A 61,533-nucleotide genomic window follows, 5' to 3' on the forward strand; every position below is an offset into this window, starting at 1 on the left:
GAGGCATGGAGGGTGCGGGAAAAGGATGCCACGGGCCTGCCTGCCTGGTTGAGGGTGGCGGCCAGAGCGACGTCTGATGCATTGCTCTCGACTTGGAAAGGCAGCATTTCGTCGACCGCGTGCATCGCGGCCTTGGTGATGTCGGCCTTGATACGGTTGAAGGCCTGGTGAGCCTCAGCCGTTAGTGGGAAAACGGTGGATTGGATGAGTGGGCGGGCCTTGTCTGCATAGTTAGGGACCCACTGGGCGTAGTACAAGAAGAACCCCAGGCATCGTTTGAGGGCCTTGGGGCAATGGGGGAGGGGGAGTTCCATGAGGGGGCGCATGCGATTGGGGTCGGGCCCTAGAACTCCGTTCTGGACCACATAGCCGAGGATGGCTAATCAGTCCGTGAACACACACTTCTCCTTGTTGTAGGTTAGGGTGAGGAGTTTGACGGTGTGAAGGAATTTGGAAAGGCTGCGTCGTAGTCCTGCTGGTCGTGGCCACAGATGGTGACATTGTCCATGTACAGGAAAGTGGCCCGCAGTCCGTACCAGTCAACCATTCGGTCCATCTCCCATTGGAAGACCGAGACCCCGTTAGTGACGCCGAAGGGAACCCTAAGGAAATGGTAACGGCGGCCGTCCGCCTCAAATGCGGTGTACTGGCGGTCCGCATTGCGAATGGGGAGCTGGTGGTAGGCAGATTTCAGGTCCACTGTCGAGAAGACCCGGTACTGTGCAATCTGATTGACCAGATCAGATATGCGAGGGAGGGGGTACGCGTCGAGCTGCGTGTACCGATTGATGGTCTGACTGTAGTCAACGACCATCCTGTTTTTCTCCCCGGTTTTCACCACTATCACTTGGGCTCTCCAGGGGCTGTTGCTGGCCTCGATGATACCTTCCTCCAGCAGCCGCTGGACCTCAGACCTGATGAATGTCTGTCCTGGGGACTGTACCGTCTGCGCCTGGTGGTGACAGGTTTGCAATCCGAGGTGAGGTTCGCAAACAGGGAAGGTGGGTTGTTCTTAAGGGTCGTGAGGCCGCATACAGTAAGGGGTGGCAGGGGCCCGTCAAATTTCAGGGTTAGGCTCTGGAGGTTGCACTGGAGGTCCAGGCCGAGTAGCAAGGCAGCACAGAGGTTGTGGAGGATGTAGAGCCGGAAGCCGCTGAGCTCTACGCCCTGGATGGTGAGGGTGCCGGCGCAGTACCCCCGGATCGCCACGGAGTGGGATCCGGAGGCCAGGGAGATTCTCTGATTGGTGGGGTGGACCGTGAGGGAGCAGAGCCTTACCGTATCGGGGTGGATCAAGCTCTGAGTGCTCCCGGAGTCCAAAAGCAGGAAATCTTGTGCCCGTCGACCTTCACTGTCATCGACGCAGTCGCAAGGCTGTGCGGTCGTGACTGGCCGATCGTGACGGAGGCCAGACGTGGCTGGTCGGCGGCGGTTGCAGGCGATGAGCGGCCCGATGAGATGTCTGATGAGCAGGGGTCCTGAGGCGGGGAAGATGGCGGCGTCCACGGGCTTCACATATCCTGAGGCAGGCAGGATGGCGGCACCCACGGGCTTCACATGTCCTGAGGCAGGCAGGATGGCGGCGCTCACGGGCCGCACGTTGTCTGAGGCGAGGAAGATGGTGGCACCTGTAGGTCGCACATGGTGGGCGCTGGGGCAACCGCTGCGACCGAGCGGGCCTGGCACACAGCAGCAAAATGTCCTTTCTTACCACAGGCCTTGCAGAGGGCGCTCTGTGCTGGCCAGCGCTGCCGGGGGTGTTTTGACTGTTCGCAGAAGTAGCACTTGGGTCCCCCAGGGTTGTTTGGCTGCCACGCGGCGCAGGCCTGGGGTTGGCTGTGGGAGGTCATTGGTGGGGTGCACGGTGGGTGTTCGCTGGGGGGGTACACAACGGAGCCAGTAGATGGGATCTACCCCTGTACCTGTAGTACAGGGTCCTTATCGTAATACCCTCGTATGCAGTATACACAATACAACAGTGGTGACTACCACAGTACACATGGCAGTAGAATGAAAATTCTTTCCCCCTCAGCGACCCAAATCTCCACAGATTGACCCCCCACGTGCTCCATGAACCCCCGGAGATCCTCAGCCGTAGCTAATACCTTCCCCGACCTAGGGCTCAACCGATCCAGTCTTGGATCCATGTTGAAGTCATCCCCCTATAATCAGCCGATGAGAATCCAGGTCCAGAATCCTCCCCAGCATCTGCCTCACAAATTCCACATCGTCCCAGTTCGAGGCATAAATATTCACCAGTACTACCGGCATTCCTCCAGTTTCCTACTAACCATGATATATCTATCCCCCACCGATTTGCCCCCCCCCCCACCCCCGCCCCCCCCCGGATCCGCCTCTATATTCCCCACCTTGAATGCCACCCGCTTATTGACCAAAATTGCCACCCCTCTTCGTTTTAAAGTCCAATCCCGGGTGGAATACTTGGCAACCCATCCCTTCCTCAACCTGATCTGGTCCCCCATCTTCAGGTGTGTCTCTGACAGCATGGCCACATCCACCTCCAGTTGCCACAAGTGTGCAAACACACGGGCCCTCTCGACTGACCCATTCAAACCTCAAACGTTCCATGTGATCAGCCTGGTCGGGGGGCAACACCCCCCCCCCCAGCCTGGTCAGTGGGGGCACTCCCCCTGCCGATCAGCCATAGCCACTTGTGGGTCAGCCTTCAGCCCGTGTCCCGCACCTCTTTTGGCCCACCTTCGAGCACCCACCGTCATCAACCCTCCTCCTTCTCCATTTTAAATGCCCCGCCCCTGTCAGCAACAATACCCCCCTGTTGAGACCATCAATTCACACGACACGTAGATGAACTGGCAGGCTCTCAGCATCAACCTTTATACTTCCGGTTAGGGGGAGGAGCCGTGGGTGGAGCCCAGTACAAACTCCCGTACATTCCCAGTGCATCACCCCTAGTGGCAGAGCAGCGCAACTGCTCGTGTGCCGAGCTTACAGAGACATTGTAATACAGTGTGAATTACGCTACTGTGATTCACCACCCCCCCCCCCCCCCCCCCCCCCACAGAACCCCCTCCCCTTGCTAACCTTCAGCTCACTCCCCACTGTGGTTCCATGAACTAGCCCGCCCAGCTGGCCTGGCAGCTCCCGCCCCTGGCGCCTAGCATCCTCCGCCCTCCTCCCCCTCACCGCTCAACATTAGTGCAAACAATTAATAGGAACAGAAAAAAAGAAACCGATCCCCCCCCCCCCCCCCCCAACAAAGAAAAAAATAAAAAACAGACCTGAAGCCAAAAACAAGGGGGAAAAAAATGGCCCTGAACAAAAGTCTTTCCAGCAGCATCACAACTCCTCCACCAGAGTTGAAGGTCCACCTTTTCCTGCCAGTCCACTGTCTCTCATAAACTTCGCTGCCTCCTCCGAAGATCTAAAATACAGCTCCCGGACCCCATAGGTCACCCATAGACGTGCCAGGTACAATAGTCCAAACTTCACCCCCTTCTTGTAGAGGGCTGCCTTCAGCTTCTTGAAACTTGCCCTGTTCTTGGCCAGCTCTGCATTCAGGTCCTGGTACACGTGAATCTCACTGCCCTCCCAGGCCCACCTGGATTCGCTTCTTATCAAGGAACCTGTGCAGCCGCACCACCATCTCCCTCGGCGGCTCGTTCCCCTGGGACCTCCTCATCAACGCCTTGTGCTCTCGGTCCACCTCCAACAGCCGGTCAAACATACCTTCACCAAGCAGCTTCTCGAGCATCTTCCCCATATATGCGCCAGCATCGGTTCCTGCGCACCCTCCGGCAGACCCACGATCCAAATATTCTGCCTGCATGACCGGTTCTCCAAGTCCTCCATCTTCTCTTCCAACCGCTTCTGGTGGTTCCGCATTAGCCCTATCTCTGCTGCCATGGAGGCAAGCTGTTCGTCGTGCTCCCCCAACTTCTGGATTGCCTGACCCTGGCCTGCCAGCCTCGTCTCCACGCGGTCAACCACCGCCTTGATTGGGTCCACCACCTTGGCTAGGTCCTCCAGACTCCCCTTTCATTGCTGGGTGAACTTCTCATTCAAGAAGCTCACCAGCTGCTCCATTGACCTTTGAGGCCGCAGGGCCGCTCCCTGCACCTCCGCCATCTCCACGTGCGTTGCCAGCTCCACACCCGCTTCGGCTGACTCATTCCTTCTTTTTCAGGCACTTCTAGTCCTCATCTCAATAAACTTGAGGGTCAATCCCCTCTACTCACACTCCTACACCTTTTTCCGTCTCACTTCCACTTGAAAACCGAGGGAAAAATCCAAAAAAGACCACCATGAGCGGGAGCTACCAAATGTGCGACCACTTACTCCAAGACCGCAAACAGAAGTCAAGTGCTTTAAACATTAATAAAGAGTGATTTGTAAAAAATATCCTGTAGCTTTGTCTGCCACATCAGTTGATACCCTAGTTTGAGGGCAACACATCAAATTTTGCTGAAGATTCATTGATTCCTTGTCTAGCTATTATAGCATTGGTTGTTGGGCCTGCTGAATAAAACATTGTGTTAACCTGTTCAGCATCTGTCTTTGTGTCTGGACCTGATTGAAGCAATTGTGTATCAAAGGAATCTCTTTCTCCAGAGCTCCTCATTTTATGACTGGTCTGGTCATTGGGTGAGTCCAAACTGGCCTGGAAAGGTAGATCTTTGATCCATGGTCACTTAAAATGAAAAGTGTGTATAGCTTTAAATGCTGTTCGGAAATCGAAGATGTCATCATCTTCTTCTCAAAGAGACTTCCCTATTTGTCAGTTTCAGCAGGCTCTTGCAGTAATGGCAGTGGCAATTTCTGTATTTTAAATGTTTAGCAGTGATTCCGTGGATTGACTCTTTTTGAGTCTTCCCTGCAGTACCTCAGAATTTTGGGGCTGTGAAACTATTAGTTCTCGGCATTTGCTGTTTCTATTTAAACTGCTGACTATGTATTTTTTAATGTTAAAATCAGAGTGAGCTTGGCTGCCACATGTTCAGGCCACGATTTGGGCTATTTGTCCTGCGTTTAAAAATGGCCTTTCTGACTGCTGCTGACTTAAAAGTTTTTAAAAACTCTTTCAGGCCTAGAAACTAAGCTTTTTTAGCTCACCCCTGCTAGCTCTTCTGACTCTGCATTCTTTGGTATTGAAGTTGGACTTCCATGGCTGCCAGGTTGGCATCGGCAGGGGTCGCAGCCTTGGGGGGGGGGGGGGGGGGGGGGGAGGAGGGGGGGCATGGGGGGGGGGGGCATGCCCATGAAAGGGGGAGCATGGAAAAGGTTAGGATGCTGAAGGGGGGATTTCTGAAAGGGGAAGGTGCAGTGATCGGGGCAGCCTTTTAAAATGGCGTCCCAATCTGTGAGGAGCCGGTCTGTGCTGGCAAGATCAACTCCCCAGTGCAGGAAATCTCTAAGTGCAGCCTTGGCGGGGAGAAACTCTCCGAGGCCCAAAAAGACGGTGCTGTCAAAAAATAGTGGGGTCAATCTTGGCACTGCAGCCACCAAGAAATACCCTGCCAAATGCACCTGAACTGAACTTGGAAATCTTTCAGGTGAATCGTGCCCATTGAGTTTAGTTTGGCAAGATGATGTTGTTAATGGGAGGAGCCAGGGGCTGAACCAATCAGGTGTTGAAGATTAAGTCAGTTAAAGATTTGACTGTGGACCAGTAGCTGCTCTCAAAACAATGAATTTTGATTAGGATAGGAGCAGTTTCTCAAAGGTTGGCAGGTTAAACAGTAATTTGAGACGGGCAAGAATCTGCAAGCTGGATCCTGAAGGATATCTCTTTCTCAAAGCAGGGTATCCAATAAATCTTTATTAAGCAAGTATTCCTGGGTCTGCTAACTGTATTTAAAAGTGGATTTTGACCTGCGATGGATATTGTTAGAGTGGAGATTAAGATAGCAATTAAGAGTTATTGTTTCATTGTTCTTTTGAGCATTAACTGGTAATTGTAAGCTAATGTTTTTATTATATTAAAGTTAGTAATTCAAAATAAAGTTTGTTTTCATATACCACTCCTGGAGTGAAGTATCCTTTCTTTGCAGTCTTTCAAATTGAACAAAATATTGGAGTTTCTGTCTGATACCCTAGCAACTGTTGTGGTCTAGTCCAGGATTGTAATACAGACCTTCATACCATACAACTAATGTTCATGCATCCATGGTGTTTTCCAGCTTCATCTCTTTCCTTTAAATAAAAACAGAAACTTCTGGAAATACTCTGCTTGACCTGAGTATTTTCTGTTCCTATTTCAGATCTTGCTATTTTGCTTTTGGTTCCTCATGCTTTTTAATCTTTTTGCCTTCCTTCCTTCCCTGATCTCCCAGTCTTTCCATGATCTTTGTGATCTCGAACATGTTTTGCTGATTGCAGAGGGAGCACATTTTATTCATCTTTGTTTCTCCAACTCATTCTCAGCGAAACAGGTCTCTGATGACAAAGGATTGGATAATAAGTGTTTTTGTAAATATATATTTTATTGTATCACACCGTTCCAGAAATAGTGTCTAAATCAGTGATGGGCAACCTAGGATAGTGAGTGGGCTGCATGAGTGGCCTTCCTTCATCTCAGTGGACTGCGAGATTGAAATCAGACTTTAATGACTAACCATGACTCCATTAATAAGATTAAATACATTTAATACACTTGGAATATTTCATAATGAGTTATAGAAAATTCTTAATCCTATATTAATAGAACTATCTTCAAGTTTAAGTGGTAAGAACAGAATAAATATTCACACTTTGGATGCACAGTTCACAGTCAATGTTGTGTACAATTAGTATGGTTGAGGCTGACCGACAATGGTAGGACAGCTTCCCATTGCCCTTGGCAGGCTGGGTTCAAGCCATCAAAATGAACCAAGATTCTTGTTCTTATTTCAGTGTCTTCTGGTATTTTCACCCAAGCCATTTTTTCGGGGGATTGAATGGCTTATATCGGGTTTCATATGGGTGGGAAAAAACCCTGAGGATCTTGCTGAAACTTGTGCTGCCAAATTTTGATGTTTCATTACTGAGCCACCAATGCAGAGAAGGTATTGGGGTGGTGTAGAGACCCGTGGTCGACCTGGGTGCAGATGGAGCTTGAGTCATGTTGAAGGTCCATTTGGGGGCACTGCTGAAGGCGTCTCTGTCATTTGCTCCGGCAAAGTATTCATCAAACCTGGTGGTTGTCTTCACTTCAAAAATATGGAGGCAACTCCGTCAGCACTTCAGGTTGGGGTCAGTGTCAAGGCTGGCCCCCAGTGGTAGGAATCCACCTGGTCAAGCCGGTTAAGTCGGATGCCACATTTGGGGGCTGAAAGGGGAAGAGGCTGGAGAGAATGTGTGATTTATTCCTGGAGGGACAGTTTTCCAAGCTGGAGTTGAAAGAGAAAGTCGGGCTCTCGGACACCGATGCATTTAGGTACAAAATTTTGTTTGGACGTTCGCGACATTCCTGGTGGCCCTACCATCAACCTTACTGAAGAGGACTTTATTCTGTGTGGGGTCTGAAGGGGTTAGTAAGTCTGGCGTACATGGACTGATTTTGGGGGAGGATCTGGCCTCGGTGGAAGGGGTGAAGGCCAAATGGGAAGAGGAGCTGGGGCCTATATTTGAGGAGGAGGTGTGGAGTGAGGCCCTTCTCAGGGTGAATGTCATGGCATTGTGTGGGGCTGAGCCTGATCCAGTTCACTAAAGCCAGAATGAGTTGTTCCTTTGTGCGGTTGAGGATAGGTGCGAGCGCTGCTCGATAGGGCTTACAAAGCAGATGCACATGTTCTGGTCCTGTCACAAACATTTTAAATTTTTAGGTTTCGTTTTTCAGCATCATATTGCCGATTCTGAACATTGACCTGAAGCCCTGACCTTTAGTGGCTATATATGGGGTATCGGTGCTGCGGACCAGGTGAGGACAGATGCTCTGGCCTTCACCTCGCTGGTTGCTTGGAAGCAAATCTTGATGAGTTGGAGGCTGGTGACACCACCCAGTGTTTTGGCGTGGTTAGGAGACTTAATGGCAATTTTGCAGATGGAGAAGGTCAAATCCACCACAAGGGAGTGAATTGAAGGGTTCTATTGGAGCTGGCAACCGTTTATATTGTATTTTAAGGAACTGGTCACTGTCTGCTTTAATTTATTGTGGTTATTTGGATTTTTTTTGTGTAAAATGACAAAAGTTTATTAATTAAAAAAATATTGTGTGCAATCCTTACTTTACTTGCGGATGGAAATCAGTGGAATGTGGTGACTCTGCATGCAGGCAACGCTCAACAAAACACCTTGTGGGCTGCACTCAGAACCCTGATGGGCCACAGGTTGCCCACCACTGGTGCCACTCCTAATGTTTTTCCGTGCCTTGCAAACTCGAGCTGGCGGCCGAGGCCCTCTCCTCCCTGATCATTTTGGGTCGTTGTCGCATTTATGTTTGTGGAAACGTGCTGTGTGCAAGTGTTGCGAGTTTCTTTTACTTGTCTTTTCTGTGGCTCTGTTCCAATTAGGGCAATCAGTGAATTTGTCCTTCTTTCTATATGGATTTGTTTATTGTCATGTGTACCTAGGTACAGTGAAAAGTATTTTTCTGCAAGCAGAAAATGTCTATGTCCTAATGCTTAGAGTTGCCAGTTATCAATTGATACCACCACTAGTTTCAACCGGCTATCAATCAAAGAGCCAAACACCAGTTAGTTAGTTCAAGGTCAAGGGTACTTTATTTACACACAATTAGTCATGCAACATAAACGCTACTAGTTAACTACACCGATCGTACTTAACTTCGGGCACCCAGCTTAGGTCAGAAAACAGTGGCCGCTGTTCGATTCTGGATTTATTGGGTTCAAAGGAGTAACCGCTGCTCAGCTGGGCTCATCTGTCTGGTACCGAGTATTGAACTTGTACTCGCTTCTGGTGTTGCTGCACTTGCCGATCACCGTAACGGGGTACCAGGACCAAGAGAGAGCAAACATATGGCAAACTTTTCTTATACTTGGGGGGGGGGGGGGGGGTTTCACGCTCTTTTGGGCAGTCCTTCGGTTTGGGCCTTACTAATTGGGTGATCCCCGATCACTCTGTTTGATTCCTTAGCCAATAAGTGGGCGGGGATCTGGATGGCTGGGCGTGTCCCAAGCAGTCACTGACCCCGTTGTTTGCATTTCCCTTGAACAGGGAGTGGCGCTGAAATGTCTGGTACTGTACTGGTCACTCGAGTACCAGTCTTTTGTTTTGGTGAAGATGGGCAATCAAATGCTAATCGGCCCCATTAAAATGCTAATTGGACGGAATTTCAATACCGTCTGGACCTCTTGCTTGCAAATATACATCTCGGGTTCTGAGCCGGCCTGAGTCTTGGCTTGTCCATTCTACCCACTAGGTTTTGCGAGTATCTCTGTACCTAGTTGGAAGTGGCCATCCCAGATGGCTACACAAAGGTGGATGGAGGGGGGGGGGGGGCGGCAGGAGAGATCTTACATTTATATAGCACTTTTCACCACCACAAGGTGGTGTTCCTTGTGGGAAGCGTGGCAATGAATTTGGGCATCAGCAAACTCCTGGGAACAACACTGTGGAGGGCTGGAGGAGATATTTTCCTGATGTTGATTGGGTGGCGCACTTCCTACATTACATTTCTAAAAGTACTTCAGTGGCTGTAATTACAGGCATTGCGCGACCTTCGGTTATAAGAGGCACTTAAAAAAAAATGCTCATCTTTGCTTCCTGCCTCATCGCCTGGCTTGCCGATTGGCCGCAGTGTCAGTGTTGAGAGTGATGTGTGAGCCTCTGCATCTTGGTTCCTCCATCCAGACACGGGGGAGCTCCACACCGGGGCTGTTGGATGACCCTCAGTCAGGATGACAGACTGCCCCTCCTCCGGGTAAGTCTATTCCATTTTAGAACCTCGCTCCTTCCTTGTTCTGTCCGAACCGAGATATCTGACTCCAGCTGTGAGCGAGCGACTCCGGCCCCAGTCCCCGGCACTCGGCTGAGTGCAAGCCCGGCCGGGAGTCGAGCAGAGGGGGGGGGGGGGGTGATGTGCAGGTAAGCGAGCCTCTAGCACACTCCTCACCGCGATCAGTGACACAAAGCACGAGAAAAACCTAGCCCATCCACAGAGTGCGGGATTCAGTGACATTAAACAATAGCAGAATTAATTCAACATAACAAATATCACAACCAGTATAAACTATACTTGTCCAATAGCACAATGCTGCCTTGTACAGTCTCGAAAGCATGCTCCCACCAATAAAGGGTACTTAATTAGATTTTTTTTCCTTTGTAATCAGTGCTGTAGTGTATGATAAAGTGCATCTCAGTTACTGTACCGTCCAACTGTATGACAAAGGATAATACAGTGAAACATTTCTAAGGCACAAATACAGCCAGATCACACATTGTAATACTGAATTTACAAATGTTACCTCAAGCTGTCGATCAATTACAAATTTGAAAAACGCTCCAATCTATGCTTTTAAGTATCAGTGGAATTATTTTTTTCCTGGAGATTATTCCCTTTTAGCGGCCTGTTTTCTCTTTGCTCACCACATTTAATGTGATATTCCAGACAGTGGTGGAAAGTATATTTCTGTGATCAAATTATTGAAGAACTACCCTACTTCCAATGAATGGATGAACTGAGATGAGCCAAATGGCTTTCCCAATCTGTAATATTCCTGTGTTGTCATAAGAATTAAGTGAACTCTCTTTACCATTGTGATGGCATGACTTTTGCATGATCATTCTTCTGTCATTGGAAAGTACATTAATGTTTTTGTCACCGACCTTACAATAACTTTACTCTAATTATTTCTCAGTCTAAAGAAAAACACTGATGGAGATTAAAATGTCATTCTGTTGGGATTTCTTTGCACATATGTGAAGGCTTCTGTGACAATGACCATTTGGGATATGGAAATCCCAGGAAAAAAACTATTTGAAGATACTGACTTTCCTGCTTCTCGCACATCTCTTTTTTCAAGTTATTCTACGCCCATTGCCAAATTTAGAGGTAAAATTACATGGCTACGACCACAGGTGAGAATTTAGCAGCCTGATTAGAAAGCATCTCGAGCAGTTAGGCAGGCTCTAAGTATATGGTTAATCATGTGGTTGATGGTTAGTAACGCTGCTTACATATGCCTGTTTATTTCATGTATATTTTTAAAGTTACTCTGTTTTACATAGTTCATCATCAATAACTATATCAAATCAGGTATCATCTTTGATACTGTTCACAGCAAACATTTTTCCCAAGGTTGGGGTGGAAATCCAAGTTCATGAGATTGTAGGTGATTTTATTGGGCTTTAGAGTACGTTATGTCCTCAGTAGAGGCCTCATCAAAATCCTCTTTTTGAGGTGGGAGGTACTGTGGGGAGACCGTGACAAAATGTAATGGATAAAACATTATGTTTCTTACTTGTGGTGCCATTGCTCTGTAAATCTGATGTCAAGTGAAAAATCATTTAAATTAGACAATTTTTATGACTAATTCTAACGAGACCTCTGAACTTTTAATTATTGTCAAAGGGATACTGGCACATACTGATTTGTACAAATCTGATATGATGTGGTGATACCCAATTTGCTGAAATTATGTTTCATGTTGTGAGTAGTTTCTAAGGGAAGTAAAGGAGTCTCTGGCCACAATCTTCAAATCCTCCTCAGATATGGGAATGGTGTCATCTGAAGATTGCAAATGCTATACCCCACTCAAAAAATTGAGGGATAAACTCGAGAAACTACATATCTCGTCAGTCTTAAGGTCAGGTGATGAGGAAACCTCATGTTGGACCACGTTATTTTCACATGAAATATAGGGGAGAAATATAGGTTAATAAACAAACATGGGGGGCAGCATGGTGGCACAGTGGTTAGCATTGCTGTCTACGGCGCTGAGGACCCGGGTTCGAATCCCGGCTCTGGGTCACTGTCCGTGAGGAGTTTGCACATTCTCCCCGTGTCTGCGTGGGTTTCACCCACAACCCAAAAAAGATGTGCAGGACAGGTGGATTGGCCACGTTAAATTGCCCCTTAATTGGGAAAATATAACTGGGTACTCTAAATTTATTTTTAAAAAACAACAAAAAAAATAAACAAACATGGGATTTGGTTGTGTCTCATTTACCTAAATGAGTTCTTCGACAACATTTGACAAAGGTAATACAATTGAGAATTCGTAAATAGACTTTTAAAAGGTGCTTGATAAAGTGCCGCATAATAGATTTGTCAGCAAAATTGAATTAAAAAGGGATTGGGGTTATGAGGGGAAGGCAGGAGAATGGGGAGGAGAAACATGATTGAATGGCAGAGCAGACTCGATGGGCCGAATGGCCTAATTCTGCTCCTATGTCTTACAGTCTTATGGTCTTAAAAGAGCAGTGGCAGCATGGATACAAAATTGGCTGTGAGACAAATTTTTCGAGAGTAGTGGAGTTCAGTGGAGTTTTCAGACTGGAGGGCATTATACAGTAGTGACCTACCCTTTAAGTGGTCGGTATTTGGACCCCTGGTCTTTTTGAAATATATTACTGATCTGGACTTTGGCATAGGGGGCATAATTTCAAAATTTACAGATGAGACTAAAACAAAAAGGGAATAGTACAGATTGGTGAAATGGGCAGAAACGTGGCAGGTGAAATTTAATGCAGAGAAGTGTAATGCCATGCATATTGCGAGGACGAATGAGGAGAATAATATAAGCTAAATGATGCAATTTTAAAGGGGGAAACAGGAAGAGAGGATCTGGTGGGCTTACCGGAACAAGTCTTTGGAGCTGGCAGGAAAAATTGCTAGCTTTTTTTAAAATAAAGAAAGCATTTGGAATTATTATAAATACAGTCCCAGGGTGCAAAAGCAAGGATGTTCTAAATATTTTTATTCTCCATTTTCACATTTTCTTCAGAATTTACACCCCACCAACAAACAGTGAACGGTAACGAATACAATGTCAATCCCCTCATTAACAACAACGCTCCCATCATCCCACCATACCCCAAACAACAACCCACCTGACAATATAAGCATCAAATAAAACAAACCCTCCCAAGGTGTAAAAAAAATGGACTGGCATATACAGTCCACCCCCCAACCTACTCCCCCCCCCCTCCCCCGCCCCCCAATATTCAGAGCCATCCAATCTCCGAAAGAGTACAGTGAATGACACCCATGAATTGTAGACACCCCCTCTCCCAGACTCCTCCCCTCCTCTTCCTCTTGTAAACTCCTCCCCCCAATCTCGGTTCCTTCCCCCAACTTTTCACCCTGGCAAGACTCACTGAAACCTGATCTACCAGACTCCGATGGCCGCAGGCCCCCCCACCCCCCACCTCACTCCCGTTCACGTGCCGGCTTAAACCTGCCAGCATGGAGGCCCCCACCAGGGTCTCCTTCCCCCTTGCCCGGTCCCAGGAAAACCAAGAAATCTCCTTTAGCACACGAACCCCGCATACACACCCAAGCCCCAAAGAATCATCATTGCAAATTAAAGTCCCATCCCTTCCCTTGTCCAAATATACAACGTTGACTCATTTAGTACATACACCAGCACCAGTGAAAAAATAAAGGTGGCTACATCGGTACACGACTATTTCTCAATTCTGCCACAGTCCTTCTGCCGTTGCAAACTCCTCCGCTGCTTCCGCCGTCCCAAAATAAAAGTCCTTGGATTTGTAGGTCACCCTCAACTTAGCTGGATATACTATACCGCACTGCACCTTGCTAATGTACAGTGCCTTCTTCAACCGGCTGAAGGCAGCCCGCCTCCTCGCCAGCTCCACCGTAAAGTCCTGGTACATGCGTATACCAACTCCAGCCCACTGCACCACCTGCTTCTGCTTTGCCCAACACAGGACTTTCTCCTTTTTGCTACACCTACGGAAACACAGAGTTACTACTCTTGGCGGCTCACTCGCCTTTAGTATAGGCCTCCATCATCGATGAGCCCGATCTAGTTCATATCTGGAGGGATTTTCCGCCTCCCGCAATAGCTTTGCCAACATTGTGGCAAAATACTTTGTCGGCCTCGGGCCTTCCACCCCTTTGGGCAGACCCACAATCCTCAGATTCTATCGCCTGGATCTGTTTTCCAGGTCTTCCATTTTGGTTTGCAGACCCTTGTTGGTCTCTATCACCCTCCGCAACACCTTCCCCATCGAGGTGAGTTGATCACTGTGCTGCGATAACGCCTCTTCCACTTCCTTCAGTGTCTCACCTTGCTCCCGCACCTCCGCCGCTGTGTTTGATACCACCGCCGTCACCGGGGCAATCGCCTCCTCCACCAGCACTTTCAATACCGCCCCCATCTCCTCCTTCATCGCTTCCATGTGCTTTGTGAACTGTTTTTCAAGTTCCACAGCCACCACCTTGGTCATCTCTTCTGCTGTGAGCGATGCGGCCTCCCCTGGTGCTCCAGCCTCCGCTTTCCTTACAGTTCCTGCGCTTTTTCACTCCCCGGCGGACTTCCGTTAACCCCCTTTTTCACGGCCATTTTTTCCCCAAACTTGGACATTTCTTTTCCCTGTGCCTTTTTGCAGCCTTTTCAGCCTCCGTTCCCCCCTGGACCGAGCATTAAAACTCCGAAATTCCAATTCCCGAGCTGGAACCCTCCAGCGTGCGGCTGCCTCCCGCCCCCATCATCGGAAATCATCCAAGCAAGGATGTTATGCCAAACCTTTCTAAATCTTGGTTAAGCATTAGCTATGTTATTATGTCCAATTCTGGGACCATACTTTGGAAAGAATGTCAAGCAAGATGTTGGAGCGGATGCAGAGGAAATCTACCATAATGATACCAGGAATGAGGAACCTCAATTATGTGGAGAGATGCTCAGATTATTCATGGGGCAGGAAAGGTTATGGAAATTTTAAGAGTGGTATTGAAAATAGAGTAAGTTTGAGTAAATAATACAAAACTGTTTTCACTGGCTGGAGGGACAAGAAGATATAGATTTAAAAGCTAGTGGGGGAGGTTAGCATGATTTGGAATGCATTGCCTGAATGGATGGTGGAAGATGATTCAGCCGTCACCGTCAAAAGGCAATTGGATTTACTTTAAATGGAAACATTTGCCAGATATTTGGAAAATGCAGGGTGGTTGAAATAATTGTATAACTTTTCCATAGAGATAGGTGGTTGAGTTGTCCTCTATGTAAACTTTCTTTTATTTTTATATAAAATTATCTGCAAGAATAATTTAATTCAAAAAACTTTCTTTTATTTTTATATAAAATTATCTGCAAGAATAATTTAATTCAAAAAACTTTCTTTTATTTTTATATAAAATTATCTGCAAGAATAATTTCAGTTAAAAGGAAAACTGAATAGAGTAAGCCCTTGTTATAAATGTGAACTAGCTTCAATTTCTAATCTGGAACTTGGATTATTATTCTCTTCTATACTTTTAAGAGGAGGCTGAAGGGGCTATTTTTCTTCATGTTCTTGTGTAAGATTTGGGGCCTCTCACTGCTTTTTTTGCTTGGAATTTTCAGGAAATTTCCTGTTCCCCTCGGTTGTTCCCAGAAAACCCACAGGATGGATACATCAAACAAGGATTATTGGGAGATTGCTGGTTTTTGTGTGCTTGTGAAGCTTTGCGTAAAAACAGATTGCTGTTAGACAAGGTAATTCAGTGGCAAGAAGACCAATCTAATTGCGATATTCATCAGTGAATGCAAAATATTTATTTGCTGCAAAGCAGCTGGAGTTAGGAATAGAGTACCGATTTGAAAGGCTCATCCTTGGGAATCCAAGAACAATTGGTGCTGATAGGCAGAATGTTAATTCAGTTTGGATTTTCTCCTTTTCAAAATGTTTGAATGGGGTGGAGGAGTGAAGATTCCACTATGGCAAGCAAAGGGGCATTTGTGTGGTTTAGTGCAATTTGGAGCCAACCGTACCCATCACCCCACTGCTGTTAGTTCCTCATCCAGTTACCCATGTGGTGCAGTGGTAGGATTTCTGCCTCCAGAATGCAGTGGATTCAAACCCCAGTATGGAGACTTCCAACAATAGCATATCAGCATCGAAGGAATGTTATACTGTAGGACGTGCAGTCTCGAATGAAATATCTGCCCTCTTGGGCAGATGTAAAAAATCCAACCACATATTCAGAGGTGCTCCGAGACATTCTCCCAGTGTCCTGACTAATAATGATCCTTCAAGAAACAGGACCAGACTGGATCATCAGGAATTGATCTCATTTCTATGTGGGACTTAGCTATGCACAAGTATCTATTAGGCTTTCTTGTGTTGTCTACTGGAGTCAGGGTTGGAAAAGAGGTTGCTTTTGGGAGGGGGGGTAATCATGTACTTGTTATCCACATAGAGGAAGCAACAACCACATGGAACAAGCAATTAATTCTGCTGAGGTAATTTGAGGAGTTACTGTACAAATAGAACAGCAGAACCTCAAAGGCACTAATCTCTGGATTATTATCTGAGCCATGAGAAAATTGGTATAGGATCATACCCATCAGAGAGTCGAATGCATGATTCACAGTGATGCTGCAGCAGAGATTTTGATTCAGAAGGCACAGGCCCCGGTAGTGAGGAAAGATGGAGACAGACAGACAGGTTCCACTTAAACTGGTCTGTGGCCACTGTCCCAGCGAATTATAACTAGGGTGTGGACAGGGCATGAAACTGAAATTGGGGTTGGAAGGATTAAAGTGAAGGAAAAAGTCAGACTGTGAGCTGTTTTGGTTAAAGAAATGCAAAGCGACAAAATGTTTAATAGTAGTAGTGCATTGGTGAATAAGGTCAAATCAATGAATAATGACATTAATATTAAAGGTGCTTTATCTAACTGCAAGATGCATATGTAACAAGGTAGACAAATTAATGGTACAAATATAAATAAATGAGTTTGATCTCACAGTCATTACAGAGATGTGGTTATCTGGTGACCAATATTGGGAACTAAGTATGTTTTGTGAATAGAGACAAATTGGAAAAAAAGGGCTCAAGGCCTGGTTTCATAAGAACAATAGAGATGAAGAATTTTGTTTTGGAATAGCACGAATTACAAACAATATGTTTGGAAATTGAAATAACAAGGGTCAGAAAATGCCGGTGTGAGTAGTTCATAGGTCTCCTAACTATTTATGCTAATGCACAGAATATTAATCAAAAAATAAAAAGGGCATGTGATAAAGGCAAAGCAATAGCCATATTTAGATAATAAGTTAATTCAGCTCTCTGATGATGAGTAATATACTTTAAAAATAATCCTGGAACTTCAGGAGTCTATATTTACTGTAGTTACAGGGAGTAATTGCTACACCATGGAAAGAGCATGTGAATCATACACTGCTGGCACAGTTTTAATATCAGTTGGAGATGCCATTATATCGGAATACCACAAAATAATGCTGTGTCCCAGTCGCCTCTTGTGACACTATTGTAAGCATGCAGACAGTTGGTTGGGTGTAGTTTGGAAGTAGACATTTTTGATTTGACATGGAATTCCTTTTCAATGTTATGAATGAGCCGAGAGAAATGTGGGCAACATTCCTCATTTTTAAATCATTGGGGAGAATCTTTATGATGCCATGCAATGGGTTAGTTTCACACAATATGCTTGCTGCCAGGCTCCTTCTAGCCAGCAGTTTTAAGGCAACAACTACTACAATTGAGAACTTCAAAGACTTTATCAGACGAGAGGTAGACATTTAGTAGGAAAGTCAGGAATTTGGGGGGTTTGAGGAGACTGAACAACATCAGGAAATTTACAGGTGGACTAATGTAATGTTATTATAGTTGTAATCAAAATACGTACTCTTCTGTTTTTCATGGTATACTTTTAACACTATTGATATTTAATCCAGGTGATACCTTCAGGCCAGGATTCGTGGACACAGTCTGGATGTTTAAGATGCAGGTTTTGGAGGTTTGGACATTGGGTTGATGTCATAATAGATGATCGGTTACCATGTATTGGTCGCAGGCTCTGCTTTTCTCGTTGTCGCTCTGAAGAAGTGTTTTGGTTGCCATTATTGGAAAAGGCATATGCCAAGTAAGGATTTTTTTGTGATCCAACTGCAAAGTTCCAGTGTGACATTTGAATTGACACTTTTTACATGGAATTCGTGGCTCTTACGGTTTCATCACAATTTGCTCTCCTGTATGGATTGTCTCCAGGCATACGGTTACAATGTACTGTTTCCCTTCATTGCATTAATGCAAAGGAGAGAAAAAAGAACCCTTTTTTCAACTTGTCTCTGGATTGTCGGGTTAAATAAAATTACATTGTACATTATTATTTTAGTGTGCTTTTCTAATCTTCACACATGAAATTACGGAAGTCAATATTCGCCTGTAATATTTCAAATTGTTTATCCCTCCTGATCTTTTAAATTAATGCGAATGACAATTACTAACGCAAGGAATAGCATCCTGAATTGATGGCATTGACATTTGAATCCAATTTTCTACAAAAGAGGCAGTTGTCTTTGCTGCAAAGATTATGGGTGGGATCTTCCGTCCCACCAGCCCCGTTTTCTGGCGTGGTGCGCCCCCTGTCGGCAGCAAGATTCTCCATTCCCACAGCCGGTCAATGGGATTTCCTGTTGTAGCCACCCCCACACTGTCGGCAAACCCGCGGGCGTGGGTGCGCTGCTGGCGAAGCGGGGAATCCTGCAGATGGAGAATCCCGCAGTATATTTTCAAAAATAATATCTTGAGTGACCTTCTTACACATGGAGCCAAAGGGAGCATGGATGGGGTAGGGGTGGGGGTGGTTCTGACTGGGCAATTCCTTTCTTCAAATGGTTGCAAGCATTAGATTTCTTCACTGCAAAAGGCAGGCAAATGCCAAGATGCACTAATCGTAGTGCTTACGCCTGCCAGCCCTATGCAAGTTAGGTGAATTCCAGCCTACCTTGTCAATTCCATCAGCAGGAGAGGACACCAAGGGTTGTGTTTTGGGATTTCAGGTGACTTTGTTTGTGCCGTTGTATATGATCAGGTAGGCATCGTGGATCAGTATACTGTTTCACTCTTAGTCACCATTCAAAAATGCAGAAACTAATTTGAACATTTCTTTAAACTTATATGATAACAATCCAGGGACAAAACAGTTTAGATAGACACTGCCACATTGTTTCAGAACAAGTTCAGAAATGTTATCGCATTTTGATTATATGACTTTTTAAAATTTTAAATATTTGACAACTGTTCCTTTTACTTCTATTTTGAAAACATTTTAATGCTTATAATTTTATAGTATTTAGATGTAAGTAACCCAAGATGCTAGATGAATTTGAATTGTGCAGTATTTAGTGATAATTGCATTTAAATGTATTTGTGTGTTTTTCATAGACTCCATGGTTGCTATGAACAGCTGTGGGCTGGACAAGTTTGTGAAGCTCTGGTGGATGTCACAGGAGGCCTGGCTGACAGATGGACTCTGAAGGGACAAAACCGTGAAAAGAATTCTAACCTCTGCTTTTCAGAAAAATCACAGTTCGAATTAATGAAGGATTTAAATGATAAGAGCTTTATCAGTTGCTCTGTTCATGGATCGGCTAAAGGTGAAGTCAAGAATTCCAAAATATGGAAAATACAATAAAATAGATTATGATCAACTAAGTGGACAATTTGATTTTATACCATTTGTTTCAGGTTTCAGTGGCCGTGCAGAATTTCATGCCTTCTGTGTTACTGATGTGAAGCAAATTAGTGGACCCGAAGACAATTATGTCAATTTGCTGAAGATAAGAAACATGTGGGATAGACAATGTTGGAATGGCTCCTGGCAGGAAGGGTAATACATTTATTTAATATCAACGTAATCAAATGAGTTCAAATGATATGAAGTCAGTGGAGTTTCTTTCCACATCACTTTATTGTTCTCCACACAGGACTAATTCAGGATGCCAAGGCCATTGATGGTATCTTTTTTTTTTTGTTTGGAACGTTAGCAGAGTTTCTTTTCAATACCTAGACAATTAGACATCGGACCAGTGTCTCCAAAATGGAAAAAGGTGACTGTCAAATAAGTACTTGTTGTTTGGGCTCAGTGATTGAGAGATTCTGGTCTTTGTAAATAAGACCATGAGACATAGGAACTGAAGTAGGCCATTTGGCCCATCGAGCCTGCTCCACCATTCAATGAGATCATGACTGCTCTGATGTGGCACTCCTCAACTTCATTTTCTTGCCTTATCCACAATAAGGCCAAGGAGGTGTAGAGTCCAAAATCACGGAGGTTATTTATGAAACACTGGTTCAACCTCAAATGGGTAATTGCCCAATTCTTCACCACATTTGAGGAAGAATGTGAAGACTTCAAAGCGAGTGCGAAGGAGATTTACAAGAATGGTTCTGAGGATAGGGGAGTTCAGTAACAAAGATAGCTTGGAAAAGCTGAATTGTTCTCCTTTAGAGGAGAAGGTCAAGAGGCGATTTGAGAGCAGTATTCAAATTGAGGAGTCTAGACAAAGTACATCAAAATAAACTATTTATTTTGTTGGAATCAAGAACTAGTGGTTCAGTCCCTATCCTTCTATGAAAAAGTGTAATTGGGTCCAAGTTCATCTGTATCGTATGAAAAATCTTTGATCTGTGAGCATTTCCTGTCTTCCTTGGCTTCCTGTTGTACTGTTTCCATCACATTTTTTCCCCCACAGGAATCAAAAATGCCCATGTCCACACTCTTGATGTGTTTTGCCTGTATGAAATTGTCACACTATAATTACACAATTTAGCTGCTTGACAGGGTTGTACCCAGTCTCAGCAGCAGAACCTATCTAAAAATATTCAGAATCTCCAGCTGACATTTTGTTTTATCTCCAGAAAAGTTTTGGTTTTGTCCTCTATGAAAGCTTGTTCTCTCATGTTTGAACTGAAAATAGGAATGAAGATTTTTTAATAAGAGATTTCTGTCTGAGATTCTCGGTGTGATGACTTGACCGATGTCCCACTTCCCCTCAAGCTGTTTTTCCCAGTTGACAAAAGCTTTGTTGGGGTAACCAGTGAAATTTCTTGAAGTTAACAGTCTGATATGAAGAGTAATTAACATTAGCAATTAATTATATTCAGTCACCTTAATGGAAAGTGCATGATTTCCCTTCCCATCCATCTTTCTCATTAAGTAACATCTGCCCAAAGTGCCTTTCCCTACTCCACAGTACTATTTTGATTATCTGAACTACACCCCCCCCCACATACTCAACAGACGGACAACCAGGAAGGGATCATTCTTTCCACCACCCTTCGCTCAGCAACATGTTATCTCACCTACCCAGCAAGCACAGTGTACATCATCCAGACTTCCTACCCACCCTTGCCTATGGAACCTCTCCGCCATCTCCCTAACTAAGCAGCAGGTTCAACAGGCAACCACTAAGTAACAGCTTCCTCCCCATCTCAACCCTCAATCTCCTTGCATCTTTTCTCATCCTCCGCTTTCCCCTCCTCTTGTCCCTGACCACATTCCAAATTATTCCACATCCTCACCTCCACTTCGTGACCTTGCTCAACCTGAAGTCTCCCATTTTACAGGGGTGACGGTTGGAAGAAATTGGATCCTGCCACCGCTACGCTACTGCAGTCCACGGCAGAGGAGGGAGAGTTCTGGGTGGAGGAGCATGAGTTTTTTCAGGATTTTGATGAGGTAACGGTGGGCTATCCAATAAATATGGAGAGACACATCGTCAGTCTCTTAACAGGTAGGTTTAGATATTTGAAAATCTGACCGCTTTACAGCAAATGCATTACAATACTTTCCAACGCGATTTATGTTAGCCTCAGATCATGGCTTATTATGTCAGGGGAACTTGCTGCTAGTCTGGATTCATACAGTGCAGGGGTAATGAGAATACTTGTATTGCTCTTATGCTTGAAGGATTGCAGCAACCATTCAAAGGGATGCACCTGCTGAAAAGTGAATAGCTTCATGTGGAACCAAAAGGAATTTCAAGAAGACAATTGTCGATTAAAAACAAGTGAGGGTTGCATGATAGAAAATCAAAATACTGTGGATGCTGGAACTCTGAAGTAAGAACAGAAAATCCTGGAAATACTTAGCAGGTCTGGTAGCATCTGTGGAGAGAGAGAAAGAGTTATTGTTTTAGATCTGTGACCATTCATTATAAGGGGCAGCATGGTAGCATTGTGGATAGCACAAATGCTTCACAGCTCCAGGGTCCCAGGTTCGATTCCGGCTTGGGTCACTGTCTGTGCGGAGTCTGCACATCCTCCCCGTGTGTGCGTGGGTTTCCTCCGGGTCCTCCGGTTTCCTCCCACAGTCCAAAGATGTGCAGGTTAGGTGGATTGGCCATGATAAATTGCCCTTAGTGTTGGGTGTGGTTACTGGGTTATGGGAATAGGGTGGAGGTGTTGACCTTGGGTAGGGTGCTCTTTCCAAGAGCCGGTGCAGACTCGATGGGCCGAATGGCCTCCTTCTGCACTGTAAATTCTATGAAATAAGTGGAAAATGTTAGAAATGTGATAGGCTTTGAGTAAGCGAATGCAGGGGAATGGTGGTGGGAAGGCCGAATAATGCCTGCAATGGCATTAAACGGTGGATAAATACGGAGGTAGGGAATTCTGTAGATAAAAATGGAGTGGTACAGGATCGTAAACATCTAATTGATGGATTCTGAGGTGCAGGCAGCACAAGTTGAGGTGTGTGCATGAGGATAGGCCTGTTTTGAACTCCAGGACACCGTCCAGCTGATCATAGATTTTTATTTTATAAATTTAGTGTGTGCAATTATTTTTTTCCAATTAAGCAGCAATTTAGCATGGCCAATCCACCTAGCCTGCAAATCTTTGGGTTGTGGGGGTGAGACCCACGCAGGCACGGGGAGAATGTGCAAACTCTACATGGACAGTGACCCAGGGCCGGGATTCAAACCCGGGTCCTCAGCGCCACAATCCCAGTGCTAACCACTGCGCCACATGCCGCCCTCCAGCTGATCATAGATGATGGTATTGTCGGATGTCATAAGAGGTCTCAACCACACAAAAGGCCCTTTTGGTACATCGCATCTGCGCCGGTCAAAAACAACCACCTAACTGTGTGGGCGGCACGGTAGCACAGTGGTTAGAAGCTGTTACTTCACAGCGCCAGGGTCCCAGGTTAGATTCCTGGCTTGGGTCACTGTCTGTGCAGACTCTGCACCTTCTCTCCGTGTCTGCTTGGGTTTCTTCCGTGTACTCCGGTTTCCTCCCACAAGTCCCGAAAGACGTGATATTAGGTGAATTAGACATGCTGAATTCTTCCTCAGTGTACCCTACACTTAGGCGGTGGAATGTGTGACTAGGGGCTTTAAACAGTAACTTCATCGTTGTGTTAATGTAAGCCTACTTGTGACAATAAAGGTTATTATTATTAATCCAATTTTCCAGCACTTGGCCCATAGCCTTGTATGCCTTGGCATCACAAGTGCGCATCTAAATACTTCTTAAATGATATGAGGGTCTCTGCCTCCATCACTCTTTCAGGCAGTGAGTTCCAGACTCCCATCACCTTCTGATTACTGTGGGTGAAAACGTTTTTCCTCACATCCCCTCTGAACCTTCTGCCCCTTACCTTAAATCTATCGCCCTTGATCTTTGGTCCATCCACCAAGGGAAAAAATTCTTCAAGTCCGTGCTCCCCAAATCTACCTATGCCCCTCATAATTTTATACATCTCAATCATGATCCCTATCATTCTCCTCTGCTCCAGGGAAAAAAAAAGTCGATCCACTCTCTCTTCATAGCTAAAACTCTCCAGCCCAGACATCGAGGTAAATCTCCTCTGCACCCTTTCCAGTGCTATCACATCTCTCTTATTTTTTTATTTATTTTTTTTAATTTAGAGTATCCAATTAATTTTTTCCAATTAAGGGGCAATTTACCGTGGCCAATCCACCTACCCTGCACATCTTTGGGTTGTGGGGGCGAAACCCACGCAGACACGGGGAGAATGTGCAAACTCCACATGCACAGTGACCCAGGGCCGGGATCGAACCTGGGACCTCGGCGCCGTGAGGCAGCAGGGCTAACCCACTGCGCCACCGTGCTGCCCGACATCTCTCTTATAATGTGGATTCCAGAACTGCGCACAGTACTCTAGCTGTGACCTAACTAATGTTTTGTACAGTTCAAGCATAATCTCCCTGCCCTTAAATTCTATGCCTCGGCTAACAAAGGCTAAGAAGTATACCATATTCCTTCTTAACTGCTTTGTCCGCCTGTCCTGCGGTTGCTTGCATAAGTGATTGCATTTCATTGGTTGTGAAGTGATTTGTGAGATGCTAAGGGAGTGATTTTTTTTGTGTTAAATTACAGTGTAAACTGAAATAGTAATATAAAATGCAAGTTCTTTTGAGTTCTACTGTTTTTCTGTATAAGCTTGTGTGTGTTCTGAAATTTTAAATGCTCACTTGCTAATCAGTCAGGTATTATCTGGGAGAAGCTACTACCGTACAGTTGGTAAATGGTAGTGCTCAATGCGTGAAGACTGCTCAGTAGTGGCTGATGTTGAGCAAAGTATACGTTGGATCAGGATGAATTTGACTGGTAAAACCATTAGAGGACTCTCTTTATTTGTTGCAGTGACGGTGCTTGTTGTTAGAATTTTGCTTTCTTTGTTTAGGTAAAGGTTTATACCATACACTGCAACTTTCAGGAGAATGGGTCAAAGGTGAATCCGCAGGTGGTTGCCGTAACAACAGCAGTTTCTGTAGCAACCCCAAATTCTGGCTGAGAATTCTGGATCCAGGTGAAGTAGTTATCGCAATTTTACAAGAAAGACATGATTCCAGCAGCAGAAATGGCAAAGCTTATTGGTCAGAAAATGCTGCTGCGCTTTGTCAAAATAATGAAGAATGGCTCACCACTGATAGCCTCCATCAGAAACGTTACCGAGCAATAGGACTACATGTATGGAAGGTACTTGTAGCTCAAACCAAACGGCACAAGTAGGAATTAAGTGTAATGTATCAGAGCATCGAAAACATTGGTTTTGTGTCATTCATTCATTTTTACTTGTTACATTGTGACGGCGGTGATGAACAACCCCAAACATAAGAGAATATCTAAGACGAGACACAAAACTTATAATGGTGTAAATTGGGAGGTTTACGTGTAGAATGTACTATCATGAATAGAGACATGAAGCAGAAGCATCTTTCATTACTTTCTGAAGCCAGACAAAAGCTTTTTCCCAGGGTGGAAGAGTCAGTTTCTCGGGGACATGGGTTTAAGGTGCGAGGGACATAGTTTAGAGGAGATGTACGAGGAACATTTTTTACACAAAGGGTGCCTGGATCTCACTGCTGGGTGAGATGGTGAATGCAGGTACGATAGCGACATTTAAGGGGGATCTTGACAAATACATGAATAGACTGTGAGTAGAGAGTTACGGACCCCGGAAGTGTAGAAGGTTCTAAGTTAAACAGGCAACATGGTCGTCGTAGGCTTGGAGGGCCGAGGGTTCCTGTGCTGTACTTTTCTGTGTTCTAAAACTAAAATCCACTCCAGTTAGGAGAATGGATAATTCGGTTTGTGTTTTGCCTTTCAACCAACCATTTGTCATCTTCTGTTTCTGAAATTTTAGGTAGAGAAGAAACGATTTAATTTGCAGAAAACTGTTGCCAAAGCACCAACCATTTCAACAGAGAGCCATATGTATGACAGGGAAGTGAAACTACATTGTGATCTAACACCTGGCTACTATCTTGTCATCCCCAGTACATTCATGAAAGATGAAGATGGACATTTTCTGCTCCGTGCTTTTTCAACATCTAAAATTTCATTGAGGTAAGAACAAAGACCCAGACTTGAACATATGAAATAGGTGAAGGGGAGTAATTATTTTTTGCACTGTGGCCAAATTTTATTTACATGAATACTCAAAAATAAGGAATCCAAATGACCTTTCGAAAAAAGTTTTCGGGATTGATTTTGTTATTGGAGATAAGAAATACAAAATGAATAACAGCTTCATTTAATATAATTAATGAGAAACAGATGCTATCTGATCCAGTCCTCACTATTTATGACAAATTATGCTGGAGAAGGGAATGCTTAAATGGTCCAATGGTGGATTATGTAAGAAATGTTATTTTTATTTTTTTTAAACAAAAATTCTCGGATTAATATAGGATATGTATTTACTCCAATTTACCCCCCCCCCCCCATTAATAATATCTTGTACCAAGTATTATGAAACAATCTTCATGATGGTGTCAAAAACTGTAATTCATTAAATATTTTTCTGCCCTCAGTGTAGTGAAAGCAGCTCATTCACTTACACAGTTTGAGGAGAATTCCGAAGGGGAGTGGGAGATAGTGCAATTCACAGATTCATGGATCAATGGAAAGAGTGCCGGTGGAAGCAGGAACTTCCCAACATACGACACAAATCCACATTTGCCATTCTCAATCCTCTCTGACACTGGTGTCGGGAACGTTAGAATCACACTCTGCCAGGAAAGTTTTGATGGACAGTTTCTGCCAATAGGATTCCACGTTTATCAGGTAATCCCATGTGTTGAATGATACTGGAAATCCAACTGGTCTGAAGTATGGCCTTGGATCTAAATTGAAAGCACTTTTGATTGACCTGGATTGAAAGTGGCTGTGTTGAAATTGAAGTGAACAAAGTGTTCAAACATGTGTGCGAACTGATGGCCTTTCTAACAACAGGAATATAAGCTGGATAATAGAAATGTGGAAAACATTTCTGTAATGATGTCTGTGGGATTGTCACTAAAGAGACAATAATGGCGATCATTGGGGTTGAATAACCTCTCAAACCATGTTTGACCATTTGAATTTACAATTGTTAATGATTAGTTTGAATTTACATTGCCATCTTTTGAGCTTAATTGTGGTACAATATCACCAAATTTTTATTGTAGTTAAATATCGGCTAGAATTGTCCAGCTGTTGGGATTCTCCTTTCCTGCCACCAGTACACCCCGCCCGCAGGTTTCCCGGCAGCGTGGAGTGGCGTCAATGGAAAATCCTATTGACAAGCAGCGGGACGAGAGAACCCCACTGCCAGTGAATGGTGCACCGCCGAGAGACACATTGGCTGGGGATCAAAGAATCCCGCCCATAACCTTTACAATGGATTCTGCTTAATGCTAATTAATTTGTAATGAATAACCAATGCCTATTTATAAATCTCAATGCTCTGTTTTCATAATATATCGGAATGTAAATGCTTCATGTGTGTGTGTGTTTATATATAGTGAAAATTGTACTTATTCTGATCCATCTTGTCCCATTTAACATGAACTTCTGACACCTTCTAAAATCTGCTTTGAACAAAATTAGAGGTTTTTTAATGTTTTATCATTAACAACTAATTTTCTAGCTCCATAAACGACAACATTCATACAGCATATCATAGAAAAATCGCCCACAAAGATTAATAAAAGAATAATCAGACAAAATATAATGGTCAGCTAAAGGAGGTTGTGTTAGGAAGGATGACTAAAAGCTTGGCCAAAGAAATGGGCTTTAGCCATTGTCTCAAAAGATGAGAGAGGTTAAAATGTTTAGAGAGAGATAATTCCAGACCTTTGGAAAGCTGAAAATATGGTTAGTAATGGTGGGGCTAGGGGAGAGGAAGATGCAAAATATGTTTGAATTTGGAGGACCGCAGAGGTATCTGCGAGTTGGAAGACTTGAGTTAATTTACAGAAGTAAGGAGGAAGAAGCCACAAAAAGATTTGAACCTGAGAATTAAAATTCTAAATTGAATTGCAGTCCTTCAGCTGATATTTGCCCAATCACGAGTAGCACGGTGGCGCAGTGGTTAGCACTGCTGCCTACGGCGCTGAGGACCCGGGTTCGGATCCCGGTTCTGGGTCACTGTCTCTGTGGAGTTTGCACATTCTCCCCGTGTCTGCGTGGGTTTCGTCCCCACAACCCAAAAATGTGCAGACTAGGTGGATTGGCTACACTAAATTGCCCCTTAATTGGAAAAAAAATAATTGGGTACTCGAAATTTATATTTAAAAAAAATATTTGCCCAATCACTCACTCACTTCTAACTTTGATGCACTAGTTTCCACTAGAGCATATTTTTCCATCCTGGTTGTTCCCACTGGAAGAACCCCCTTCTCAACTCCCCTGAGAGGTCCAAACGTGAAACCACCTGGCACGCAACTACTTCAGCCTTTCATCGCCAGATCTCTGTGGACCACATCAAGCATTATTTGGCTCTGATCTCCTTTGCCAACACTGTTCACGTTATCATCGTGGAATATAGTGATGGTGCTTGTGTTAGCCTCTGAGTTTATTCCTTATGAATCGAGCTCTTGCAGAAGAGTCTGCAATTGCTGGACAAACTAAGCAACGTTTCTCACTCAGTGGCGCTTGCCTCTGAAGCAATTTAATGAGTGGTCAAGTTTATTATTACTTCAACAAAATTCTCAGCCTCAGGAATATTCTCAAGTCCTAGGGTGGAGTTTGAGCTCATGACTTTCTAACACCAAGGCAAAGGTACAAGCAAATGAGTCAATCCAACATTGTTGTGCCGTATACAAATAATAATGTCCTTCCCTGTTAGTGTCTTTGTGCTATTTTCTTATTGTGTAGTATTGCCCAATCCTTGGTGTAACACCTAATGTTCCGACTATTTTTGTTTCATTTGCACTCGAATACAGCAGGTTCAGAGCAGTAACCCATAATAATAACTAGTAGCAGAACTACTACGTTGCATAATTTAACTCAAATTTAATTTATTTCCAAACGGAATTGTGTACCATATTGATGGCTCCTTCACTGCCAGGGAGGAATTCATCACTTTATTGTTCCTGTACTGAGAGGCCATTGCTTTCTTAGTTTCTGAACTTAATCACTCATCGATCTTTCAGATGTTGTTACTTGTTTCACACAGGTACGCGGTGATGAAAATTTGAATCCAGCATCCCCTCAACTTCTCGAGCCTGTGGTGACCTGTGTGCCTCATCGCTACACACAGGAAATGACTCAGCTTTGTACTCTGCCGACAGGGAATTATGAGGTCATCCCTTCTACATATTTGCCCAATAGTGAGGCGCAATTTACAGTCACCATAGAAATCAAAATTGATAGGTGGGAAAATAGTTACATTGACTATATTGGATCCAAATTCTTTGACCTTGACTTGTGATATCAGTAACTTATTTTTTATCAAGCATTTATTTATATAATAGAAATCGTTGGTAACTTTTGTGTGAAATTATGTACAAGTTGTGGCCAAGCACCTTGTACCAATATAAAGTACCAATATAAATTGTATGTTAAATCAAAAATACACATTACAGGTTGAAAATCCATTATCCAAAATCCAAAATGGTTGGGGCTGAGTGTGTATCAGATTTTGGGGACTTTGGAATATACTGCGCAGGTGTAGTGCGCATTGGGAACTGCGCGTGTGCGGTGCGCGTTGGGAACTGCGCATATGCGCACGCTCGATAAAAGTGCTGAGTTTGGAATTTTTCAGATAAGAGATGCTCAACCTGTAAAAACATAAATTGTGTTATAAAAGTACCTTTAAAATTTAGCAACACCAGATCCATTTCAGATAGTGACAACTGCATTTTTTGGTGTATTCTCATATTTTCTTTGGCTTTGACACATTTAGCAATTATGATTTGTGAGTAGGTTAAGAACATCTTTTTAAAAAATAAATTTAGAGTACCCAATTATTTTTGTTTTTTCCAATTTAAGGGGCAGTTTAGTGTGGCCAATCCACGTAACCTGCCCTCTTTGGATTGTGGGGGCGAAACTCACGCAGACACTAACGGAGATTGTGCAAAGTCCACACGGACAGTGACCCGGGGCCGGGATCGAACCCGGGTATTAAGCGCCGCAGGCAGCAGCACAAACCACTGCGCCACCGTGCCACCCCTAGGATAAGAAGATCAAAACATTTTTTGGGTGATCCTACTAGGCGTCTGGTGCAATGCTATCTTTGCCTATCTGCCTTCTAATTTGAAGGATAGGAAGAAAGGAAAAGTAGATCGAGTAGCTTTGTAAATAAATGGTGAAATCAGGACAGTATTGAGAAATAGTTTGGTCTCGCAAGATGCAGAGTCAGTTTGTGTGGGGATGAGAAATAGCAAGGAAAAGAAGTTACTGGTGGGAATAGTTTATCGGCTTCCTAACAGTACTGCAGGATAAATCAGAAATCAAGAAATAACAGAGGTTTAAAAGAAAGGTACTGCATTAATAGTGGGTAGTGACAATCTTTTTATAGATTGGACAAATCAAATTGGCAAAGGTAACCTTGAGGATGAATTTATACAGTATAGTCTGGAAAGGTTTTAAGAATAATAAGTTATGGCAGCACGGTGGCGCAGTGGGTTAGCCCTGCTGCCTCACGGCGCTGAGGTCCCAGGTTCGATCCTGCCTCTGGGTCACTGCCCGTGTGGGGTTTGCACATTCTCCCCGTGTTTGCGTGGGTTTTGCCCCCACAACCCAAAGATGTGCACCGTAGGTGGATTGGCCACGCTAAATTGCCCCTTAATTGGAAAAAATTAATTGGGTACTCTAAATTTATTTTTAAAAAGAATAATAAGTTATGAAACGAACCAGTGAACAGGCTATTTTCGACCTGATAATGTACATTGAGGCAGGCATCCAAATTAATTAAAGGATACTTGAAGAGTGTTCATAATTTGATAGAATTTCATATTCAGTTTGAGGATGAGAAACTTGGATCTGAAACTAGAGTCTCACCATTATAATTGCCTTTAATTAAGATTATGACATCAGAGGCTACAGTAGACTGGGTAAGTGGGTTGAAGGTGAGTAGTGGCAGGCATGTATGGAGGTATGTTATAACTCAACAAAGATATGCCATTGTGAAAGAAAGACTCTATGAAAAGGAGGCATCTTGTGGCTAAAAGAAGGAAAGGCATATAATGCTGTGACGATGAGTGGCTGGGAGATTGAAACAATTTTGAAATCAGCAAAGAATGACCAAAAGAAATGTACAAATTAGAATGAGAGTAAGCTAGCAAGAAATATAAAAACTGATGGTCCGAGCCTCTATAAGTATATAAAAAGGAAGCAAGTAGGAAAAATAAACATTGGTCCATTAGAGTATGAGACTGGGGAATTAATAATGGAAATAAGGAAATAACAGAGATTTTGAACAAGTATTTTCACAGAATCATAGAATTTACATTCCAATAGAATCCAAATAGAATTTTGTATCTGTATTCTTGGTAAAGTTATAAAAAGCATCAAATGAGTAGTAGAAAATCGAGAGGCAAAAGACAGGGAGAATCTTAAAATAATCATGATGATTAGAAAAAAAAAGAGTAAAAGAAAAACTAAAGGGACTGAAGATTGAAATGTCCCCTGGACCTGATGCCCTGTGTCCTCGAATCTTAAAAGAAATGGCTGCAGAGATAGTTCATGATTCTGGAAAGGTCCCAGTGGATTGGAAATGACAAATCTAATACCTCTATTCAAGAAATGAAGGAGGTAGAAAGCAGAAAACTGTCGGCCAGTTAGCATAACATCTATCATTGGGGAAAATGCATCAATCATTGGGGAAAATGCTGGAATGCATTATTAAGGAAACAGCAAGCAGGACATTCAGAAAATCGTAATACACCAAGTTGAATCAACAAGGAAAATTGTGTCTCATAAAATTAATTAGAGCTTCTTTGTGTATGTGACAAACAGGATGGGGTGGGGTAATATATGAACATGGAAAGAAGATTGGATACCTATCAGAAAACTGGGTAAAAAGATCATTTTCAAGTTGGTAACCTGCCATTTCAGGAGTGCCACAAGGATCAGTGCTGGGGCCTGAACTATTTACATTCTACAGTAATGACTTGTATCAAGGGTCAGAGGCATTGTAGCAAATCTGCTGATGATACAGTGATACACGAGGAAGCTAGTTGTGAGGGGGAGCCAAAGTGTCTGAAAAGGGGTAAAGATAACTTAAGTGAGTGGGCAAAAATTTGGCAGATGGAATTTCATGGGGAAAAATGTGAGGTTATCCATTTGGTTGGGAAAACTCCCCCCAATATTATTTAAATAAAAAGATTATTGCAGTAGAGGGATCTGGATGGCCTTGTACATGAATCACGTATCATACCCCATACATGTGAAGCCTCTGTTATGTTAATCCACACCAGGCCTGCCCGCACCCCCACCCCCTGTCTCCTGCAATTATACAGGGCCTTGGTGAGGCCACACATGGAATATTGTGTGCAATTTTGGTCTCCTCATCTGAGGAAGGATGTTCTTGCTCTAGACGCAATGAAGGTTTGCCAGACTGATTCCTGGGATGGCGAGATTGACGTATGAGGAGAGATTGAATCGGTTAGGATTATGTTCACTGAACTTCAAAAGAATGAGGGAGATCTGATAGAAATCTATAAAATTCTAACAGGACTTAGACAGGGTAGATGCAGGAAGGATGTTCCCAATGGTGGGTGTGTCCAGAAACCAGGGGCCACAGTCTGAGGATAGACCGTTTAAGACAGAGAAGAGGAGAAATCTCTTCACCCAGAGAGTGGTGAAACTGTGGAATTTGTTACCACAGGAAGTAGTTGAGGCCAAAACACTCTGTTTTCAAGAAGCAATTAGATACGGGACAGAATGGTGAAGGGAATCAAAGGATATGGGGGAAAGAGGGATTAGGCTATTGAGTTGGATGATCAGCCATGATCATAGGAATGGTGGAGCAGGCTCGAAGGGCCGAATGGCCTCCTCTCGCTCCTATTTGCTATGTTTCTATGAAAAGCCTTGTGAGGTCGGCATCCTTAATGTGAGGAACAGGCCTGCGCACTGCCATGCTTGTGTGTTGACTGGTAACGAGGGAGCGCTTAAAAGCAGCTCCCCCTTGTTAGCAGCGAGCTGCTGAGGTGCAAGTCAGGGGAATCAGACTGCAAGGGAGCCAGTAATGTCCAGAATATCGTGTGGGCTTGTTTTTGGCACCAAGTTCCGTTGAATATGGGCCATGATCTCATTAATGCAGCCGTCGCACCCCGCCAAACACGCCCAAAGCCAGACTTTAATTGAGTCCGCTGAATCGTGCTCATTAACTCTGTTTCTACCTCCACAGATGCTGCCAGAATTGCTGAATATTTCCAACATTTTCTGCTTTTCTTTCATATTTCTGGCAGCCACAGTATTTTGCTTCAGTAACAAAATAGAGGGAAAAGAAGCAACGATCCACAAATTCAGTTTCTTTCTACTGATGATAGTTATTTTCGTAATGCTATTTTGAAAAGTGTCGTCAAATCTCAAAATGTCACGATTGTATTACACCTAATCAGTGGAGAGTAAAATCAGGCGGGTTCATTTAAAATCAGTGCTGTTGTAAAGTCTTTATTCAAATCATTGGTGTGTATAACAGATATATTAAAGAATAGATGATTCCATATTAAATAATGTTTATTGCTCTATTTAGGAAGCCATTCCAGTGTCGGGAGAACTTGGGACAAACAATTAATGAGGTAATTTTTTTAATTATGCTGAAATATGCAGATATGTATATCACACAGGGAAATGGTTCTAAATTGATTTATACTAAACTATCCTACAAACCATTAGCTGCCAGTGGATATTAGTTTATTTCTACCTGTCTGCAGCTGTTTTAATTGTGCAATATTAAACATTTTTAGAGTCAAAAGGTCCTTCGCCTCTGTACAAGAATCTTGCTCTAACACTGACCGATACCCACAACACTGCCAGACTATTTGGGGGTAAAGGTAGAATGATTTATTTCAGATCTCTTTGGCAGGCATAACCTGTGTACCTGCTAGAGGGAATGGGAAGAAGATGTGGCCAGACCATTTGTCAGGATGAGTTGGTTTTGCTGGTTTAAAATATTGTTTTCTTTTGCTTGCTGGCAGTTATTTGAATGTCCAGACCAAAGTCTGTCGAGGTTGGCCCCAATTCTGCTCCTTCTGGGAAATAAGTTGCTTGGTTCTTTCCAGCATCCTGATTGTTGAATATCCGGGAGCCTAAAGCTATTGGACTTCCGGTGGAGGATGCTTATCCATTGGTCCCACACCCTTTTACCATCATGGGTCTTTGGGATGAACAGAAATTCCATCTGCCTCAGGCACCAGCAGAAATTTCCTTTGGAGCTCTCTGGGATGAAGACCTTGTATTTCTGAGTGCTCCCTAGTTTTACAGCCCCATAAGACTTCCTGTTTCCTTTGTTCCCAGATTATATACTAGACTCTAGGGAATTCATGGTCCTTGTTTCTATTTGCCTGCTTTCCTTTTTCTCTTGCATTCTATTTTATTCTACATTATCTTTATTAGGTTCCTATTATTTTAATGTAACTCCTTCGTCATTCAATATTAACTAATCTATCTCTTGCATACTTATTTTTTAAAGAAAAAGCCTTTCTTACTCAGTCCTGATATTACTTTTGGAACTGGATCAAAATTCCTGAAATCAATTTCAGAAGTAATGCTTTGAGCGAACTAATGACGGCAAGTGTAACGGTTGCCCCGGTTACATTATGGACATGACCAGGCTAATCTTTGGTGTGATTTTCTTCCAATAGTCTTGCCACGGGTTGATGCTTTTCCTCATTGATAGTCCGGACAGTAAAATTGAGGTCCAACAAAGTAGGTCATCAGTGGCATAGCAATGGTTAAGGAAAGTTGCTAGAACAGTGATCTGTGGTTAGTTACTTCTACCCAGTAACAGAAACATGTGCTTCATGTTGGTCCACACTAGCAGTCTGTCCTTGTGTGGTGAAATCATTCGACAAACCAAAACATTCAGTTGCATGAACTCCTGTTACTATTAAAGGCTGCAGAACAGCAACTGCAGACAGACCCCAGAGTTACTGCAAATAACACACTTCATTTATAGTTCCACTGTCAGGTCCCACTTCTTTGATAAATTATTGACCAAGTTATCTGCCTTTGATGTTTTTTTCTCTCTCCACAATGTGGTTTACCTCAAAGTAAACACACAAAGATTGAAGAAAAGGGGTTATAAAATGAAAATTCACACACCTGTCATTTTGAAGTGGGTGGCTGGTGTGACAATTGAAAGCTAGGAAAGATTTTGATTCTGCTTTATGCAAGTCCGTGTGTTTGCCTGTGCTGGTAGTAATCTGCTTCCACCAGAAGGGCTCACTGTAGCTCAAGACTTGGAGCATCACTGAGCTTTGAATTTCACCAAAAAACAGCGCACAACTGTTTCCATTTTGCTCATAGGGAATGCAATGCTCTCGCAGTCTGTAATCAAGGCTACGTGTTTTAGTTGCAATAATCTCTTGAAATTGTGCTGAGGTTACTTACAGTCTCAGTTGCATTGAAACTTTAGCATTGGTATGAACCAATTTCTGTTTCACAACCAACAACAACAACTTGTATTTATACTGCACCTATTAAATAGTAAAACATCCCAGGATGGGATGCTTCACAGGAGCGAATATCAAACAAAACTTGACACCAAACTGCACAAGGAGATATTAGTACCCAGGTGACCAAGAATTTGAGGAGCGTCATAGAGGGGAACAACAGGGGCTGGTTTAGCACAGGGCTAAATAGCTGGCTTTTAAAGCAGACCATGGCTGGCCAGCAGCGTGGTTCAATTCCCATACCAGCCTCCCAAACAGGCGCCAGAATATGGCGACTAGGGGCTTTTCACAGTAACTTCATTTGAAGCCTATTTGTGACAAGCGATTTTCATTTAATTTCATTTCAGAGAGGTTTAGACAGGGAATTCTCGAGCTTAGGGCCTAGGCAGCCTGAAAGGTTGTCAGTATTGGAGCTGGAAAAATGGATGGGCAAGACGTCAGGATTGGAGGAGCAGAGAGTTTATGGATCTGGCAGGTCTGAAGAGGTTACAGAGATAGACCGAGGAGAAGCCATGGAGGGATTTTAAAACCAGGATGAGAATTATTATATCTAGGCTTTGCTTACCAGAAGCCAGCACAAGGACAATGTGTGAATGCGATGTGGAAATGGACAGCAGTGTTTTGGGTGACCTGAAATTTACTGAGGGTAAAAGTTGGGAGGTATTTGAATAATTGAATAGTTTCAATGCAACTGAAACTATGAATAATTGAATCTAGAAGCATGAGTGAGGGATTCAGTGAAAGTTAGCACTACAGTGGTTGGCACTGATGCATCATGGCACCAAAGACCTGTGTTCAATTCCAGTCTTGGGTGACTGCTGTGTGGAGTTTGCACGTTCTCCCCGTGTCTGCGTGAATTTCCTCCGGGTTCAAAGTAATTTGACGTGGCGGGCACGGAGTTTATGCTTCCCTGTCAGAGCAGGTGTCTAAGAATTATGACGAGGTTTTTAAAAAAAAAAGGCTATTCTGGGTGCAAAGCTTTCGGAATTTATGGAGACAGGCTGGACAGACATATGCAGAATTCGAAAGGGATAAGCCGAAAAATTTTGACAGATGAGTACAAGAATTGGGAGTTGCAGCTGTCTGTGAGGCTCTGAGAGAGGTCATTCACTTGAAGGAATTTAAGAATTCACTCCCTTCTATGAGAAGAACCCATGCTGAAGACCAGGGTGATGACCGATAGACAAGCAGTCATTATGGCTGATGATTGAGCTAATTCATAAATTTAAATCTTTGTTCAATCACCCCCATAATTTTGAAAAGGATAGGAAGTAGGAAAGTGAAAGGAAGGCAGGTAGCCAAGGTAAAGAATGGATAGTTAGGAATGCTCCACAATCTCCTCCTCAGACCAGGAAGGAAGGTACTAAAGGTGAAGGTGGGACTCAAAAGCCTAGGTGTTACCATTATAATAAGAAGGGACACGTTCATTCAGCGTGTTGTAAGTTGGGAGGAAGGCCCTTTTGACTTGTGGGAATTCATAAGGAGGATTCTGAAAAGAGAACAAAAGTGGAGAATACTACAGGGCAGACTGTAGGTCTACCTGGACTTAGGAGACCTGAGGTAAACACTGCTCTGGGAGCAAGTGTGATAGAACATACAGTGCAGAAGGAGGCCATTCGGCCCATCAGGTCTGCACTGACCCACTTAAGCCCTCACTTCCACCCTATCCCTGTAACCCAGTAACCCTTCCTAACCCTTTTGGACACTAAGGGCAATTTAGCATGGCCAATCCACCTAACCTGCACATCTTTGGACTGTGGGAGGAAACCGGAGCACCCGGAGGAAACCCACACAGACATGGGGAGAAAGTGCAGACTCCGCACAGACAGTGACCCAGCGGGAATTAAACCTGGGATCCTGGAGCTGTGAAGCAACAGTGCTAGCCACTTGTGCTACCGTGCTGCCCAAATGATGAATGAGGTTGAGGAGAGAGATGCAAGGTTTTTGTTCAAGGGGAAGATCACCCATTTCCCTCAACTGAGGTCATCAAACCCATAACTATTTTAAGGGACACAGATGCTACTCAAACTCTCTTACTGGAGAAGGATTTGGTTGTCCCTCCAGAGAGTTCAATGAAAGCTAAGATATTAGTGATTGGGATCATATCCCAGTTCCATTGTATAAAGTACAATTGGAGTGTGATTTAGGTCCAGTAGCTGTTTAAGAAGTTCCCAGTGGACAGAGTAGACTTCCATTTGGGAATGATTTGGCAGGATTGAAGACTGTAACTTCACCCATAATTATAGAGAGTCCGAGGGAAGTACTGCGGATAGCACATGAGATGCCAATGGTAGGGAATGAGGGAATTAGGAAAACTCATTGGGTATTAAATGACTCCAAGAAAGAAATGTTGAAGGATATTAATCACATAGCAAATGACAATGGTAGTGAATCTGATTTTGCCAAAAACGATGAGATTATCTCTATAAGAATGATTCCTCACAGAAGTTTGTCAAAGATGAAATCTCGTAGAAAACCAGATTCTGAGAACTCCAAGACTGGAAGTGATCCTATGAAGGGAGAGCTCTAATCTATTACAAATAACAGTGATGAAGATTCAGACAAGAGTTCTAAATCCGATTTGGGTTCTGATTATGAATAAACAACTGCTACCGACTTGACATGTCATCTTGAACAGATCTGGCAAGTAATTCTTCCAAAACTAGGAAAGAAGACAGAAAATCGGAAGAAGGAAGTGAATTGGACTTTTCTAAAAGTAATTTGTTCCTGCCTCTTATAGTAAACCCGTAAACTTAAGGTGCAAATATTTCCCAGAGCATGCCTGTTTTGAAGGGAAATATACACAATAACATGCATCGTTGAGTCAGGATGAGAACAGCAATGAATGTGAAAAGGTTCCATGCTAATGGCGACTAGCCCACATCCTTTTAAAGGCCCACAGTGCCTCTTCAAGGTAAAGGAAGCAAATAGCAGAGGAAAATAAATAATCAGTGATCAATTCCTTTTGAAAATGAAGAGGAAGGTGGATGAAGAATTATGCAGTGATTTTGCAACCACATTTGTTAACAAAAAAACAGGAAGTTCGTGGAACCAACAATGTGCCATCCTCTGATTCTGAAAGAAGAACAGTTGAAATCTGGAAAGCACAAATTGCATCAGTCTGTATTACAAAATTGAGATAAAACCTGTGATTACGATGAAGCCAATGAGGAGGTAAAAGCTGTAAAACAAAGAATGGTGCATATAAAGGCAACCAAGTTTGCGAAATCCTGTGGTTGAAGAGTATTTATTGATTAAAAATGAACCAAATATTCCCCTCAACATTGACTATACTGCTGGTAGTTTGGCTGCAGAAGATCCTCAAAATTTGGATAAACATTCATTGGACAATCAGGAAAGACTGGCTGCATTACACGAGAGACAGAAACCCAAAAGAAACTCATTCACGGGACCCTTTCCACTTTGGGCAGACAGAGGGAAGAATGTTGCCTTCGACTTTGAAGAGGCAGAGTGAAAAAAAGGCACTGTTTGAAGATATCAGAGGGAGATCTGAAACCAAAGCTGCAAACCTATCAGCAGAGAAGAACTCTGAGATCGAATAAAGATGCTGAAAAAAAAATTATAAATTTGTAGGGACACACTCGTTAAATAATCATGATGTCGATATAAGAAACTCTGAACCAATAAAGCCACGTCCGTCTCGACTGAAACCATGGAGATGAGCTAAGTTAGGGACTGAAATATAGTGCATGTTGGATATGTTGCGGAAACAAGCGAAAGCGCTGTGGTCCACCAAACACCAAGTGGGGTTTGGGAGATTGAAGGCCATTTTAGTGGGAGAACTGCTGCTGGCTGCTCCGGGTGTATCCAGACCATTAAAGTGGCCTCAAATACCAGAGACCTCTGGGTAGGGGCAGTGCTATTAGGTCTTCAGTACTTTGCAGTATATGTCTGACATGATGAGAAATAAAGATTTGTTTATACAGACCATAATCCGGTTGTGTTTATAGAAAGGTTTAAAACCCAGAGTGCAAGATTATTTTTAAAATTTTTTTTTAAAGAGTACCCAATTATTGTTTCCAATTAAGGGTGCAATATTAGCATGGCCAATCTACCTATCCTGCACATCTTTGGGTTGTGGAGGTGAAACCCACGCAGACACGGGGAGAATGTGAAAACTCCACACGGACAGTGACCCAGGACCGGGATTCGAACCCAGGTCCTCAGCGCCGCAGGCAGCAATGCTAACCACTGTGCTGCCGTGCGCGCAAAATTATTCTGTTGGTGTTTATTATTACAACAACTCAATGTTAAAATTGTACACATTCCTGGAAAGGATAAGGTTAATTGTGGATGCTTTGTCATGGGTTTAAGGGCTGACTGGTTACCAATGCAGAGACTAGGAAGGGAACCTATATAATGGGGATGGATGGATATGTGTTTGTGATTATGTTTTGCATACCTCATATTGAAACATCCGTGCCCTGACCTTCATTTCTTACAGGGAGCGAGTTATGTAAGGGCCCTTCCTGTTTATTCCATTATTTCCCCTCTCTATTTTTTCTGTTATTTTTTTATCCGTGGATGCTTAATGGACATGTATCTTTAAGTAAAGCAACAGAGAGAATGAGGATTTCAAGAAGTTGCAACATAGTATTTGGTGCTAGAATTTGAACAGGAGAGCTCGGACTTTGTGGCACCCAAGAGTTGAGGTAGGACGGTTTGATTAGTTGGCTAGTGGCCAATGAATTGGCCAAAAGGCCATATACTGCCTGGTAACAGGTGGTGATTGGGTCCTAGTTGAGTGGAATGATTTTCAGAGCTCAGTGTTAGCCTGGATGCTGAAGAAGAAGGAGCTGTGAGTGTCTGCTCTCGTTATCTTCCTCTCTCTCCAGAATTGTGGTGAGTTGCTGTCCTGAATCTGCAGAGAACCCGTATGAATGAACCTGCAGTGAAAACCATTACAGACTGCAGAGACCTCAACCTGAAAGCTTACTTTGAAGGAAGATGAGACAACCATCTGAAACAAATATTATTTATCCTTTTCCTTATTTTTTCACCCCTCTTGTCGCCTCTGTGTTTGTCGTGTGTGTGTGTGTGTAGAAGGTGGGGGGGGGGGGGGGGGGGCGCGAGTTAAAGTAGGGGGGAATCAGTTGATAGTTAACCAATTGTATTTGCTTCATAATTCATTATAGTTGGTATTAATAAAAAAGCAACCGTGTTTACATTTACAAAACTGGTGACTGTAATTATTGGGCAGCTAAGGGCCAAAGACGTCAGGTATATTTCTAAGAATTATTTATTAATTCAATTGTTTTGCAACTCCGGGTACAGGGGGGCTTGAATTGGCCGCTCCCTAGCCCAGGGTGTCGTAACAATGCAGGACCAAAAGGGCGTTAAAGATGGACTTTTGAAGAATAAACTGATGATGGAGAGGCACACCGTACCTGAGATAGGGGAACTCTTAACAATATATTAAACTCGCAATATAAATCCTGAATGTGCTCTGGAAGTGGTCTCCGTAGGGATTGAAGTTGATTTGCTTCCAGTTCGTTTTAATAGCTTCTGAGGTGGTTGATAAGTCCATTTTGCAACTTGCAGCCTCTGCCACGTGCAGGGTAAATAGTGTGAGAAGGGTCGGGGCAGATGAGATATTTGAAGGTTTAGAACATAGAACATAGAACAGTACAGCACAGAACAGGCCCTTCGGCCCTCGATGTTGTGCCGAGCAATGATCACCCTACTTAAACCCACGTAACCCATATACCCGTAACCCAACAATCCCCCCATTAACCTTAAACTACGGGCAATTTAGCATGGCCAATCCACCTAACCCGCACATCTTTGGACTGTGGGAGGAAACCGGAGCACCCGGAGGAAACCCACGCACACACGGGGAGGACGTGCAGACTCCACACAGACAGTGACCCAGCCGGGAATCGAACCTGGGACCCTGGAGCTGTGAAGCATTGATGCTAACCACCATGCTACCGTGAGGCCCCAGAAGTTTGTGAGACTTCTCTAACCCATCAACTTCACCCCTATGTGGGGTGGCACGGTGGTGGCGCAGTGGTTAGCACTGTTGCCTACGGTGCTGAGGACCTGGGTTCGAATCCCGGCCCTGGGTCACTGTCAGTGTGGAGTTTGCACATTCTCCCTGTGTCTGCATGGGTTTCACCCCCAAAACCCAAAGATGTGCAGGTAAGTGGATTGGCCAGGCTAAATTGCCCCTTAATTGGGAAAAAAAAATAATTGGGTACTTTAAATTTATTTTTTAAAAACTTCACCCCTACATGTTCGTGATGAAGTCTATGAATGTGTTTGGTGCCTTCCTGAATGAACCTGCTCCATTTTGATTGGTCACAGGCCAGGGGCTGCGGTGACTTGGTGCAGATGTTTGACCTCTTGTGGGATACTTTGAGGACATCGCTAATATGTTTCTGATGTCCTCCTGGGAGCCGCGAGTCATGACTGAGTGAAGCAGTTGCTTCAGGCATCTGATGTTAGGCATAGGCACAATATGCCTTAATTTAAAAAAAAAATGGAATGTGGGAATTCCTGGCTAGACCAGCATTTGTTGCTCATCCCTAACTGCCGTTGAGAAGGTGGTGGTGAGCTGCTTTCTTGAACCCGCTGCAGATAATGAGTAGCTGCGTCCACAGTTCCCGTTAGGGAGGTTGTTCCAGGACTTTGACCCAGTGACAGTGAAGGAACAGTGATATATTTCCAAGTCAGGCTTGGTGTGTTGCTTGCAGGTGGTGGTGTTCCCATATATCTGCTGCCTTTGTCATTCTAGATGGTAGTGGTCGTGGGTTTGGAAGTTGCTGCCTAAGGAGCCTGTAGTGCATCATGTAGATGGTACACACAGCTGCCACTGTACGTTGGTGGCGGGATTGAATATTTGTGGACAAGGTGCCAAACAAGTGGGCTGTTTTGTCCTGGTTGCCAAGCATGTTGGCATGGGCAAGGACATTGTTGTTGGCCTGCCTTTCTTGCCACTCGATTTGGAGGACCTAGCGAAGAAATGCTGTTGGTACTTCTCCAGCACTGTGAGAAGTCTGCTGGACGTGTTAATTTCCAAGTGTACCATTTTACAGCATAAGTTCAAACCCACTGCAAAACTATTGGACCTCCTGAACATGTTTTCAAAATTCCTTTCAAGAACTAGGGTTCCCATCATCCTCTAGATTTAATTTTCTAACAATTCGGAGTGAGCTTTGTGCATATGTAGGCATGCACACTCTCTCTTACAAAAGATTGCTCAAGATTCCGCTGGCAGCCAAACATGTAAACAGGTTACTGCCTGCAGTGGATATGAATTCCAGCAACTAATTTAGACCTGTAGCTGCTGTGCAGATGTATCCAAATGCAGTCGAAGCTGAGGCTGAAACTTTTACGTGCGAATCAATCCACTGAATTATTTTTTTTTTAAAGGACAACATATATCTGCTGCTGAGGAATCAGGACAGGAATAAATCTTGCTCACTGCATACAGCATTTATTTTAAATAAAAATGAGATCATTTGAACGGAGTCAGTCCAAAACTGTAGTGGATGTTTAATGTTCGGCACTCCTGAGGCATAGATTTATTATCATGTATGTGTTTGAAAATTCAGTGTCAATATCTTGTTTTTTGACACAGTCAGAAGGCCAAATAATTGATCTATGAGAAGATGATGTAACTCCGTTCACAACTTATTTTAAAAATGTGGTACTGGAGTCTGATGCATGTGCCTCAGTGCTGACCTGAATTTGAAGGATAGAGTAGAATTTTAAAAAAATTTAATAGCTCCAACATCAAAAGTGGGCATACGGAAATGTTATATACCTGCTATGGTGATGGTAACACCTTTAGTGCATTATAGTTATAGGTCCTGGTTAGTGGTTTTAATAGTGAAAGTTTTGTGCCCGCAAAATGTATAAGCAGCACAAGATGGGAATCATTAGTACATTGTGTGATCCAGCTGTTGATTCATGTTCCAACCAGCTGCATGCCTAAGTCATTGGTGTTCTGGTCTTTTCAATGTACTTGTTATAACCTGCCTGCTTACCAATGGCTGGGAACTAATGACAATCCCACAATCCTGTGGGAGTATGAGCTTCCGCAATGAGGGGGGCGGAGAAACCATTAGCAGACTCCCTGCATAAATAGAGCTGGCCAGTTAGGAACCAGAAAGAGGAGTTTGGCAGCAAGAGAAGTAGTTGCTGCTGTTGTATATATATGTTAATTTGTAAATGCATGTTATTTCTTTGTATCCCGAAAACTCGTGCTGGATTCTTCGTGGCCCTCACAAAACTGGCGACGAGGGTTAAAGTGAATAGCTGTCGACACTGCTGAAGCCACCTCCCTGGATTTTTGTTGGACACAGGTTGGAAGTTGTTTTCTATTAAACCATGCCTCTGTATGGACGTTTGGATGTTTTTGATGCTGCGCTGGAAAGCTGGAACCAGTACGCACAAAGCATGCGTTACTATTTCCGGGCAAAGAACATCACCGGAAACGAGCGCCAGGTGGTCATATTGCTCACCGCCTGCGGCCCGCATACGTTTGGGTGATTAGGAGCCTTATGTACCCAGCTGCGCCAGACACCAAAACGTTTTATGAACTTGTGAACTTAGTGGGGCAACATTTTAACCCAACCCCATCCACGATAGTCCAACGTTACCGGTTTAATACCACTGAGAGGACCCCAGGAGAATCCCTTGCCGACTTTCTATCGAGGCTACGCAGGATTGTGGAGTACTGTGACTATGGTGAGACCTTGTCAGAAATGTTACGCGACCGTTTGGTTTGCGGTATTAACAATGCGGCCACCCAGAGAAAGTTGTTTGCCGAGCCAACATTGACTTTTCAACAGGCCATTCAAATAGTATTGTCCCGAGAGAGCGCAGAATGAGGAGTGCAGGAGCTACAGGGAATGGAGGTGCATGTCTTGGGGCGCAACCCCTTCCATCCGAAAGCATCCCCCCGCACCCCTGCAGTACCTTGGGCGAGGCGACGTCCGGATCGAAGCCAGTGGCCGTCAGACATTCCTCCCCGAAGGGAGCCTTCTCCAGAACCAATGGATGAGGAGCCATGTCCGTGTCAGACTTGTAGGCGCCGACCCCGTCGCGGACGCCGGTCCTGGGGGCACCAGAGGCGCCGTCGTTCCGACCGAAACTGGGGCCTGCCCAGGGGCCGTACCTTTCATTTGGATGAACCTGCGGCAACTACTCCCGAGGACGTGGAGACGGAGGATGACTGCCTGCAGCTGCATTGTGTGGCAGCTCCCCGTGTGGCCCCCACCAAGGTGACAGTACGGGTGAATGGTCACCCGCTTGAGATGGAGTTGGACACTGGCGCAGCGGTCTCTGTGATCACCCAGAGGACATTCGACCGCATCAATCAGGGTATACAGACCCTTACAATAACTGACACACAGGCCAGGTTGGCCACCTATACGGGGGAACCATTGGACATTGCAGGAAGTACAATGACCCCTGATGTTTATGGACGCCAGGAGGGGCGTTTCCCACTTATCGTGGTGCGCGGCCATGGGCCCAGCCTGTTGGGTCGGGACTGGTTGCGCCATTTGCGTTCGCAGTGGCAGCACATCCTCCAAACAGTTTCTGGAGGGTTGACTGAGGTGCTAGGGCGATACCCAGATGTATTCCAGCCCGGTTTGGGGAAAATAAAAGGGGATGCAGCCCGTATCCAAGTCGAACCAGGAGCCACGCCACGCTATTTCCGGGCGTGCCCGGTGCCTTATGCCTTGCTCGAGAAGGTAGAAGGGGAGCTCACTCGTTTGGAGACTTTGGGTATCATCAGGTCCGTCCGTTTCGCTGACTGGGCAGCACCAATTGTACCTGTAATGAAGCCAGATGCCACAGTTCGCTTACAGTGAATACGGCTTCCCGACTCGACCGATACCCAATGCCTCGCATAGAGGATCTCTACGCGAAGCTTGCAGGCGGACTCTCGTTCACAAAATTAGATATGAGTCACGCCTACCTGCAGTTGGAACTGGACCCTGCCTCCCGGCCATATGTAACGATTAATACACACCGGGGCCTGTATGAATAGACACGTTTGCCCTTTGGAGTATCCTCTGCCTGCGCTATTTTTCAACGTGTTATGGAGGGCATTTTGAGAGGTTTACCGCGTGTTGCTGTTTACTTAGATGACGTTTTGATCACAGGGACGTCGGAGCAGGAACATTTAGGAAATTTGGAGGTTGTCCTTAGACGCTTTTCGGAGGCTGGAGTCCATTTACGTTGCACAAAGTGCGTTTTTCAGGCAAAGGAAGTAGTCTACCTGGGTTATTGGGTGGACCGTGAAGGTTTGCACCCCGTCGCAGAGAAGGTGCGCGCGATTCAACAGGCCCCCGCCCCGACTGACACTTTGCGTCTTTGTTCGTTTCTCGGCCTCGTAAACTATTACGGAAAGTTCCTCCCCAATCTGGCAACTATGCTGGCCCCGTTGTACCTTCTGCTAAAGAAGAATCGCACCTGGGTTTGGAATCAGCCGCAAGAAACCGCTTTCCGGCGGGTAAAACAACAATTGTCGTCTTCTGGGTTACTAACCCACTATGATCCTGGAAAGCTTGTCACATGTGATGCATCCCTGTATGGTATTGGGGCCATCCTGTCCCACAAGATGGAGAACGGGGCTGGGCGGCCGTTAGCTTTTTCCTCCTGCACATTGACTGCAGCGGCAAAAAAAGTACCCGCAGATCGAGAAGGAGGGCCTGACAGTGGTCTTTGCGGTGAAACGTTTCCACCAGTACGTATATGGCCGCCACTTCACTATCGTGACTGATCATAAGCCTCTGCTGGGACTTTTCAGAGAGGATAAGCCAATACCGCCCATTGCTTCCGCACGGATCCAGCGCTGGGCTTTGTTGCTCGCTACCTACGAGTATTCTCCTGTATGGAGGGCAGCATAGACAGCTCCCAGGCGAGTTGCGGGCATTTTCCTCCAATCTGTCCGAATTCAGCATGGAAGACGGCATCCTTTTGTGGGGGTCCCGGACAAAGGACAGGAGCTGATACTGAGAGACTTGCACAATGGGCATCCAGGTGTGACCAAAATGAAAATGTTGGCCCGGAGTTGTGTCTGGTGGCCAGGCCTCGACACCGACATTGAGAAGGTGGCCCAAAACTGCTTCATTTGCCAGGAGCATCAGAAGCTTCCGTCGGCCGCGCCCCTACATCACTGGGAATGGCCAGGGACGCGCTTGCATGCGGATTTCGCCGTCCACTTTCAAGGATCCATGTTCCAGCTATTAATCGACACCCAGTCTAAATGGCTAGAGGTGCATAAGATGTGAGGCACAACGTCCTGCGCAACAATCGAGAAGATGCGTTTGTCTTTCAGTACGCATGGCCTCCCCGAGGTGCTGGTCACGGACAATGGCACTCCGTTCACAAGTGAGGAGTTTGCAAGGTTCATGAAGATGAATGGCATACGCCATATCCACACTGCCCCTTACCACCCGGCTTCAAATGGGTTGGCGGAGTGCGCAGTGCAGACATTCAAACGAGGCCTAAAGATGCAGTCTTCCGGGTCGATGGACACGAGACTGGCTCGGTTTTGTTTTCATATAGGACCACCCCCCATGCGGTGACTGGGGTAGCTCCCGCAGAACTCCTAATGGGCCGGAGACTTCGCACCCGCCTTAGCATGATTTTCCCAGACATTGGCGCAAAAGTACGCCACACACAAGAACGGCAGGGGCATGGGTTTTCTCGGCATCGGCCGATTCGGCAGTTTACGCCCGGTGACCCAGTGTTCGTTTGGAATTTTGCTGGTGGTGCCCAGTGGGTCCCTGGCGCAATCTTTCGCCAAACGGGCCCTATCTCTTGCCAGGTACAAGCCCACGGGCATCTCCAGCGCAAACATGTAGACCATGTTCGGTCCAGAAGACTATCCCTGCCAAAGATTGCCCGCCCCAGGAGCTCATTCCTACAGCCGCGGAGACCAGACACAACGGAAAGTATTCCTCACAATCTTCCTCTGGTGCCTCACCCAAAGCCTGCGCAGGGCAGAACCGCGTGACACCGAGATGACGGAGGCCGGAGGCAGCAGACTCTGACTCCGAGATGGAGACAAAAGACACCTCAGAGGGGAAATCCTCGGGCCGACTGGCCGTGGATGTACAACCGTTACGCCGTTCATCACTGAAGCGCCGGTCTCCATCTCGTTACACGCCGCCTGATCCAGCGCCTCGTGCAAATGGTGTCCGGCCTGCGGCAAAACGAGTCCGACGCCCTCCTTCGCCAGGGTCTTCGGTGGATTCCTTGGACTTTGGGGGGGGGGGGGGGGGAGGGATGTTATAACCTGCCTGATTACCACTGGCTGGGGACTAATGACAATCCCACAATCCTGTGGGAGTATGAGCTTCCCCAATGAGGGGGGCAGAGAAATCATTAGCAGACTCCCTGCATAAATAGAGCTGGCCAGTTTGGAACCAGGGAGAGGAGTTTGGCAGCAAGAGAAGTTGCTGCTGCTGTTGTGTATATATGTTAATTTGTAAATAAATGTTATTTCTTTGTATCCCGAAAACTCGTGCTGGATTCTTCGTGGCACTCACAAAAATACTGATGTTCAGTAGTTACTTTGATGATCCTTGGGTTAGTTTGTTGGTGCAATTGCCAGTGTAAGGCCTGTATTATCAATTCCGTGAGAAGTTAGACCTTACGTAATGTCAGTGCTCAGGTCTATAATATCAGTGAACTGTGAACAGTCTATATTCAGGTTAATGAGGAACAAAATATTAGAAACATTGAAAATAAAACAACCAGCAAACAGAACATGAAGAAAGACAAATCTTGCATTTCATCAACAATGCCAACAAATATCGAGCCTTAAAATAGCATCAGCAGAAACTAAGAACTGAAAACCATCTAAAAATTAACATTATTAATGGTAACTGTAGTGACCTGTATATCTGTAGGTATGTAAGGGGTTAACATCTGTAAGTAAGTGCTATTTAACCACTAGATGGCAGCACCAGATATATATGTAAGCTACACTCAGAGACGGTTCCCGCCTCTTCGTATCAGGAGTGACTAGTGAACAGAGAGTTAGAGCTATAGCTTAGTGAGCAGGTGTAGTTAACCCATATATATACTTAATTTTCTTTATCTAATCTTCAGTTATAGTTGTAGAAGAGTGAACAAAATCAGTTAATTTATAATCATTACTCAATAAACAGTATTTGCTTTATTTGAAGACTTTGAGTGTTATGACCATTCTGGCAGTAAGCAAATTAGTAACAAGATATTACTACACGTAATATAACAGAACCTGCTGTTAAGAACATGCTGATGAGTAATCTCAATTTTCACTTGACACCTACAATGCCATCAGCGTGAAATATTTACAGGCTTGGGTGAAGATGCAGACCTGAAATTGTAAAAGATCTGCACATTTTATTAACCAAATGATTGTGGTTTTGAAATTAGTTGCATTAGGTCCAATCCGGTTACGGGATGTCCAGCCAGGTCAGGGGCAATTTGGGTTAGGATGGGGTTAGGGGAATGATATGTGAGTGATGGATCAGTGGAGGGCAATAGCATGGGGAGATCAAAAAGGAAATGCTGGAAAATCTCAGCAGGTCTGGCAGCATCTGTAGGGAGAGAAAAGAGCTAGCGTTTTGAGTCCAGATGACTCTTTGTCAAAGCTTTGACAAAGGGTCATCTGGACTCGGAACGCTAGCTCTTTTCTCTCCCTACAGATGCTGCCAGACCTACTGAGATTTTCCAGCATTTCCTTTATGGTTTCAGATTCCAGCATCCGCAGTAATTTGCTTTTATATAGCATGGGGGGGGGGGGGGGGGGGGATGCTGATTAGTGAGGCAGAGGGGGATCATGTGATATATTTTAACTTCACAGTAAACTGTGAACATTCCGTGGAAACATCTTTTTCTTACAACGAACACTAATACTGTACTACTTTGGTTACAAATTCTCTTGCAAGCACTTGATCTGATTGTAAATCTGACCTTTTGATTACTACCTGTTGTGAGAGATAGTTGGCATTCATAACGAGACATTTGTTACAGAGTAACAATCAACAGAGTTGATCAAATGCTACACTGTTATAAGATAAGTGAAGCTGTACAATGCTGCGAAGATTCTGCCGGTAAAATTCAGTACAAACCCGGGTCATTTTAAAGTCTTGTAATCCTGTTATGATCTAAATTTGATAATACCATATTACATTCTAATGCTTTGAATCTCTCTCATTTGCATGATTCTTTTGTATACATTTTGAATTCAAATTGTATTGTTCAATATTAGTAATTAGTGCATTGTTATTTGAAAGTGAATCCCACTTCATATAAAATTCGGACAAGTGACTTTTTACCCCTTCAAGATTTAACTTTTTATCCCCACAAGGTTTGACTTTATATTTAACTTATTGGGTTCTTGTTCCTGAGGAATCTGGTCATAAACCATTATTTTCATTATGAAATCATCATTAATTATGAATCAGAAAAATTGACAGAATTTAAACAACATTGATCTGAATTTACAGTTCGAACAATAAAATCACACTTATAAAATTCCACCTTGGACTAACCCCACTGTTATGGAGCTGTGCCTCTTATTCAAACTTTTGCCCCACCTCAAAGACCTTTATAATCTGGAATTACACCTCTGGAGTGGTGGCTTGTCAACATCTGGTCCCATCAAAAACGGGCTTGATTGATTGAGAGATGCTTATTTTCACCATGCCAACACTGTTACTAGGTTAAGTAGGCAGGTGTTCAAATGGTGTCCAGTCAGCTCGGAAGTGTTGCAATGATGATCTATTCTCTATTTTGTAAATGACCACACAGTACCAAGAGTCCTTCCAACATTTTTTAACAAATCATTTTCCTTCAGCTACATTGATGCCAATTTAGTACCTGGCTTGACATATTCAGTCATAGAATCATCTAGAACAGGATGCCATTCAGTCCATCGCATCTGCACCAGTTCTTTTGAAGACCAGTTAGTCCCACACCCCACTCTATCCCCATGATCACTGAAATATTTCTCCTTCATCTAATTCTGCAATTCCCTTTTGAAGGCTACTGTTGAATCTGTATATACAAACTGATCAGTCAGTGTATTCCATATTCGAAGCATGTTTTTCCTTGTGTCACTTCTGGTTCTTTCTCCAATTACCTTGCATCTGTGCGCTCTGGCTGTTGGTCCTTCAACCATTGAAAACAGTTTCTTTGTATTCACTCTGTCTGAATGCTTCATGATTTTAAATACCTTAATCAAAACTCCACCTCACCACCACTAATCTAAGGAGAGCAACTCCAGTTTCTCCAGCCTATCCACATAACTCAAATCCCTCATCCCTGGAACCATTTTAGTAAATCTCTTCTGTACCCTCTCCAAAAGGTTCACGTCCATACACGAGTGTAGAGCCCAGAATTGAACACAACACTCCTGCTGGGATCTGCTTGTAAAAGGAACAAACATGAACTTGCACTGTACAACTTTATGATCTTGTACAAAAGCTATCCTATGAGTTTAGTTGTGACTCAAGTTCATCGCTTTATTTTACAATCTGCTTTATCTACAAGAAATATTGGCCCAGATCTTTTGTTCAGCGACAGAGTGGATGTACCCACCACAGACTGCGATTCAAACTGCCCTCTTAACATTTCACCCTGGATCAGTGGCACCTGCCAATCTTGGCTCGTGCAAAGATTCAGCAGTCGGGAGACCAAGCGGCAAGTGTAATTCTAACCAGGCCACGCCCCATTTTTGTCACAAACTGAAGACACTTTTGTGAGGTTTGTCTTCAGCTCATTGACTAATATTGTTTTTAAATTGAGTTGTCACCCTCAACACTGCGCAACTGCCCACCCACCCCTGCCAGCGGTAAAACCAGCAATTGGAAGTTTAAACTTCCTGCGTCAGGACTTCCTTGGGGTCCCAAGGCGCATTTGCAGCTTAAGTTGTCATTCGCTACTGCCCACCTCATATGTTTTAGGCTGTCTTTTTCAAGTTCTAATTAGCAAATTCCACTTTTTCCTGATCTTAGCATTTGGATCGCATGTAGTGTCGCAGAAATACTGCTTAACATTGCAATATGTTTCCTAGTGGCCCTAATGTCAGTCAAACCAACACTGCTAAATGAAATCATGGGGTTGTCGAGAAGTTTGTCAACAAAAATATTTCCCGTAACTGGATAAAATGTTACAGAACAAGCTTGTTGCTATTCGCTTTGCAGACTCGTAGTTGACCGATTGTGGCTATAACCGAGGATCTCATTTATTTGGACAGTGTGGATTCACTCTCAATTAAATTGTTTGAAAGATTGAGGAACCCGTAATAATTTGCACTGAATAGTACAAAACAGTGCCATGAACTATGAATGGAAAACTTTGCCTTTATTACGTTCAGATTTCAGAGCCCGACTTGAAATTGAGCTTTGCAGATGGCTCCCCACTGATGTCCAACTGATGCAGATTAATGGAATTAAAAGTTGCAACGGTTTTAGAAGCAAGAAAAGTTTTTTTCCACATTAACTTTAGTGGTGCCAGCAATTCTTAAGAGAAATTTAATGAAGTAGGCCATTGGATCAATCAAAGCCACAACCAGGCAGGCAATAAAACAGCAAAAGACCTTGGTCTGGATTTTGCAGCCAGGGGTAAAGAAATGTTGCTGGCAACTGTCCTCAAAGAAATCTACTCACAAAGGATTAGCGCATTTTGTGGCATCAATTTCCCTTATTACGATGTCACTTTCATTCTGGCGCCATCTACTGGGGATCTCTGGTGTCCGGGAACAGTAACTGCCCAGCCACCTTGATGACTTCAATCAGATTGAAGAATTCTCAAAAATAACAAACCAGGATGTTCAGACCACTGATTTTGTTTTTAAAATTATTGATTCCTTCACGGGATGTGGTCAATGCTGGCTAGGCCAGTATTTGTTGCCCATCACTTCATTTCTTAATAAAGATTGGGGAATATACATGTGATGAAGGCTGAAATTGAAATCTCATAAGAAAATTTAAAATTAAAAATCTATGTAATATTTATCATGGAATGAAGGAAGTAATACTCCAGACTATGAACATTCATTTTCCAGGGCAAGCGAGGTTGTTCAAGATTGTGACTTGGCATAAGTTACATCTTTCAGCAAGGCATAACTTTTTCATGGTTTTAACAGTGAGAATAGTGCATTCAAAGTTGACGTTCACAATCAAATCATTGATTTGGTGCTGATTGCAACTGCAAAGACTGCAATGGCAAACCCTGTAGAGACGTAGTGGCAACACGGACTGCGACTGTTGAATTTATGTGTTTAACTGTGCATGTGTTCCGTCATTTTTACACAATTATAATGGAGAAAGCTGATAGTTTTGCTGTTTTTATGACAAATTTCAATCTCCTGTTGTCTTTCTTTCCCCTCTGTCCGTTCTAGCAGCAGTCCACTTCTTGCTCTGCTTGTACAAAGTTCTAACACCTATCCATATCTCATTGAAAATCCATTCCATCGCCTTCCAATAATTCACAATTTGGTACAAAACTGATAAGCTGAAGAGATGTGTGTTGTTCAAAGTAAAACTAACCTCTCAACCAGAAATGAAGATTGCATCTATGTCTTATTGTTTCCTGATGTGATGTGTTTTTGCCCATTTCTTTTCCATTATTTGCATATGAATGAACATTCAGGTTGTGAAATTAAGTGGTACTGTAATATAACATTGGATTAGCTTCATTTTTGGAAGGGGCAAAGGTCAGAATTCACGATCTACACATCTACTCATGAATTACTGCTTGCATACCTGTTTAATGTCTCTGAAGTCAATATTTTGTGAATCCATAGCAACCAATAATATTACTGAAGATGATTACAAATTACATACAAATAATATCTTTTAGGTTTCTATGTAACAATAACTTTCTCTCTTGTTTCTTTGAGGCTTCCTATACGTCAGTGATGCAAAGGTAGAGCACCAACACAAAATCCTTCAAAAACCTGCCTGAAAACAATAAGAAAATTGAATCAGAAGAGAGTCAATCTGGAGGCATTCACTCTGTACAATTTGCACATCACAAAGCCCGACCCTCTTGGCACTAATAAATTGTGACAGGGCTCGTCATAGTAAATAAGCAACTCTACTTTAAGCCGACTGGTGATGTGCTCGATGCGCAGCAGCAAGAACAAAAGCTGCCTCAGAACTGGACGCTACTTCAAAGAGTCAGCAGCTCTGCACACAGTAATGGACAAAGAGCCGATCAGTCTCCTGCTGCTTTGATGTTATTGAAGGCAAATGAGAATGACATTTAAATTCAGTTTGTACGTTCAGCACACACCGTATTAGACGGTTCACTGAATTGTGAATGTCTGATTCTGTTGTGCTTATGTTGTGACCTCCTATGGGCTGGATTTTTCCATCATTTTGAAAACAAAACTGGAACTTGGGCTGCTGTTCACTGATGTCATTGTTTTTCTCCTAATTTGTTTGACGTCGGACTGTACTAAGGTAGAATATTAACCAAAAGAGTGCAGTCCCTTTCAGCGAATGAGCAGCTCAGCATTTTTCATCTCAGTGAGTAAATTCTGACTTACGGTTAGGCACAGATCAACAGCAAAATATTTGCTGTGATGTTTTTAATTCCAGATTGACCATACAGTGAGAATATTTAGGTTTGTTCCATGGAATATTGGGCATGTGACCTCCTGAACAATATTACATTTCTGGATAATATATCAGCTGTACTGGTGCAGACGTAGTGTTCGCAAACATTACCAAATCTAGTATAAATCTATAATAAAGAAATTGTTTGCACTAGTACAAGTTTGATATGGTTATTTGCATTATCTACACTGGTATTGGTGCGGAGTTCCAACTTTGATACAATTTTGATGCTTTTATATGCTGAACTTGAGCTAGATTATGGTGTTCTTTAAATCATTGTGAAGTCAGGTTGTACACTAGAATAGTAACACTGTCAGAATAAGACTTTAAACTATAAACTTGGAAATTTCAAATCGAAATTGCCTATTAATAACAAATGAGTGATTCAAAATGCTGGCCGGGACAGGATACTCTGCACAACTACTAACTGTTGATTTAAGTTTAACCTTTCTGCACTTGTCAGAACAAAACGTTTGATCTATTAAAGTGAATGGGAGGAAAATTGTTGGCCAGAGAGCACGGAAGTTGCAAAACCCTGTCATTGTTGGGGGGGGGGGCTTTTTTCCTGAATCATTATAACATTTCCAATAATTTTGTAGAAACTACCTCGCAAAAATATTGTCCCCTTATTGTAATAAAAGGAAAAGGTAGAAAGGTAGTCCATGTTAGAACTTTCAAACTAAATCACATTATCTCCCGTTATTCTAATTAACGATTAACGCACTGATAGAGGCAATAGTCTCACATATAATTCTTAATATTTTTCCTTGCTCTTAGTTCAGGGTCTCCCCTTAGAGGATGTTATGAAAAGATACATTTTACACACCGAAAACACAACAAACTTCAGTGAATTTAAAGTTGTATTCATTCCCGTGTAAAAATCTGAATGCCTCTCTTGATTCAACAACAAACTAAATTGTCAGTATTGTAATGCATTGGTCAAGATTTCTCACATAATTGTAATTTTATATTAGATCATATTCATTTAACAATCTTCTGGATCTAGAATACATTTCTTTATCTTGTGAATAATAAATCTACTCATCTAATTTACAACTGATTCATTCACGTTAAAACCTGTAGAAATTAGGGAATGTTATAACCAAAGTCCATTCTGTACCATGTGCTTATACTTTTAATGTCTGCACTTCCCATGTTGATATTGCAAATACTGTAATTTGCAAAATGATGGCATATTGCATTTCTCTCATTTCCATCAACAGATCAAAAAATTACTTAAATATATTGCCCTGTTGAAATAGTGAGCAGTGGAGACTAGAACTTTTAAACTAAGACTGAATATTGAGTTCTTTTTACTTCCTACAAGATTTATTTTGTGTCAATTTTTCAAATTACTCTCATTGGTGAATACGAGCTCTCTATGTCCCAGTCAGTTTTTTGCATGGTCTCATATTTAGGTAAAGTTGTACCTTGTGTCTTTTGTCTTCATAAGATGGTGGAATAACATCAGGCTCTGTTTTGGCTTTAACTGCCAAATTTATTAAACAGTGATAGAACAAATGAATACATGTATTTTCAATAGAAAAAGTGCTTCTAACTATGACAAACTTTTTTTTCACAACTATCTGCCAACTATTGCAGATATTTGAAAAATGAAAAAAATGAAAATCGCTTATTGTCACGAGTAGGCTTCAATGAAGTTACTGTGAAAAGCCCCTAGTCGCCACGTTCCGGCGCCTGTCCGGGGAGGCTGGTACGGGAATCGAACCGTGCTGCTGGCCTGCTTGGTCTGCTTTAAAAGCCAGCAATTTCGCTCAGTGAGCTAAGCCAGCCCCTAGCTAAACCTGGACTCACATTTGAAATCTCTAGAATCCTTTTTTAAAAGTAAATTTGAAGTACCCAATTCTCCTTTTTTCCAATTAAGGGGCAATTTAGCGCAGCCAATCCACCTACCCTGTGCATCTTTGGGTTGTGGGGGTGACATCTATGCAGACAAGAGGAAAATGTGCAAACTCCACACGGACAGTAACCCGGGGCCAGAATCGAACCTGGGTCCTCGGCACCATGAGGCAGCCGTGCTAACCACTGCGCCGCCGTGCCACCTGAAATCTCAAGAATCCTGATTAAACAAAAGAACTGGTTGATAAATTCCCAAAAGGAACCAAGCAGAAATTAAATAATTGAGAGTTTGATTTGGAGAAAGGTACCAAACCACAATGTATTTAGAGACATCTCTAATTTGAAGGCCAGAATCAGTAGTTTTCCAGACCTCAGCCAATATTCCATACAATGACTGACTCCTGTATGAAATGATACCAAACTAAAGAGAATTTCTGTGTTTATGTTGTCATACAGTACATAGGAGAATCTCGCGTCTTGAAGTTGATTTTAATTCCCACTGCGAAGCTAGCAGAAGTGGAACACATTGCCACCAACCAGTAATTTGAAGCTGGGACCTAGCAGGTTTTAACGGCCGGGCTTCATTTGAATGCAGCCAGTCGATGCTCCATTGTTATCCAGTATAAGCAGCAGCTGCCAGTGGGTGAGAACTAAGACTAGCAGAAGACTTCTGTCAGCAAGTTAATCAGAGGCCTGGACTTAGCTGGCGGGAACAAACGGTCTTCAGCACTCAGGAGGGTCTCGCGATGAGGAAAGGGGGATGATTGGGCTGCGGACACACCTGGTTCCAGGAGGAAGATTCTTTTTTAAAGTATTTAAAATGACCACTTCCGGCCCTGACTCTTTATGCTAGCTTTGCTTGGCAGGAATGCCACAATGGATTCACAGGGCAACAACTTGGTATGCAGTTGGACTTCAATTATGTTATCAGTGCCCTGCAGAAGCACCCTGCTGGTTTAAAGCAAATATACCTGCTCAGAGAATGGGCTGAAACTGAAGACAGCCGGCATATCGATTGGCATGTCTCTTGGGATGTTTATGAGAGGGGAACCACATTTAAAATATGCTGTGTTCACACTCTTCTTTCTCAGATTTCAGTTACTGAGCAACACCTCCCACCTGTTTTGTATGATCCTGAGCGGGATTCTCCAGGGATGGGGCTATGTCACCACGCCTGCGAGAAAATGGGCGCGAATCACTCCGGACTCTTTCTAGAAAGTCCGGGGTTATTCTCCATTTTAAAGGGGGCTTGCAGGTTCCCGGAGTGCTCCACTCAGCTCCGACTGCCGATATGGCCCTGCACTTCCAGCCGCGGATCCATGCGTATGCGACATGACGGATCCCCACAGCAGGCCGGTGCCGAAGAAGTAGCCCCCCGCCCGATCGCGGGCATGGGGGCCCCCGCCCAGGTGATGTATCCTCTCTTCCCCCCTCCCCCCCCCCCCCCCCCCCCCCAAACCGGGACAGCCACCGCAGCCACGACTCTGAGCTCCCGCCAGGTGGAACCATACATGAAACACGCCGGTGAGAACTCGGCCGGTCGTCCACGGAGAATCGCCGCGGGGGCCTCTTTCAACGGCACCCAACCGGCGCCGCATGGGTGTGACTGCAGGCGATTCTCCAGTCGCTGGAGAATCACGGGAAGGTGTCGCGGGTCCGACTTTCCAATCCACCTGCAACCCGCCTCCATCATGTCAGCCTGTGTGGCTAAGATCACCATGCCAAGGAATAACGGTAGAGGCCCTACGGCAGTGGGAACGAAACCAACACCCCACCACTAAAAGCACTTCCTCATCACAGATCCCACAGCTCGCTCACCCGGCTTCAACCTGCTACACCAACACTATTATTACCACAACTCCATGGTTTGTAACTGAAGACCATGCAGAGAGAGCATGAGATATGGTAAAAGACAGTATCCAGGTGAAAGATGCAATAGTTAAAAGACCTTTTGTGGAAGGAGCAAGAGAAGTTAAAATATTTTTGGATAGACGTCAGATATCATTTTATAGTTACAGGAGATCAGGACACAGCAAGGGAGTGTAAAGGCGCTAAGCGGGTAAAAATGGAGACATCACCCAAGGGGAGTAGATCTATATGTGTTACAGTCGGTGGCCAGTTCTGAAGGCAAAAGCGCGAAAGCAAAAGTCAATAAATTGGCGAATGAAATTGTTGATTTAAGTGGGAAGTTTGAGAAACAAAGTGCCATGTCCTGAAGTATCACAAGTGCGAGGCAATGACCATCTCCAACTAGAGAAAATCCAAACAACTTGCCTTGATGATCAATTGTATTACCATAGCTGAATAATGAGAGGGGATGTAATTGGGCAGTACAAAATACTAATTGAGATTGATACAATAAACTTAGACCAAATGTCCCTCCTTTTGGGGCAATCTAGAATGAGAGGTCACGGAAATAGATTGAGAGGTGGTAGATTTAGAACTGAGATGAGACGGAGCTACTTCTCGCAGAGGGTGGTGAATTTGAGGAACTTGTTTCAAGGAGATAGATATATTTCTGATGAAAGAAAACAGGTTAATCGGATATGGGCCACAGGTGGGGAGGTAGATTTGAGACCAGGAAGAGATCAGCCATGATCTGATTGAATGGCGGAGCAGGCTCGAAGGGCTGAATTGCCTACTTCTGCTCCTAATTCCTATGTTCCTTTGCTCCTATCAACATCAGGGGGTTCCCACTTAGCAGAGATTGAACTGGACCAGTCATTTAAATACTATGGTTATAGGAGCAGGTCAGAGGGAATTCTGTGGAGAGCAATACACCTTCTGACTCCACAAAGCCTGTCCACCAATCTACAAGGTGCAAGTTAGGAATGTGATGGAATACTCCCCTCTTACCTAGATGAGTGCAGCTCCAAAACACTCAAAGCTTGACCCTATTCAGAACAAAGCAACGCACTTAATTGACACCCTATCCACCACTCCATCCACCACCGTCAATCTCCACTCCCTCCACCATCGACGTACAGTGGCAGCAATGTGTACCATCTACAAGATGCAGTGCAGCAAATCACCAAGGCTCCTTTGACAGCAGCTTGCAAACCTGTAACCTCCACTACCTAGAAGGACAAGAGCAGCAGCTACATGTGTGGCAGGTCAAGAAGACAGTTCACTACCACCTCCTCAAATTGAATTAAGGATGGGCAACAAAAATGCTGGCCTTGCCTGCGATGCCCTCGTTCCATAAAAGAATTGAAAAAAAACTGGTAGCAGTCATGTTAATGCAGATCCTGACACAAGGGGGCAGTTACTGTGCAGATACCACAGAGTCCTCGATGGACTCGAAGCAGCAGGCTGCAAAGTTAGAAGCAAACCTCGCTTGGTTGGAAATGAGGTTCCAAAAGGATGCGAATGGCCGACCAGAGATTTTAGCTAAATTACTGTGGGATCAAATTCAAATTATGTTTCTTGATACAAGTTTTGCCGTTATCATTGTCCATACCTCATGCTTTTGACAGGCAAAACTTTCACCGTAATAGGATCAAATTAAATGGGTTTAATCATCGAGAAGTAATTGCATATAAAGAAAATGCCTTGTTCCTTAAAGTACAAGGGTTCCCATCAGCTGTTGAATTGCTAGTATTTATGAACACTGTTAATAGAAAACAAATGCCAGACAGCAATGTGTTAAAGCAATATCAAGCTATTGTTTGGTTTGATTGTAACAAAGGTAACAACCGGTTGAGAGTTCGGTGTTAATTCGGTCTTTACAATTAAAAAGACATCAGCATTTGAAGTTCCTTGCCATTCAGATAACCGAGTCCAAGAGATAATTAGAAAACATTTGCTAATTTGTGCTAGGGGTAAGCACGATTGTGGGAAATTGTAGGGTGAAGAAATAATTAACGGATCTTATCATTCTTTAATCAAACAGCACCCGCTTCCAAGGGAAAGCATTATTTTTTTGGAAGAGGTAATAGAGTCCTTAAGCAGGGCATGTCATTGCACTTCCTACACTGGATATTGCAAATGGATTATCGAGTGCACGAGTAGCAAAAAGATATTAGTACAAGTTTGCAGTCACATTTGAGGATCGTTGCTTCACTTGGACGATAATGCTCTTAAAAGAGAATGGCAGGAATTTCCATGGCCAAAAAGCTTGTTGCAATATGTGGATGATCTAGTCTTAGCCACTGAAACAGTTGAGAAACATTTTAAATTATTAAATGAGTTGTTGATTTTGAAGGGAGATTTGAAAGTTATTCTCAAGAAGGTCTAGCTGTTGCAGAGAAAAGTCATTTCCCTGGGAGTGTTGATATCGTCACGTGTCTAAGTCCAGACAGGCACAAGGTAGACACCATTCAGTGGTTGCCTTTGTCAACATCCAAGTCTGCACTTGGTTCATTTTAGTAACTGATGAGTTACCAGTGCAGCTTTATTCCGGATTTTGTAGAGATGGTCAAACCTCTCTATGGGTTTCTTCGAGGCAAGGAAGACCATGTGTTGGCTTCACTAATGCGTTGGAAAAGTTAGAAGTTGCAGTTATGGAGACCACCAATGTGGTAGCACATGATCTAGAAAAGTCGTCTTCATTTTATGAATGGCATTTTTTGGTATACTGCCTAGAAGTTAGCTATTTTACTGACATCATGGGCCTACAGGAAATCATTATTCATCTTGTATAAAGTCTGCCTTCAAAAAGGATTTAAAAATAAATCACTTGCCAGGGGATAACATTTGTCTCTGGACATTTGCTGATGCTGCTCTTATCAGGGCAGGCAGTTGGGAGTTAGCAGTAGTGCACCTACTAGCAAGTTAGCTCTTGTAGAGGATGTTGGCGGTCAACGGTCAACGGGCAACTGCCATAGGTTGGGAGATTTCCATAAGAATCCAGAAGTGCCTAAATCGGCAGACTCAGAAATTAGAGTTGGCGTCTTAAAGCGGCAAAGGATTTTGCATGTGTGTTACGGTTAAGTTGACTAAGTTAAAATCTTGATGAATGTCGTGAGTCAAGAGACCAGGTTCAAGGAACCAAGAAAAAGGGAGAACCTTGAAGTCCTGGGATCGATGGAAAAGACACTATTATGGCGCGTCTCGACTCGTGTCATGTGAAGTATTCACCTTTGCCCAATAAATCTTGTTGGCTACCGTTCTAAATTAGTGATTGTCCGTCTTGCCAATAAGGTTCTGTGGCAAGGAGGGGGGTTGGGGTGTGGGGGGGGGTGTTGGGGTGGAAGAGGGGGTTGGGGGGAGTGGGCAGGGTTGGGGGGGGTGGAGGGGAAGGACCTCAATTTGACTGGTCACTTGGAATGTAAGAACATAGGAGCAGGAATAGGCCTTCTGGCCCCTCGAGCCTGCTCCGCCATTCAATGAGATAGTGGCTGATCTTTTGTGGACTCAGCTCCACTTTCCAGCCCGAACACCATAACCCTTAATCCCTTTATTCTTCAAAAAACTATCTATCTTTATCTTAAAAACATTTAATGAAGGAGCCTCTACTGCTTCACTGGGCAGGGAATTCCATAGATTCACAACCCTTTGGGTGAAGAAGTTCCTCCTAAACTCAGTCCTAAATCTACTTCTCCTTATTTTGAGGCTATGTCCCCTAGTTCTGCTGTCACCCGCCAGTGGAAACAACCTGCCCGCATCTATCCTATCTATTTCCTTCATGAGGGGGTTAAATGGCACAGTGAAAAGGTTGAGGATATTTGCTCACCTGAAAAGTTTGAATGTGGATGTGGTGTTTCTGCAGGAGATTCATTTGAATGTCAGGGACCACACAAGGTTACGGAAGGGGTGGGTGGGACAGGTATTCCACTCCGGTTTCAATGGTAGGGTCCGGGGGTGGCAATTTTGGTTACTAA

The 61,533-nt window shown here is 43.9% G+C and overlaps 1 protein-coding gene across 5 annotated transcripts; it reads left to right on the plus strand.

Moving 5' to 3' along the window:
- The first annotated feature begins 9,485 nt into the window (after positions 1-9,485).
- capn10 (calpain 10) lies at positions 9,486-55,372 on the plus strand. 5 transcript variants are annotated; one of them, XM_038815636.1, is made up of 13 exons: positions 9,488-9,838; positions 10,776-10,995; positions 15,447-15,578; positions 17,784-17,971; positions 19,276-19,487; positions 19,579-19,720; positions 21,460-21,626; positions 24,545-24,840; positions 25,508-25,710; positions 26,178-26,430; positions 28,805-29,001; positions 33,329-33,374; positions 53,131-55,372. In XM_038815636.1, exons 2-13 carry the CDS (start codon positions 10,855-10,857, stop codon positions 53,158-53,160), a joined length of 2,007 nt encoding a protein of 668 aa, XP_038671564.1. In that variant the 5' UTR covers positions 9,488-9,838; positions 10,776-10,854; the 3' UTR covers positions 53,161-55,372. The 5 variants fall into 5 exon arrangements, 4 of the variants coding, with proteins under 4 accessions (XP_038671568.1, XP_038671567.1, XP_038671564.1 ...); XM_038815638.1 differs by lacking the exon at positions 9,488-9,838 and adding an exon at positions 9,914-10,002; XR_005462799.1 differs by lacking the exon at positions 53,131-55,372 and having other exon boundaries at positions 9,486-9,838; positions 28,782-29,001.
- Positions 55,373-61,533: the final 6,161 nt, after the last annotated feature.

The sequence above is a fragment of the Scyliorhinus canicula genome, chromosome 13, assembly GCF_902713615.1.
Source record: "Scyliorhinus canicula chromosome 13, sScyCan1.1, whole genome shotgun sequence".
NCBI classification, from domain to species: domain Eukaryota; kingdom Metazoa; phylum Chordata; class Chondrichthyes; order Carcharhiniformes; family Scyliorhinidae; genus Scyliorhinus; species Scyliorhinus canicula.

What these genes read in the sequence shown, in the direction of transcription:
- capn10 (XM_038815636.1), top strand. Translation starts at nt 10,855, where the DNA reads ATGACCATTTGGGATATGGAAATCCCAGGAAAAAAACTATTTGAAGAT. An exon ending in TTACATGGCTACGACCACAG is followed by an intron (nt 10,996 to 15,446) that starts GTGAGAATTTAG and finishes TGGAATTTTCAG; the next exon opens with GAAATTTCCTGTTCCCCTCG. An exon ending in AATGGCTCCTGGCAGGAAGG is followed by an intron (nt 19,721 to 21,459) that starts GTAATACATTTA and finishes CCCATTTTACAG; the next exon opens with GGGTGACGGTTGGAAGAAAT.